At 45.3% G+C, this 64,356-nt stretch overlaps 1 protein-coding gene across 1 annotated transcript; it reads right to left on the reverse strand.

The window, feature by feature from the left end:
- Nucleotides 1-29,880: 29,880 nt before the first annotated feature.
- LOC131946236 (uncharacterized) lies at nucleotides 29,881-57,020 on the reverse strand. The gene is made up of 5 exons (XM_059306919.1): nucleotides 56,614-57,020; nucleotides 50,766-52,947; nucleotides 43,174-43,354; nucleotides 33,699-33,843; nucleotides 29,881-30,331 (listed from the first exon to the last, which is right to left on the reverse strand). The coding sequence occupies exons 2-5, from the start codon at nucleotides 52,924-52,926 to the stop codon at nucleotides 30,146-30,148; spliced, it is 2,673 nt and encodes an 890-aa protein (XP_059162902.1). The 5' UTR covers nucleotides 52,927-52,947; nucleotides 56,614-57,020; the 3' UTR covers nucleotides 29,881-30,145.
- Nucleotides 57,021-64,356: the final 7,336 nt, after the last annotated feature.

Raw genomic sequence — 64,356 nt, forward strand, 5'->3', positions numbered from 1 at the left:
GGGGAGTGTGACCACTGGTCAGCGGGTGGGGGAGTGTGACCACTGGTCAGTGGGTGGGGAGTGTGACCACTGGTCAGTGGGTGGGTGGGGAGTGTGACCACTGGTCAGTGGGTGGGCAGTGTGACCACTGGTCAGTGGGTGGGGAGTGTGACCACTGGTCAGTGGGTGGGTGGGGAGTGTGACCACTGGTCAGTGGGTGGGGAGTGTCACCACTGGTCAGTGGGTGGGGAGTGTGACCACTGGTCAGTGGGTGGGGAGTGTGACCACTGGTCAGTGGGTGGGGAGTGTGACCACTGGTCAGTGGGTGGGGAGTGTGACCACTGGTCAGTGGGTGGGGAGTGTGACCACTGGTCAGTGGGTGGGTGGGGAGTGTGACTACTGGTCAGTGGGTGGGTTGGGAGTGTGACCACTGGTCAGTGGGTGGGGAGTGTGACCACTGGTCAGTGGGTGGGTTGGGAGTGTGACCACTGGTCAGTGGGTGGGGAGTGTGACCACTGGTCAGTGTGTGGGTAGTGTGACCACTGGTCAGTGGGTGGGTGTATCCCCATCGAGTGCATCTAGTCTGGGCCAGCACTTGTGAGCATGATGCATCTCTCCCTGTTGACAGCGCTCCAGTCAAGTGCAGTCATTGAGTCATTGAGTCAAGTGGAGGAGACTGTTCCTACTTACCACTCAGTCAACTGACTTTGTAGTCACAAGTGAGTGAGAATTGTTGAACTACTTCCTTCATGCTGCGCTAGTCAAGTGTCGCATTACAATTTTTTGAAATTGTCTGATCTGTCCAGAACTTCACGTGTCTGACGTTTGAACAAGGGACGTAGGTCAAGGACGTCGAGTTTGGCTGACCGACTGCTGTCAGACATATAACGCCCTCTTGCGGTAGATAAAAAAAAAATTATACAGCTGCATTCGTTAGCACTGGCTACAGCGGGCTGAACAAAGCAGCAGGACAATAGGACAACCAACATGACCACCATCAGGACAATCAACAGGACAACATGACAACCGTCAGGACAACAACAGGACAACAATGCAACCATCAGGACAATTAACAGGACAACATGACAACCAAAAGGACAACCAAAAGGACAACCAACAGGACAACCAACAGGACAAACAACAGGACAACCAACAGGACAACCATCAGGACAACCAAAAGGACAACCAAAAGGACAACTAAAAGGACTACATTTAGGACAATAAAAGCTAAACGGATAACGACAGTTATTGTCTTTCCTTTCTCTACAAACAATAAAAGCTGCACCCCCCCCCCCCCCATATAAGACCTACGTGCTGGGGGCCAATTCAAATCTAAAAATAGAAACAATATTTCATGTTCGAGGTTTGAATAATTCAATCAAGAATGTTAATGACTTGATGCATAATGTCAATAATCAAATTGAGAGCAATAACGCGTTCTGGCATCAGATTCTTGGCGGGTATCTTAGCTGCGTCGTTTTGTCGTCTGCGGCCCCGGGGGGGGGGGGGGGGGGGGGGGGGGGGGGCAGCAGGCATTAGTCGTTATTTATTGTTGGTGCACTACCAATAACAAAATGTTATCGACCCGACGCCACCAACATTAGCACGGCGAGATCAAATAAGATTTTTTTAACCTCCACCGCTTGAAGGCATGGGTTGCCGGCCGCACGTGGGCAGGAAAACAGGTCCCTCCCCCGGGGAATGAAAACAACATTAAGATGGGGCGAGGAGGGGAGGAGAGGATTGAAGAAAGAGGAAACGGCTGGAATTGAAGGAAGAAGTCTGGAAAAACATCGGAAAGTGCCGCGATCGGTAGAAATCCCGGTCCGTTTCCTCTTGAGAGAGGCCCGGATTGTGCTCAGCACTTAAGGTGCGCAGGAATCTGGTTCCTGTTTCAGTGGAAGTGTTCGGGTTCCGTGAGAGAGATTACCTGTCTTGTGTAGGTGGTGTTACCTGCCCCGCGTGACGCCGCGTCACAAAGACGCCGCTCAAAGACCGGGTAGCTGGACCTAATGCACGGATCCCATTCACAGTGGGCGGGACTTTAAGCCGGATCACGGGTCGTAGTAGGGGTCAGTACTTGGGTCAGCTCACCTTTGATTCAACTTTGAAAGCATGTAGTAGTGGCGGCTGCCAATACAAACAGAGGAGGGGGGTGCAATTAAAACACTTCAATACTGGCAGAATATGGCCAAGAAAATATTTGTGGTTTTATTGGAAATTTTTTTTAATAATGAAAACGATCTGATCAATTTTATAAACAGATTTTTTTTTAAATTCACAAATGCAGTAATTAAGAATACAAGAAACAAACGCCAAACTAGAGATCAATTTACACAAAAAAAAACAACGCTATTTCTAGAAATATTATATTCTCCTTTCATGAGCAGGTGTATGTGTGTCTAGGTGACACTGCTGCGGTTCTGCGAGTAATCTTGATGTGTACGGTGTGTGTGTGTGTATGTGTGTGTCTGTGTGTGTGTGTGTGGTCCATTGATCAAGAGACACTTCTTGGATTTAATTTTTTTTTTAAACACGAAAATTAAATACGAATTTAAAGTTGATAGGGCCTACACATTTAGAATAATGGGATTTTTTTAGCTGTCTAGATTTTACTACTTTACTCTGCTGGCTTAATATTAGATTATCTATTACTTAAAGATACTTGGAGTAAGAATTAGAACCACAAGAAATAGGTTATCGATTACTTAAAGATTTTTGGATTAGATGTTAGAAGTAGGATTTAGAATGTTTTCTAATACATATTTTTGTACTGATTTGACCATTGTTTGCAAAAAAGGTTATAGGATTGGTTTTTTTAAAGAACTGTAGATAAGATTAAGCTAAATACACAACAAAACTAAATGTATTCTATTAATGGCTGAGTGAAGCAGGATAGCAGTCTGATCGTAAGACACAACAACACAAGAATTCCAATAAAATCGAACGTAATAAAAGTATACCTCATAGTTCCTTTTTTTTATAATTAACATCGTTTATCTTTATTTGGTTCTCTTTTTTTATAAAGAAAAATGTGTTGACCAAAATGCAATTAGAGACTTAATGGCAAATTTAAAGAATGATTTAAGAACAGACTTCATAACATACTTAAGGGCAGACTTACGGACAGACTTAAAGACAGACTTAATGACAAATTTAAGAACAGGCTTAAGGACAGACTTACAGATAGACTTAAGGGCAGACTTACGGGGATACATAACGACAGACTTAATGACAAATTTAAGTATTTTTGCAGACAAGACTTCAATACTCGAGTGTCGTCTTGTGAAGAAAGTCTGGACCAAGTGTGTCTGTCTCCATCACGTCTGTGTTGCCATACAACACATCTTGCACATCACATACATCATATACATCACATACACCCATACACCTACACACCTTACACATCACATACATCACATACATCATATACATCACATACATCACATACATCACATACATCCATACACCCACACTTCTTACACACATCAAAAACACCCATACACCTACACATCTTACACATCACATACATCACATACACACACACATCTTACACATCACATACATCCATACACACACATCTTACACATCCATACATCCATACACCCACACATCTTACACATCACATACATCCATACACCCACACACATCTTACACATCACATACATCCATACACCCACACACATCTTACACATCACATACATCCATACACCCACACATCTTACACATCACATACATCCATACACACACACACATCTTACACATCACATACATCCATACACCCACACATCTTACACATCACATACATCCATACACACACACATCTTACACATCACATACATCCATACACACACACATCTTACACATCACATACATCCATACACCCACACATCTTACACATCACATACATCCATACATCCACAAATCTTACACATCACATACATCCATACACCCACACATCTTACACATCACATACATCCATACACACACACACATCTTACACATCACATACATCCATACACCCACACACATCTTACACATCACATACATCCATACACCCACACATCTTACACATCACATACATCCATACATCCACACACATCTTACACATCACATACATCCATACACACACACACATCTTACACATCACATACATCCATACATCCACACATCTTACACATCACATACATCCATACACCCACACATCTTACACATCACATACATCCATACACACACACACATCTTACACATCACATACATCCATACACCCACACACATCTTACACATCACATACATCCATACACCCACACACATCTTACACATCACATACATCCATACACCCACACATCTTACACATCACATACATCCATACATCCACACACATCTTACACATCACATACATCCATACACACACACACATCTTACACATCACATACATCCATACACACACATCTTACACATCACATACATCCATACACCCACACACATCTTACACATCACATACATCCATACACACCCACACATCTTACACATCACATACATCCATACACACACATCTTACACATCACATACATCCATACACCCACACACATCTTACACATCACATACATCCATACACACCCACACATCTTACACATCACATACATCCATACACCCACACATCTTACACATCACATACATCCATACACCCACACATCTTACACATCACATACATCCATACATCCACACATCTTACACATCACATACATCCATACACCCACACATCTTACACATCACATACATCCATACATCCACACATCTTACACATCACATACATCCATACACCCACACATCTTACACATCACATACATCCATACACCCACACGTCAAAACATCCATACATCTGATCATATGATAAGCTACAAGCCTATTCATCCACACATCCAAAATGTACAACAAATTCATTATCCTATTAAGTCTTATTATCCACGCCTTCCTCATTTACAAATATTAATTTAAAATCCACAGCTAATCAACCAATCGGATTAATTATAAATCCACTAATCCACTTATCCATATCATCCACTAATCCCTATCCACGTCTTGATGATGTCAATTGGTCCAAGTTTTCACAATCAGCCAATTATTCACACAATCATTCACACAATCAACCACGCAATCAACCACGCAATCAATCACACAATCAATCACACAATCAATCACACAATCAACCACACAAACAACCACACGATCATCCACACAAACAACCAAACAATCAAACATACAATTATCCACACAAACAACCACACAATCATCCACACAATTAACCACACATTCAACAACATAACAAAAACATTTCCTACAACACCGTCTCCCTTCCCTCACATAAAAAAACCCAGTTTTATTACCCCCCCCCCCCTCTCTCCGTCCCGCCCCACGGTCTCAGATTCATAGCGCCCCCTACCTAGCGGTGTGAACGACGCGTCATAAAAGTCTTAACGGCGTCCATTGGTTTATCAAGCACTCCATATCCAACATCAAACAGCCCTTTGTCTTCTGCCGGCAGATCGGCCAACACCTTGCCGGCAGATCGATGACGGAGCAAGACCGGCTCTAAGAACACGGCAGCCAGGATTGAAAGAGATACGGTTAAGCCTTACTGAGTTATCTCAAGTTTAGAAGAGAGTTATTCCCCGTGGTACAAACGTCATCATACCTTGTCAGTCTTAGTTGGTTTTTTCTGTATCAGGTGAGGTCGGCAACATCTAGGATAATCTAATCTTCTGGCACAAGAATTCACCAGGAATTACCTTGGGATATCTGTTTCATTTTTTTAATATAAATTAAAAACTAAAAGAAACAATAAAACGTTTTGTATTACAGAATTTTTCTAATGCGTATTTTTTAATTTAATTTCTTCCAATATTTTCTCATCGAGTAGTTTTAAAGAGTATTTTCACAAGTGTATAAGCTGTTTATTTATCTCAATCTATATACCCCCCCCCCACCATCTCGCTCTATAGCTTTAATACCCCCCCCCCCATCGCTGTATAGCTTTAATACCCCCATCCCCACCCTCTTGCAATAAAACTTGGATAAAACTTCCCTCCCCAAAATTACTTCCCTTTCCACACCCCCTACCGTGCATTTAATAAATGTCCCATATTCCCCCCCCCCCCCACCCCTCCACCCAGCAGACGACAGCTCATCCGTCCCTGTTACCTTTCTCCACTCACCCACGCGCTCCCCCCCCCCCCCCCCCTGACACGGGACGGACGAAACTTGAGACGACTTTCTTATTGTTCGTTTTTGACAGCGATAATAGCGCCACGTCTAACACGGTGCTACTGGGGCTGGGGGGAGGGGAGGGGAGGGTGGGGGGGGGGGGAGAGATTTAATGGCGCCCCTAGTAGATCGATAGCACTTATGTAGAAATGCTAGTCTGGACAACGCAAGAAATGGTAGAGGCATTATGAAATGTAAATTAAATAATTACCTATAATTGATGTCCTGCTTCCCCGACGTGGCTGAGGTAAATTTATCTCTAGTAAAAGTAATTAATGGGGGAATAATTTCAAACATTAATTTGCTATTAAGTATTTCACTTCATGACAAGCGTTAATGGCTGCCATTAATGAAATGAGAAGTGTGTGACGCTCCATCAATCAGGTTGTAAGTCAAGTCGGTGAAGTCAAGTCGGTGTTGGAAGTCAAGTCGGTGTTGGAAGTCAAGTTTTGTGTGTCCTTCAGTCAAGTTTTACTGACAGTTATGATTCGATTCTTGCATAAAGGCAAAAACTGGCACAATATTTTGAAAGTCGTTACTTTTGTAATGTCAAGGTTACGGAACGTTGATGTAAGATTGATGTAAGATTGGTGTAAGATTGGTGTAAGATTGGTGTAAGATTGGTGTAAGATTGATGTAAGATTGGTGAAGATTGGTGTAAGATTGGTGTAAGATTGTTGTAAGATTGGTGTACGATTGGTGTAAGATTGGTGTAAGATTGGTGTAAGATTGGTGTAAGATTGTTGTAAGATTGTTGTAAGATTGGTGTAAGATTGGTGTAAGATTGGTGTAAGATTGGTGTAAGATTGGTGTAAGATTGATGTAAGATTGGTGTAAGATTGGTGTAATACTGGTGTAAGATTGTTGTAAGATTGTTGTAAGATTGGTCTAAGATCGGCGTACGATTGTTGTAAGATTGGTGTAAGATTGGTGTAATACTGGTGTAAGATTGGTGTAAGATTGGTGTACGATTGGTGTAATATTGTAGTAAGATTGGTGTACGATTGTTGTAAGATTGGTGTACGATTGTTGTAAGATTGGTGTACGATTGTTGTAAGGTTGTTGTAAGATTGGTGTACGATTGATGTAAGATTGATGTAAGATTGGTGTAAGATTGATGTAAGATTGATGTAAGATTGATGTAAGATTGATGTAAGATTGAAGTAAGATTGATGTAAGATTGATGTAAGATTGATGTAAGATTGATGTAAGATTGGCGTAAGATTGGTGTAAGATTGGTGTACGGTTTGTTTCCATATCAAGGTAGATAATCCAGCAGTGTTGTGTCTGGAAATGCTATTTAAAACACAACATTCACAAGTTTGTCATGCGATGCAATAACATCTGTTAGAAAGATCCAACTTTACGCGTCTGGATATTTCATATATATATATATATATATATATATATATATATATATATATATATATGTATGTATATATATATATATATATATATATATATATATATATATATATATATATATATATATATATATATATATATATATATATATATATATATATATATATATATATATATATATATATATATATATATATATATATATATATAGTGTGTGTGTGTGTGTGTGTATATCGATCGTAGCAGCTGAGTCTGAATACACAGTTTAAGTTAATTGTTCAGACATAACGTGTCATACCTACATACCATCCTCCAACCACTCCCCCTCAACCCTCCCCCTTAACCCTCCTCCTTAACCCTCCCTCTTACACCCCTCCCCCCTTCAACATAGCTGGTGTAGTGGAATAGTCAACCGACTAAAATGGTTAGAATAAGAGAATAAATGATCTAGTGGCTTCTACATACAAGTCTTGTCTTAATGGGCTGTTGATTATTTATAGGGCAGTAGATGATGGTGTCAAGCTTGACTAGGCTTATGGTTGATGAATGCATGATTAGTTCGTACATTGGTTGTAGCATATGGGTCTGACTTCACACAGACAATGGTTTTAGCACCTAGAACTATTAACACAGATAACGGTTTTAGCACCTGGGTCAGAATTAACCCAGACAATGGTTTAAGCACTAGGATCTATTAACACAGACAATGGTTTTAGCACTAGGAACTATTAACACAATTGTTTTAGCACTAGAAACTATTAACACAGACAATGGTTTTAGCACCTGGAATTATTAACACAAACAATGGTTTTAGCACTAGGAACTATTAACACAGACAATGGTTTTAGCACTAGGAACTATTAACACAGACAATGGTTTTAGCACAAGGAACTATTAAATCAGACAATGGTTTTAGCACAAGGAACTATTAAATCAGACAATGGTTTTAGCACCAGGAAGTATTAAAACAGACAATGGTTTTAGCACCCGGCTCCTAGAGACAGAACGGGCCTACAGACAGACTGATACAAATAATACAGCAGCTAACAATGATGTCACTAAATATTTTGAGCCCTTCAATATCTTTACAAGGTCACTCATATCACGACCGCCACCCCTTTCCACACACACACACACACATACCATCTCGTATCATACAACATGCCCCGCCCCCCCCCCCCCCCCCACCCTGACGCAGTAGGACAAACACCCTTGTGACTCATGCGTAACAAACACCCCCATCGACACTCCTTCCCCCACCCCTCAGGTATCAAATACCTAGCCCGCCCCTGCCAAGAAGCAGCTCCCACCCCGGGGAAGCGCTCAATTCTTCATTACCATAGCAACACTTTACCCCGGAGATGAATCTCGCTTAGACCGACTGGCATAAAAACCTGGCTCGCTGTGGAAGAAGTTCCGAGACTGGACGCGAGGGCGGATATCCGGTTATAAAGACTGGAGTGTAGGAGAACTGTTCCTCGCGGAGAAGTTCCAATATTTGCAGGGGTGAATAGCCTGGGCTCTAGCCACGCTGGAATCTGTTGTCTGCTGCTAGAGATGCCAGTTTGTCCGTCTAAAACGTGTCTTTGGCTCGACAAGACGAGGACAAATGGAAGCGTCGGCCGCCCGTCTGTTGACTTCTGGGAGTCTGGCGATAGGATGGGGGCGTGTGACGTCACGGAGAGCACGAGCAACGCTTCCTGTAGTCTCGAGATAAAAAAAATTCGATGGGGGTGATGACGTCATGTAAACTGTGCATCGCTTAACGCACTAGTCATGCAGTTTCTGTGTGACGTCGTATTGTAAGTCACGTGACAACATGTTTAACGGAAGTAAACGTCTCTGGCACCTGTTACAGGTGAGCCAGGTATGACAATGACATGACCGGTCTATAACCTGAGACTACCCAGACTGTTCTCGGCACACTACAAACCATCACAAATTGGGCAACATTTTTTTTCTACGGTGGAAGTTTGGAGGATATATCAATCATAATAGCCAGAATCCCTGAGTCCACCCAGCTCTGATGGGTACCTAACTCACGTTAAGGTAAGTAAAGGCGGCTGGGCATAGTGCTGACCACACTATCTCTTCATATGCCGAGGTCACAGAAACAAGTGAACTGGCCCAGTAAACCGTCATGTTTGAAAGGGAACTTTACTTACTTACTAATAACCAGAATCAGATGATGCGCATTAGTCGTTTAACATTAGTTAAACTTTATTGGAATATGTGTGAAGTTTATAAATAGAACGTCCTAAATGACGTCACCGTGACGTGCACACCGTGTGGTCAAACTCTCAGGTCTCCATGTCACGTGGTCATCGTCACGTGACTTTAGTCATCGTCTGCCAGCTTAGCGCGCGCGGCTAAATGATATCTTTTCTAATTAACCCCGGCACGTGCTGGCCGCTCTTCCCTCACCTGCCCCGTCCCCTTGCTGCATCATCCGCTCCACTTGACGTCACAGCCGCCAACGATAGGCCCGTCCCAGATGTCGCCTCGCACTTTACCCTCGCAGTTATCGCCCCTCGCATTAGCGGACACGGCCAGCCATTTTCCAGGTCAACTTGCCGGCTTCAAGTCGAGGCTTCAAAACACAAACACCAATACCCAGGGGACGGAGTGTGGGGGTGGGGGCAGTATCAGGGTCTCTTTATTTAGACACCGCTGCCACCCCTGAGAGAGGGCCGGGGAAATTCTTATCTTTTCGTGTCCGAAAAATCAATTCTCGCGCCGAGTCAGATGTGAGGAAGATCTGATGGAGGATTCTCAGGGCAGTCTTGTCTCGTAACCCACATCTGTGGCCGTGGTGAGATTTCCGGGCCGGAGCTAAGAGCTGATAAGCTCCAGTGGATCAAAGCTCAGTTGTGTGGGGGGGGGGGGGGGGAGAAGGGGAGGGGGTGATTAAACTGTTGGTTTTGATTTAAATGTCAAATGTGGGTTCTAAATGACATAGGCAGTCAAATGTCATCGCCGTTATCTGAATGTCATTTGAATGGTGTCTAAAGTATTGGTGGTATTATAAACACTTGGTAGTATTCTAAATCTTTTGGTGGCATTCCAAATGTCATGGTGGTGTTTTAAAATTGGTTAGCGTAGTTTGGTTAAATCTAATTGTAATTGGTTAGGTTTAGTTGTAATCGGTTGGGTTAGGTTTAGTTGTAATCGGTTTGGTTAGGTTTAGTTGTAATCGGTTTGGTTAGGTTTAGTTGTAATCGGTTTGGTTAGGTTTAGTTCTCAAAGATTTCGTTAAACTTTAAACATCACGGCGTTCAACAACGTCGGAGCCGTGACAATATAACGGCAGCTTGGAGCTGTGACAATGGTAGCAGCTGAAAGCATATCTGAAAACTTCTCACACGATTCTCTGAAGATAACGACTCAATCATTTATGACACCAAAATATTGGGTTGGTGTGGTTTAATTAATTACGTTTTCATCAAAGGCTATATTTTAATTATGCGCCTCTTTGATGTGCGGGTGGGGAGTTGGGTAGGGTGGGGGGTGGCGACATCAAGATGTGTTGGGTGTGACATCATTCACATCAGTCCCCACAATCTCGTGGTTTCACGTCCGTTAAGTGGGAGCGAAATGTACACACCGTGCGCTCATATGGTCAACCTCACTTCTTCCGTCACACATACACACACATACACACACATACACACATACATACACACATATCCACACATACACACACATACACACACAGACACATACGCACATATAGACAGACACAAACACATACATACACATATCTACAATCGCCCAAATAACTCACCAATAGCCGTCCAAATAACTCACCAATTGCCGTCTATCTACAATTGTCCGTAATCCACCAATGGCCGTCTAGAACTATCTAGACGATGGCAGTCCATAAGTGACCCACAAACTCCACAAACATTATCTTACGACGCCAGCCGTCCAGTGACCCCCCCCCCCCCCCCCACTACGACTTGGTGTTCCTCCCATCAATAATTTAAGCCACCCCGAAAAATTGAAAGAAATCTGAAAATGTCTTGCCCCGACCCAAACACGCTGGTTTAAAAATTCATAATTTTGGTCGAGCTTTTAGAGTGGGGGCATCTGTGCTATCATCTCATGGGTGAGTGGTGTATCACCACGCTAAGTTGTTTGTGGTGTCACCACGCTAAGCTGGTGTGTCACCACGCTAAGCTGGTGTGTCACCACGCTAAGCTGTTGATGGTGTCACCACGCTAAGCTGTTGATGGTGTCACCACGCTAAGCTGTTTGTGGTGTCACCACGCTAAGCTGTTGATGGTGTCACCACGCTAAGCTGTTGATGGTGTCACCACGCTAAGCTGTTAGTGGTGTGTCACCACGCTAAGCTGTTTGTGGTGTGTCACCAAGATAAGCTGTTTGTGGTGTCACCAAGATAAGCTGTTTGTGGTGTCACCACGCTAAGCTGTAAGTGGTGTCACCACGCTAAGCTGTTAGTGGTGTCACCAAGATAAGCTGTTGATGGTGTCAACACGCTAAGCTGTTAGTGGTGTGTCACCACGCTAAGCTGTTAGTGGTGTCACCACGCTAAGCTGTTAGTGTTGTCACCACGCTAAGCTGTTAGTGGTGTCACCAAGATAAGCTGTTAGTGGTGTCACCACGCTAAGCTGTTAGTGGTGTCACCAAGATAAGCTGTTAGTGGTGTCACCACGCTAAGCTGTTAGTGGTGTCACCACGCTAAGCTGTTAGTGTTGTCACCACGCTAAGCTGTTAGTGGTGTCACCAAGATAAGCTGGTGTGTCACCAAGCTAAGCTGTTAGTGGTGTCACCACGCTAAGCTGTTAGTGGTGTCACCAAGATAAGCTGTTATTGATGTGTCACCACGTTAAACCACTAGTTGTGTATCACCACGTCTATGAGTTAATTGACATATGTGTCACCGCGCTAAGCTTTTAGCGTGATGTAAGATCTTACACAGTTAGCTGTGTCACCACGCTAAGCTGTTATGGTCTATAGGTGACCTTCATTGCTTAACGTGTGTACGCTTAACTTTATTTTAAAAAAATCACCTTAGCGTTGACCTCTGTGACCCCATCCACAAAGGTCATTGTACTGACATGCAGACCAAGAAGGTAGACACATCCTGGATTATTCGTGGACACACGTCACGCGGGCTACATCCTACCGGAGATTGTCTATCTCAAGGTCATCAGGTTGTCTTCATCAAGGTCGTTAGATTGTCAATCTCATAGTCGCTGGGTTGTCTACCTGAAGGTCGCTGGATTGTTTACCTGAAGGTCGTTAGATCGTCAATTCATAGTCGTTAGATTGTATACCTGAAGGTCGTTAGATTGCCTATCTGAAGGTCGTTAGATTGTCTACCTGAATGTCGTTAGATTGTCTACCTGAAGGTCGTTAGATTGTCTACATGAAGGTCGTTAGATTGTCTACCTGAAGGTCATTAGATTGTCTACCTGAAGGTCATTAGATTGTCTACCTGAAGGTCATTGTCTTCCTGCGGAGACCGTCCGGTCATGCGTGAAGGCCGCCAACAGAGATCTATAAATAGCGCTGTCATCTAAGCGTGCCGCGGCACGTGACGCCACGCGCGCCCCACCTCAGCTTTCTCCGTGGACTATGGCGTCCGTGGCCTGACGCTGATGGCCCACAGGGAATAAAGGATTCGAACCCTGGCCGTCTACACAATACGCCGAGTTCGCTCCCTCTTTTATATACAGGCTAATAAACATCTCGCGATGAGTGTGACGTCACAGCTGCTCTAAGCCCCAGATCACGTGACCTTAACGGCCGATATCCTGATGGTCGCGTTCAACTTCCTTATGGCCACCACTTGCCACATCGACAACATCCAGACGGATACTGACTGCAACACCGTGATGAATGCGGTCAAAAATCTCATTGTAAGCTAGGGTCAAAGTATCTGAATTATCTGTAGGGTCTCTAGACGCCGCCAGATAGGAAGAAGGTAGGCGGATGACGTCATTTGTCGCAACTTCCGGTGTTGACGAAAACACGAGAATAAGACGAGATCGCGGAAGAGAAAAGAAAATGGATTTGATGAGATATTAATGTGCCCGGCTTCCTGCACGGCGCCCGGCACGTGCGGACTTTGACACCCCCGCGCCCCATCTGCTAGCACCGCCCGGGATGGTACCGCACCATCTACAGACTCGCCGCTCTCTGGTGGCCACTGGAGCGTGTCGGGCCACAATGGCCTGAAGTATTGATGGGGAAACAAGTGCGGCCCCAGATTGAGGCTGGTCACCTGCGGTCAAACGATCACATCCGGGTTTTCCCCGAGCCTTTGTCGCCCGACCCTAAGTGCCGGCCGTCCCGACCCCAAGGGCTGGCGTTATGGGGCTCACCCCAGCCGTTTAGTGACGCGCCCAGGCTGTAATGTTACGGACCATCAAACAACCTTTTCAGCAGCTCCTCCAAGAATTTGCCAGCTCCTCCAAGAATTTGCCAACCAGCGATGGTGTCCTTTGTGGTCCCGTCCTGCATAATTAGCTGTTCGCCATGCTTGGCTGACCCTCGACCTCTTCAGGAGACTATATACTATGTACCACGTGACCTTATGCACTGTATCACGTGACCTGTAGTACTGTATACCACGTGATATGATGTACTGTGTACCATGTGACATGATGTACTGTATACCACATAAGCTGTGGTACTGTGTACCACGTGATTTGATGTACTGTGTACAACGTGACTTGGTGAACTGTGTACCACGTGACAGATCAACAACTCTAGTGCTCATTAAAATTCAGTTAATCATCACTATTCTTTTGACTATTCGTATGACTATTCTTGTGACTATTCTTGTGACTATTCTTGTGACTATTCTTGTGACTATTCTTGTGACTATTCTTGTGACTATTCTTGTGACTATTCTTGTGACTATTCTTGTGACTATTCTTGTGACTATTCTTTTGACTATTCTTGTGACTATTCTTGTGACTATTCTTTTGACTATTCTTGTGACTATTCTTGTGACTATTCTTGTGACTATTCTTTTGACTATTCTTGTGACTATTCTTAAACCATCTTTCCTGCAGTGCTAAATGTTCATTCCCTGTTTACATCACAAATTCACTGACTCGTCCTTCCTTACACCAAAAGTCATTGCCTGATTACCCCCCCCCCCCTCTCACCCCCTCTTCCCCCCCCCCCCCCCCCCCCCCCCCCCGACCTGCGCCATGGCGTGGTAAGAAAGTCTTAGCGTGCTGACATCCTTGAGTCTGACGTATTTAATTTTGAAGACATGTGCCAAGTTCCTTGTTAAGGACGGATTATGTCCCCCCCCCCCCCACCACACGGGACTCACGCGCGTGCAGGTGAGAGACTTGTGTGCGATGTTCTGTCGGAGCTAAGAAAAACTCCATCAGTTGTGCACGTGCGAGGGCCATATTAAATCTAAGCTGCGCCACATCGAGTCGAATCTTGGGCCGCCATCTTACTTTCGCCGCGATCTTACTTTTGCGGCCATCTTACTTTAGCCGCCATCTTACTTTCGCCGCCATCTTGCCTCCGATATGCCCCCTGGGATACCCGTCCATTTGAGCGATCAATCTAAAAGAAACACTGGCTAGGTATCGGTTAATGCAAGCGACAACCCTTTTACAACCCCCGACAACCACTGACAAGAACCGAGAAAAGAAACATGCGAGCACTCCAGGGCACGTGCTAACGCGCGTGTCTCACTCTCACGTCTAGAACGTGAGTACGTCCCGCCGGGGAGAGGAAAGTTGGGAGACATTTTTTCGTCATTGAGGGGTGGGGTGGGGAGGACTGAGGTTGGGAGTAGGGTTGGGTGGGTGGGGAGGACAGAGGGATGGGAGTAGGGCGGGGTGGGGTTGGGGAGGACTGAGGGTGGGGGTGGGGAGGATTGGGGGTGGGAGGGGGAGGGGGTTGTGGTGGGGTGCACTGGGGGTGGGAGTAGGGTGGGGTGGGGTTGGGGAGGACTGAGGTGTGGGAGTAGGGTTGGGTGGGTGGGGAAGACAGAGGTGTGTGTGTGTGAGTATCTGTGTGTGTGTCTGTGTGTCTGTCTGTCTGTCTGTCTGTCTGTCTGCCTGCCTGCCTGCCTGCCTGCCTGTCTGTCGTCTGTCTGTCTGTCTGTCTGTCTGTCTGTCTGTCTGTCTGTCTGTCTGTCTGTCTGTCTGTCTGTCTGTCTGTATGTCTGTATGTCTGTATGTCTGTATGTCTGTATGTCTGTATGTCTGTATGTCTGTATGTCTGTATGTCTGTATGTCTGTATGTCTGTATGTCTGTATGTCTGTATGTCTGTATGTCTGTATGTCTGTATGTCTGTATGTCTGTATGTCTGTATGTCTGTATGTCTGTATGTCTGTATGTCTGTATGTCTGTATGTCTGTATGTCTGTATGTCTGTATGTCTGTATGTCTGTATGTCTGTATGTCTGTATGTCTGTATGTCTGTATGTCTGTATGTCTGTATGTCTGTATGTCTGTATGTCTGTATGTCTGTATGTCTGTATGTCTGTATGTCTGTATGTCTGTATGTCTGTATGTCTGTATGTCTGTATGTCTGTATGTCTGTATGTCTGTATGTCTGTATGTCTGTATGTCTGTATGTCTGTATGTCTGTATGTCTGTATGTCTGTATGTCTGTATGTCTGTATGTCTGTATGTCTGTATGTCTGTATGTCTGTATGTCTGTATGTCTGTATGTCTGTATGTCTGTATGTCTGTATGTCTGTATGTCTGTATGTCTGTATGTCTGTATGTCTGTATGTCTGTATGTCTGTATGTCTGTATGTCTGTATGTCTGTATGTCTGTATGTCTGTATGTCTGTATGTCTGTATGTCTGTATGTCTGTATGTCTGTATGTCTGTATGTCTGTATGTCTGTATGTCTGTATGTCTGTATGTCTGTATGTCTGTATGTCTGTATGTCTGTATGTCTGTATGTCTGTATGTCTGTATGTCTGTATGTCTGTATGTCTGTATGTCTGTATGTCTGTATGTCTGTATGTCTGTATGTCTGTATGTCTGTATGTCTGTATGTCTGTATGTCTGTATGTCTGTATGTCTGTATGTCTGTATGTCTGTATGTCTGTATGTCTGTATGTCTGTATGTCTGTATGTCTGTATGTCTGTATGTCTGTATGTCTGTATGTCTGTATGTCTGTATGTCTGTATATCTGTATGTCTGTATGTCTGTATGTCTGTATGTCTGTATGTCTGTATGTCTGTATGTCTGTATGTCTGTATGTCTGTATGTCTGTATGTCTGTATGTCTGTATGTCTGTATGTCTGTATGTCTGTATGTCTGTATGTCTGTATGTCTGTATGTCTGTATGTCTGTATGTCTGTGTTGCTTTTTTCTCATATAATAGCTCCAAGCTAACTAATTGTAATTAATTCAATCAAAAATTTAAAATATTCCATATCCGTTTTCATAATGACGAGCCCAACATTTTTTGTCCCGTTCAAATCAGACATGCTGGTGTTGGTATTTCAATTGTATGGGAAGGGGGGGGGGGTCAGACATGTGATACATCCGTGAGATGGCTGACCTCTGACCCACACGGCGCGTGGGCCAGCTTTACATAAAGTTAAACAAGGAGTCCATATCTCATGTCGCGTGGGGGAGGGGTGGATGAGGGGGGGGGGGGGGCTCTCGACCAGGCGACCTTACAATTAGCAGGTTGAAATTCTCCAAGGTCACGCAGGTCAAGAAATAGTCAAGAGGCGTGGAGTGGGGTGGGGGAGAGGTAATACATTTTTAAACCCCCGCTAGAAGTGGCGATACCCAAAATGTAAGGTCTACCAGACCACGCCCACTTCAAGATGGCGCTCGCTTCCATTGTTTGCTTAAAGCCGCGGAACACGTAATATATTTGATGCCATATTTTTAAGGTCCACATTTTTGGACTATTTTTATATCGTTTTAATTTCCAATGCTTTTTTTTCAACAAATGAAAAGCCATTTTTTTTTAATTGACGCAAAAATGAAAGTTGGAGTAAAACTTGGATTGTAACATCTTGTAGTGGGGGGGGGGGGGGGCCCTCAAGATGGTCGGGTCACGTGTTCAACATGTGCCCTACCCCTCTCACGTCCCCTCCCCAACTTCCAGTGGTTAAGTACAAGTCTTCCCCCTGTAGGTGGACACTTTAGGGGCGCTCGAGTCGCGTGCGACTAGGTCTTTGCTGGAAATATTAAATGACACACTCCAGGGGAGGGGGTGGGGAGGGGTGGGTACATCTCCCCCACCCCCTCCCCTAACATTACGCGCACAACAAAGGGTGTCCCCTGGGCTGAAGATATTTACCTGGGGGTCGGGAGAAAGGAGATGGATGTGGACACCACACCGCACCTGTCGACATCTGCCCGCCAACCTTTGACCCTAGCCAGTCGCGCGCCGCACGCGACGGGCCTAACCTTGCGTCAACTGGACAGCCGCGGACGTACAGGGAAGATAGGCAGCCTGACAGTGTGTCCCACAGCGGGGGCCCGAGGTTTATGGGGACTTAAGAAATCTGGCCAGCTATCCTGGGGTTTTTTCACTGCTTTACTTTATTGTCCAGATGTTGACCTTCATTTTTTTATAGAAGTTGTGGCGTTATGTGGTGTTGTATGGTGTTGTTTGGTGTTATCGGGAGTGTATTATGTGGGTTTTATGACTGGGTTTTTGAATGACGGAGTGAGGACTGTGTTGTGCCGGGGTTAGAAAACATAAGAAAATACAGGCTGCAACTCAAGAATAAATGTTGATGTCGACACCATTGGAATACATGTTGATGTCGACACCACTGCATCAATGTCACGGTGTCAACAATACACCACATCTTCTAGTATCACCACTACACCATAATTGTGTCCCAGTGTCACCATTATAATTCTTGTAGTGGTGTCACCACTACAATACATGTTCTGGTATCACCACTACACCATAATTGTGTCCTAGTGTCACCACTACAATACATGTGGTGGTGTCACCACTACAATACATGTGGTGGTGTCACCACTACAACATGTTAGCACCACAGTTGATAATGTAACCGACACGACGGACCCATCTGATCACCAGTACATGTACTCTAGAGCCCGTTAGTTCCTGTCCACAAGTACACAGCCGCCAATAAACCATGACAGAAATGTACAATAGTTCATCCATTCTTACGTCTATTTTAAGTCTAGTTAAGAAAGCAAGGACCAAAGATTATTCCAATTATTTACAGAAAATCAAAAGAACAAAACATAAATTCCAACAACTGACACAACGACCACATCCACTTATCAGGAAAAAAGTTAGACAAACCGCCAGTAGTAAATTTTAATATCCCTCTCTAGAGGTCAAGGGTTCCTGTTTGATTCTGTAACTACAGTTTCCGGCTTGTCTTGTAGGACTGCCGGCTCCGTGGGAATGAGCGGATCAGACGACAAATAAAAACATACTTGGTTCATAACCGGTGTCTAATGACCGGCAATTCCCATTGAGAGGGTGTAAAAATCTAATTGGGGAAGGACTCATCGTCGCCGGATGTAAAGGGAAACTGCGTTATTAGCCGGCCTGAGACAAAAGCCGATGAGACAAGAAGAGCCGGAAAACGCCGGTCACGGCAGACGGTCCGGTTAGACACATGTCGGGCTGGTGATATCAAAGCCAAGACATGGAGTTGTCCGGTTACCTGAGCCTCGCTTCCGTCTGCTTCTAGAACAATCCAAATTCTGCCCGGGGTGACGGAAGACATGCAAGAGTTAGCTCCCCGAGTCGTCGCTCAACAATAAGATAGACTACACCGTTTCCTGTACGCCACAAGGCCGAGGTTGGGGGAGGGGGGGGGGGATACAGACCCCACCAAGATGAACAACACAAAGACCAACACATCAAAAGACCGTTTATGATCTTCTATTGGCAATATGAAAAAAAAATAGGTGACGGATACAAGATTATACGGAACAATTTTTTTTTTCTTTCATAGCCGGAGGCAGTGACCTGGAATCTGTGAACGGCCCCTGACCATGAATAGGTTTCTTCATCCTCGGTCCATTCACCCTGTGGGGCGGGGTCAAGGAGGGCGCGAGGACGGGCTCCTCTCATTATCTCCATGTCTTGACAAAAAGACATGGCCCTCATTACAACAAAAATACAGGGTTCTCATCACAAAAAGACTGGGCGCTCATTAAACATCCTGCAATCAGTTTTATTTTTTGTTCTCCGAAAAACAGACTTCCTAAACTGGAGGATAAAAGTTTTGGCTATACAGACCTGATATACAGGCGAATAGAGCTTTTGGCTATACAAACTTGACATACAGGTTAATAGAAATTTTGGCTATACAAACTTGATATACAGGCGAATATAAGTTTTGGCTATACAGACTTCCTAAACAGACGAATAGAATTTTTGGCAATACAGACTTCCTAAACTGGTGGATAGAAGTTTTGGCTACACAGACTTGACAAACTGGCGCACAGCTATCGGTCATGCATGACGACACAATCGTAAATGAACACAATCATACAATCACATCTTATGACATCATGTGTATTTCTGTTGTTTTGAAGCGTCAAATTGTCTAGAACTTTCTTGCGGTACTAAAGTTCCTGTCCCCTGTTTGTCCCAAATAGGTTTGGTGTGTCTCAAACGTTAGGGAAATGTTATTTTTTGACACACAGCTATACATAGCCTTCACCTTAACACTAATCTAGCCCCCAATAGCTCGACCTTTACTCTAATCCAGATTCTAACCGCGAAACTGACTGAAAGAAACCCGATACAATACTATGTTCTACCGGCGTTAGTTGGTCGTTGTTTGATAGTTGTTTGTTGGTGTTTGTTTATTGCTGTTTGCTATTTGATGTTTGTTAGTTGTTTATTGTTACTTGATAGTTGCTGTTTAAAGAACGTGTTTGCCCTATCGGTGAAAATCACTGTTTATCATTTTACTCTCTCATACAAGCAGTATACGTGGGAAGTATTGTAATCGTGCGAAACTAAAAATCGTGATTTTTACAAAACTACACATTTACACCAACCTAAAAATTGATTAAAAATCATGTCTATGTTGCCATCCCCTGTTGTTTTATTTTAGGATATTCGAGAAAGTTTAGGGGAGATAACTCCCGGTTTATTTTCATATTCTAATCAAGCAGCTTATTTTGAGGAAGTTTCGCGTTTACTTGTTTTCTTCAGACACTACAACGGAGGGTTATAAAAATCTATTTTTTAAATAATCCTTGGTCAAAACGCATTTCCCTATATTTCTCTGGTGTGTGTGTGTGTGAGAGAGAGTGTGTGTGATAGTAGACTTGCTGTACCCTAGTGTACCTACACCCCAGCGACCCACCCCTAGTGTACCTACACCCCAGCGACCCACCCCTAGTGGCAGTACACCCCAGCGACCCACCCCTAGTGGCAGTCCACCCCAGCGACCCACCCCTAGTGGCAGTCCACCCCAGCGACCCACCCCTAGTGGCAGTCCACCCCAGCGACCCACCCCTAGTGGCAGTCCACCCCAGCGACCCACCCCTAGTGGCAGTCCACCCCAGCGACCCACCCCTAGTGGCAGTCCACCCCAGCGACCCACCCCTAGTGGCAGTACACCCCAGCTTCCATGCAACCCATACACCCGATATATTCCAATAGAACTATTTCAGTGAAGATAGCTCTACAACACCCCAACACCCGTACATCATACACCGTACACCATACACCGTGTATCATACACCGTACACCATACACCGTGTATCGTACACCGTACTCCGTACACCGTACATCATACAACGTACACCATACACCGTTTATCGTACACCGTACACCATACACCGTACATCATACACCGTACATCATACAACGTACACCATACACCGTGTATCGTACACCGTACACCATACACCGTACATCATACAACGTACACCGTACTCCATACACCGTGTATCGTACACCGTACACCATACACCGTGTATCATACACCGTACACCATACACCGTACACCATACACCGTGTATCGTACACCGTACACCATACACCGTACATCATACAACGTACACCGTACTCCATACACCGTGTATCGTACACCGTACACCATACACCGTACATCATACACCGTACATCATACAACGTACACCGTACTCCATACACCGTGTATCGTACACCGTACTCCATACACCGTGTATCATACACCGTACACCATACACCGTGTATCGTACACCGTACACCATACACCGTGTATCATACACCGTACACCATACACCGTGTATCATACACCGTACACCATACACTGTGTATCGCACACCGTATACAACAGACTGTCCGACGCTTCGCCTCACAAAACCATCAAAGCACCTTAAATTGTTTAGGTGTATCTGCCACGCCTCCTTTCAACAACGATCAGTAATTAAACACGCCTCTAATCAACAAAGAAAACTAGCGTAATTTCAGACATTGATCCACTCTATCGCGCGGGCTCCAGGCTTTGATTAAACATACCCGGTCTTCATTTTACCTGTTGGTTCCCGATTGTTCCCCATAGTTCCCGATTGTTAAAGCTAGTCTCCAACTGTCAAGGTAATTAAAAAAACCAATCACCTTTATAAAATTCCGCGGTAAGATTTGCAAGGGCCGCAATGTGCGAGGCGTGTAGGGTCCCAGTTTGTGCGACAAATGATGTGCTCATTGTCGTCGTGACGACAGACAGACGATTGCCGGTCACATCAAACGACGGGCGCAATCTGTGAGGCGGGCTGACTTGGGGTGGCGCCCAAAACAAAAGGTGTACCAAAGCAAGTTTCCATTTCGGTAAAACAAAGAGTGGAGGAACAAAGCGCTTTGTTCGGCCACTGAGCCGTACTGTGCCGCTGGCAGACAGCGAGACACGCTAAGCGAGCAGCGCACGTGCGTCGGTCGCGCGCTCACCCCAGGCCACGTGATTTATAAAGTTACCTTAGCATGTCATGTCGTAAGCTACAAGAGATCCATCTTCGTTCTTGTACCACGTGACTCCCGCCGGGGGGTCGCGTGACGGTGATCTGGTGACTGGCTCCAAGTCAGCACATGTGTAGGTCACTGTTGACGTCACTGTTGACGTCACTGTACGCTTTTGTACTGAACGTCACTGTGAACTTCATTGTACGTCATTTGTACTCTTGGCCGTCAGATGTGTGCGGTCTTCTGTCGACGCCATCCCCTACCCACACCCACACAGTGTAAACAAAGTACTCACAACAAACACCACACTGCTCACACTGATATTTACAATGTATGTAGGGCACCTACTGCATGTAAATTATAAAAGATTATAATGTATGTAGGGCGCCTACTTCATGTAAATTATAAAAGATTATAATGTATGTAGTGCGCCTATTTCATGTAAATTATGAAATATTACAATGTATGTAGGGCGCCTAAATTATAAAAGAAAAATTCACCAATTTAAAAAAAAAAACGTTCACATCCTTAGTACCAATCAAAACAAACGTTTCGACCTCAGGTCTCCGTCAGGCCCAACAAAGAAGTAGGTCGTTGTTTTTCTTCAACACATGTCAGGACGTCTGTTGTCTTCCTAGATTTGAAGGGAACAAAATTCGATCATGCACATGAATGTATCCCTTTAAAAAAATATGTAGCTGATTATGTCGAGAATGAATGCTTAGACGCAAGCAGTCACTTGTATAACGTAGCGGGGTGATTTCTTTTGTCTGTCTTACACAACAATCAGGTAAAAAATGTGTGAACATGCGGGACTCAAATCTCAAGGACTGAGGATCAAATCCCCGGTGTCCCCGTCAAATGGCAGGGCGAGTTTCACGGAGTTGCAGGACGCAACGATGCGTGAAGAAACAAAGAGCTATTTTTATCCCTGTCTTGTGGCACACAATGGGCTGCGCGTGAGTCGGGGAGATTTATGTCCGCTCCGTCTTTAACTGGCGTGATGGGGGCTCCGTGCGGGCCCCGCTGACAATATACCTGGCCGGGGGTAGGGGGGGGGGAGGCTTTATACCTGGGTGAGGCGAGCAGTTAAAATTAATTGGATCGCCACTTAGAAAACACACAATAATTAATGAGCAGCCTTTTGGCGGGCTTGAAAAAAATCAGATATTAAAAAAAAGATGAAAGATAGCGTAACACGATGGGACCGTGTTTGATTAAAGCTGGTTAAAGCTGTGAAGCTGGGATGGCTGTCAACAGCTGTAACAGGGCTGTTTTGTTTACACATACGGGCTCTGAACACCAACACAACTGGGCCCTAAACACCGCCAACACAGCCCGGCACTGAAAACTATCAACACAGACTTGACTAGTGACATCAAGTTTCATTACGTCAATCGCATTTTTTAAAATGAAATTTTTAAAATGAACTTTTATAGAAAAGAATGTGTAAAATCGTCACCAAAGCATGTCTTATGGATGAAACACTAATGGGTGCTGAATTGTAATGACGTGGGAGATCTAGAAGCAAAAAGTTACAGAGGCTAAGAATTGGGTACCAGCAGTGTTACTTCCAGACTTTTTTCTCCGGGGGTGCACTTGAAATTTTCGGAGGGGCGGATTCAAATTTCAGGGGGGCGGACACTGTTAAAAGTATATATTTTCCATATAAATTCCATTTCGTCCGGGGGAGGGGGGGGTAGACTTTCTTCGGGGGGGGGGGGGGGGCTCCGTCAGAACTCATCCGATGTTTTCAGTTTCTTCCAAGCATCTCTTTATGGCTATTTTGTGTTATTTGTATACATCAAATGACACTAAACGTTTTATTACCAAGGTGGATGGCAACGTTTTGTTTACTAGACAGGATGGCCACGTTTTGTTTACTAGACTGGATGGCAATGTTTTGTTTACCAATGTGGATGGCCACGTTTTGTTTACTAGACAGGATGGCCACGTTTTGTTTACTAGACAAGATGGCCACGTTTTGTTTACTAGACTGGATGGCCACGTTTTGTTTACTAGACAAGATGGCAACGTTTTGTTTACCAATGTGGATGGCCACGTTTTGTTTACTAGACAGGATGGCCACGTTTTGTTTACTAGACAAGATGGCCACGTTTTGTTTACTAGACAAGATGGCCACGTTTTGTTTACTAGACTGGATGGCCACGTTTTGTTTACTAGACAAGATGGCCACGTTTTCTTTACTAGACTGGATGGCCACGCTCTACTAGACTGGATGGCCGCGTTTTGTTTACTAGACTGGATGGCCACGTTCTACTAGACTAGATGGCCACGTTTTGTTTGCCAGGTTAGATTGTCACATTTTGTTTACCAATGTGGATGGCCACGTTTTGTTTACTAGACTGGATGGCCACGTTTTGTTTACTAGACAAGATGGCCACGTTTTCTTTACTAGACTGGATGGCCACGCTCTACTAGACTGGATGGCAGCGTTTTGTTTACTAAACTGGATGGCCACGTTCTACTAGACTGGATGGCCACGTTTTGTTTGTCAGGTTAGATTGTCACATTTTGTTTACCAATGTGGATGGCCACGTTTTTTTTACTAGACAGGATGGCCACGTTTTGTTTACTAGACAAGATGGCCACGTTTTGTTTACTAGACAAGATGGCCACGTTTTGTTTACTAGACTGGATGGCCACGTTTTGTTTACTAGACAAGATGGCCACGTTTTCTTTACTAGACTGGATGGCCACGCTCTACTAGACTGGATGGCCGCGTTTTGTTTACTAGACTGGATGGCCACGTTCTACTAGACTAGATGGCCACGTTTTGTTTGCCAGGTTAGATTGTCACATTTTGTTTACCAATGTGGATGGCCACGTTTTGTTTACTAGACTGGATGGCCACGTTTTGTTTACTAGACAAGATGGCCACGTTTTCTTTACTAGACTGGATGGCCACGCTCTACTAGACTGGATGGCAGCGTTTTGTTTACTAAACTGGATGGCCACGTTCTACTAGACTGGATGGCCACGTTTTGTTTGTCAGGTTAGATTGTCACATTTTGTTTACCAATGTGGATGGCCACGTTTTTTTTACTAGACAGGATGGCCACGTTTTGTTTACTAGACAAGATGGCCACGTTTTGTTTACTAGACTGGATGGCCACGTTTTGTTTACTAGACAAGATGGCCACGTTTTGTTTACTAGACTGGATGGCCACGTTTTGTTTACTAGACTGGATGGCCACGTTTTGTTTACTAGACAAGATGGCCACGTTTTGTTTACTAGACAAGATGGCCACGTTTTGTTTACTAGACTGGATGGCCACGTTTTGTTTACTAGACTGGATGGCCGCGTTTTGTTTACTAGACTGGATGGCCACGTTTTGTTTACTAGACTGGATGGCCACATTTTGTTTACCAATGTAAATTACCTAGAAGGTCATTTGTTGGGTGATTTGTTTAAATTCCAAAATGACCTACTTTTGCTGTTGTTTTTTACCTATTCCAATGTTGACTTTTCCAGACTTTTGATGGGCATGTATTCAAGTGTGGCATTAGCCAGTGAATAATTCATTGAAAGAAACAATGAAGGCAGTGTTAGCACAGTAGTCAGACGAGACATACCAGAGAGACAACAACACAATGGTACGAGACAGAGACAAGACAGATGGGCCATCAGGCCATTGGACAAGACAGAGACAAGAAAAATGGGCCATCAGGCCATGGGACAAGACAGAGACAACAAGACAAATGGGCCATCAGCTATGGGACGAGACAGAAACAACATAACAGATGGGCCATCGGGCCATTGGACAAGACAGAGACAAGAAAAATGGGCCATCAGGCCATGGGACAAAACAGAGACAAGACAAATGGGCCATCAGGCTATGGGACAAAACAGACAAGAAAAATGGGCCATCGGGCCATTGAACAAGACAGACAACAAGACAAATGGGCCATCAGGCCATAAAAGCAATCAAGTCTGTAGTGAGCAAAAAGCCAAGTTTAATTCTATTATAGAAAAATGTTACAGGAGTGGTCTTCGGATTTCACACAGTCCGTGACGTCATCTACCCGACAGGCTGGCCTGGATTCGAACCGGTGCCTCTCCGCGTTGGAGAGTCCAGCTCTCGCCCTCGACCAGCCCGTGCAGGGATGACTAGAGCTAGGTAAACATGCATAAATGATGTGAGTAGATAGTCGCGGCAAGCCTGGCGACTGCACTACCGGAAGTCGTCTGGGTCGTTGCCACTAGCAACCGGTGGCCGGAAATGGTGTCTGACAAGACCGGCTTGCCGCGATTTTAAAAAATAATTTGTTTTTAAGAAATGCATAATGAAATAATAACAGTGACATGTGCTGAGAGAGTCAAGACATTCTCTTCATTATTGCAAGGGTTGGAAAAGACAAGTTCTAAAAATAGACGCAAGCCGGAGAGGGTTGCAGAGAGGAGAGTAAATAGGTACAACTACTCACATAACACACACATCTCCCACACACAGCCCCACCACACCCACACATCGTGCCTACTGCTCTAGTAATGCATACAAGCAGCGGTCACGTGTCCGTCGTATATGTCAACAAATGCCACGCCTACACCATACAACCCAGCCATCAGAAGCCACGCCTACACCATACAACCCAGCACTCAGATCCAGAAAATTTCATCAAATATGGTCAGCAACAGGCCATCAAAAACTTGCAATCAAATATAATTTCATGTACACAATAACGTGTACAAACCAGATGTGTCCGTACAAACGTGTACACGGACGAACGTGTACATACCACAGTACTTGGTGAGCCAAGATACACGCGCTAAAAGACGCCATGTATCTGCAGATAAAAGTGATCAATTAAACACAATCATACAATCCAGGTACCCGCAAATAAAAGTGATCAATTTAATTAAAACATTCATTCCAGGTACCCGCAAATAAAAGTAATCAATTAAAATCATCAAATCCAGGTACCCGCAAATAAAAGTGATCAATTAAACAAAAACATTCGAGCGTGAAATATGAAAATGAAAAATCACAAAAAAAATTGCTTATTAGATGGTCGGGACTGTCGCTTGCAACAACACGTCTCCATGGCAACATAGCTAAACGTCTCCATGGCAACCGATAGTTTAACTATGATGAAGTTGGTCAGGAATGCTTAGTTTGACTGTCAGCCAATTTTTTAAAAATGTGTTTAAAAAAGCCAAAATTGGCCGACACATCTTATGGGAATTCACTGGTCAAACGGGAATTCCTACAGAAACCTAGGAATTCCCGATTAGGAATGGGAAAAACTATTTTGGAATTTAAACAAATCACCCAACAAATATTTCAAGCATTAATTTAAAAAAAAAAAACTTAAAAGAAAAAATATCAATGGAAGGTATGGAATGCAGAAACTAGACTCGCCTGTACCACGTACAATAGGGCTTCGGTTAAAAGGAACTCCGTTTATAAGCAATGAAAAAACAAACCCGTGAATAGGAAATGTTGAATAAAATATTTGAACCAATCGGAAAACATGGACTAGATTTGTACTCGCGTACACGAGTCATATTTACACATGTGCCATTCAGGCGAGGGGAACACTGTGTACAGGGGCGTGTACAGCAGTGTGTACATAAATAATGTGTACAAAATACCCAGACATTCAGATCAGACATCAAGATTCAGCAAGACAAACATCGTGATGTGGCTACATGATGTGAATACATCATTATCAACATCACTGTTGGTTACACAAGTTTAGTATTATGTAAAGGGAAAAAATGTGACTTATTAATATCAGTGTGCAAAAAGTTTAATTATTATGCTGGTTGTTAAATATTTAAATGATTAAAAAATGAAATGTACAAAATGTTGACACTTATACTAGCCAACATGCAGAAATCTGCATTAAAAAAATCCACTTGTATTTTCACTAGTACTTGTTTCAACTTTCAAAAGGCCAACATCCAGTTTTATGCAAAGTTAAAACCACTTTGATTTGGTCGTTGCAAGTGACAAAATCTGGCCAGTTTACTATTTACATTGCTAATAAACCATTTAAAAATCTCAGCATGAAAAAATATGTACACGAAAACATGAAAAGTCACAAGAAAGGGTCTAAAATATTTGGAATACAGTTTGGTTTCTTGGATTGAGAATATTTTTTAAAACACGAAATTCTGTTAAAGCTATACTTAGATAAAGGGTATATTCATATTGCACATTCTCCGCAAGTAATATGCTAAAAGGGATCCATGACTGAACACACATGTAACAACGCATGCATATATATGGGACTTTGTACATTTTGTTCTGGCCACCAATAATAAAGACACGACAGAGTTGCCATGTTGAATGATATATCAAATGGTTTTAAATATCATTTATAAAGACGTTACATATATTTTACAAGAGGTTAAAAAACATGTAAATGGAGCTAATAACCCGATTTCCTTGCCTATAGGCCAGTGGTAAAAATAGATGGGTGGTCCGTACGCCAATACGACAGCACGGAGCCATACAAATACATTGACTAGAACGCGAATGACTAAAAATAACTCGATGACCCGCTTTCTGCACATGGAGTTTAGGATTACACTGGTTAAGGTTGCTCTGGTTTTCTTTTTAAACGTGCGCTAGCTTATATATTAGATGTGTGATCGTTTATATATTCGGTGTGTGATCGTTTATATACTCGGTGTGTGATCGTATATATATTACATGTGTGATCGTTTATATATCCAGAGTTTGGTAGTTTAGATTTTATATCAGGTAATTTTAGATGTGTGCTAATTCTCCAGCGTGTGATAATTTAGATATTCGGTTGTTTAGATTTAAGAAGAGTGCTAGTTTTGATTAGTTGGAGGAAAGGGGGGGGGGGTGCACATTAATTTTAAGGCAATATAGAATTTGTTAAAATACACAAAAACAGAATAAGGTCAACAATACTATTACCCCTAGAGCCAATAGGAAAATCTGCATAACACAATCACGTGGTACATCTGTATCGACATGCTGGTTTTAACGTCTGCTCTGCTGCCAGTGTGTGACTAGATGAGGGGAATTCCCGCCATTTTTGGTGAGATATAAATAATTATTCTAAGGGTGGGGGTAGGAGGGGTGGCTAGATATCCCAGAGGTTCTAATTATAAAAAGACCAATGATACTAAAGGTATACCACCAATATACTGCAGGTATACCGATGTATACTGCAGGTATACCACTGTATACTGCAGGTATACCGATATATACTGCAGGTATACCACTTTATACTGCAGGTATACCACCAATACACTGCAGGTATACCACCAATACACTGCAGGTATACTGAAATATACTGCAGGTATACCGAAATATACTGCAGGTATACCACCAATATACTGCAGGTATACCACCAATATACTGCAGGTATACCACCAATATACTGCAGGTATACCACTTTATACTGCAGGTATACCACCAATATACTGCAGGTATACCACCAGTGCACACATCAACAAAGACAAAACATTTGATGATACAACACAGAGCCATGGGCGCCACACAGGCCCCAAACAACTTCTATCACAGTCGAGCCTTCTCCAGTTGCCATTGACCATTTCCTTCCTGAGGTCATCCCACGTGTCGAATCTTAGAGTTTTTCAGCGTGTGTGTGTTTGTGCTTCCCACACGCGGTCAAGGTCATGACCTTTCACTGGTCGCCCAGCTGTTCCATCCAGTTGGGAGACTTGAAAAAGTCCGGCAACGTCTCGTCCATCCGGGCGATGATTTTGTAGATGGCTTTCTTCCAGGAGGGCTCGGCGTCTTTGTTGGACTGGATGGACTTGAAGAACTCCTTCAGGGCCGCCTGCACCGCCGCCAGGAAGTTGTGGGGAACCTGCAAGGGAATCAGGTCAAGGTTAGGGTCAAGGTCCAACTTTTTTCTTTATCATGCTACTATAATTTTACGTACACAGTGTGTGGGTCAGTAAAAAAATAGAAAGTTGAAATTAAACAAAGTAAACTTAACTATGTCTAGAAGTATCAATTATGTTGTAATGTATTAACCAAACAATGAACCATTAATGCACCACCATAGAGGTTCTCAAAAAGTCTAACCAACCACCAATGAAACACTAATGTACCACCCTAGAGGTTCTCAAAAAGTCTAACCAACCAGCAGTGAACCATTAATGCACCACCCTAGAGGTTCTCAAAAAGTCTAACCAACTACCAATGACCGTCAAATGCGACCAACCACCAACCACACGTTGCCAGATGAAGCAGCCACAAGTTGCCAGATAAGACGACCACCCACTAGTTCAAGACGGGCGCGGCTCGGGGAGCGTCCATCGATCTACCCCGTCTTTCGGCGGCACGCGGCTCGTCTTAGCGCGCTACGGATAAGACGATGGTAGGATCTTGGGATGGCCACGTCACTCTATCGATCACGGGGGGGAAATTCTTGCACACGTCACGGCCCAATCACGCGATGGTTGGCCCAGCAACCGCCATAGAATACAGAGGCTGACCAATCGATTTCATCAGTACAGAATACGCAGATGGTCCGAAACTGACCAATCGGTGACGTCACCAGAGAAATGCCCCGGGTCGTAAGACATGGTCAGTTTAATGATGTCACTTCCTTAAGGACGAGCGAAAGCTACTGACCACATGAACACGGTAAAATAAGTCTGGCTTCAGCCATCACTGACACCTCACACATCTGCTGTCGCACTCAGATTGGCGTCTACCAGAAGCTGCTCCTGTCAGCCAACTTTGGCCAGTCACTGTGCCAGTTAACTGTGGCCAGCCAACTGTGGCCAGCCAACTGTGGCCAGCCAACTTTGGCCAGCTAATTGGTACTCCCATGACTGACCAACACATTATTGCAGCTGCAAAAATTTGACGCGTCAAGTACGTAAGTAGATGTACTTCCGGTTCCAGAGTTAAAAGTAAACAGCTCTTGTCAGCTTAAGTCTAGTGTATGGGACCACAGGGAAGTTCATTACAAAATACGTGGGGAGGGGGGGGGTATTTCTTAATGGCGTTTTGTGTGTGTAGTTTGTGTTTGCGTATTGGGTGGTGTTTATGTGATGTTTTGTTCAATTATCAAGAGTATTTTCATTATAATTATCCAATGGTTAAGATGGCAGCATCGATTTTTAAAAATCAAGTTGTGTCTCATCTTTAAGTTCTCGTTCCTACCCCAGTCCTGGTCTACCTCCCCCACCCCTCGTCTATCTACCCCACCCCTGGCCTTCCTGCCCTAGCCTACCTCCCCCACCCCTTGCCTACCTCCCCCACCCTTTGCCTACCTCCCCCACCCCTGGCCTACCTACCCCCAATCGATGAGCCATCAGCGGGCTACCTTCTCCCTATTATCTCTAACAGGAGTGGACAGGTTTACGGCACGTGTGGACGAGCCCATCTTAATCTAATCATAATTCCACGCAAACCAAAATCGCTCCTTCGCAAAAAAGATGGGCTCTTCTCATAATTGGATAACGGCGATCGTCTGCCCATCGTCTGCCCCGGCCGCTCAAAAGAAGTCCCCGCAGGGTGGCGTCGCGGGACTCGATTTCTGATGAAGACAATTGGGCGTGGCGCCCCCTCTCAGGAAGAAATTAGCGGCCGCTGGGACGGGGACGCGATCGTTTAAGAGAAGATCAACATTCTTCATAGCGTTCAAGGGGGCGCCACTGGGTTCGATAGAAACCACGTGACCGGCTCTTCTCATCAGCTAAGTGAAGACACGCGAGACGAGCTCACCCCCCGAGATGGATTGTTTCTTGGGGTGAGGGTGGGGGGTGGGGGGGGGAGGAAAAAACCAGAAACTTCTAATCTTTATAAATTATTCAATTTAACAGACTCACGCTGTTGATGCTGATACTGCACTGGGGGTGGGGGTGGGGCTGGATTGGGGGGGGGGGGGGGCTGTCCATTAGATATTCTCTTATCAATGTAACGGCGTGTGGGGTGTGAGGGAGATTGAGGCCCGGGTATCGGCTTTCAAGCTACAAAAACAAAATTCAATTCTTTCATTTAGCATCGGCAGAAATTCTGTGCGTGGACCACGCTGAGGGCTGTATAGTGGAGGTTAACATTTTGTTAACAGACGGGTTGATTTGACTTGCTTGAGATGTTAACATTTTGTTAACAGACGGGTTGGTCTGACTTGCTTGAGATGTTAACATTTTGTTAACAGACGGGTTGGTCTGACTTGCTTGAGATGTTAACATTTTGTTAACAGACGGGTTGGTCTGACTTGCTTGAGATGTTAACATTTTGTTAACAGACGGGTTGATTTGAGATGTTAACATTTTGCCCGTTGCTGGTTGTTGTAACTATGGTGGTGATTGTATCTTTGTGTTCGATGGTTGAAATAGTTGAAACTCGGCGGTGGCTGAAATTGGTGGGGGGGGGGGGGGGGGGGGGGGGGGTAACGGCAAGTTTGCTGCTTGTTAGGGGGCGGGGACGGAGTTATTGTTTCCCCGCCGTTGTGATGGCCACACACCACAAATGTGGTAGACGCCACACGCCAATAATGTGGCTGACGTCCACACACCACAAATTGGTTACAGCAAAGTTGAAGTGATTCACAACAAAGCTTCAATTAACTAATTAATTAGTCTGTTTTTTAATTATTATTAATTAAGCAATGGCACCAGGATAGAGAGGGGTGGCGGTGTGGGTGGTTGTAGCCGGAGTGGTGGCGGTGTGGGTGGTTGTAGCCGGACAGTCGTGCTCACCCTCAGCTTGACGGACAGTCGGTACAAGAAAACACGGTCACGCGAGTCACGTGACTCGTGAACAGTAGCTTGGGGTGGACTTTTTAACTGATATAACACGCCCATAGGTGACACGTCTCTTAGTGACACATGTACTAGCTACACTCTATTGGTAATACGTCTATTGGTGACATGTCTAGTGGTGACACGTTACTGGTGACACGTCTAGTGGTGACACATGAACTAGTGACACGTCTAGTGGTGACACATGAACTAGTGAAACGTCTAGTGGTGACACATTACTGGTGACACGTCTAGTGGTGACACAATACTGGTGACACGTCAAGTAGTGACACATGAACTAGTGAAACGTCTAGTGGTGACACATTACTGGTGATACCTCTAGTGGTGACACATTATTGGTGACGCATCTAGTGGTGACTTATATACTAGTGCCACGTCTACAAGTGAGACGTCTAGTGGTGACATATACTAGTGCCACGTCTACGAGTGAGAGGTCTAGTGGTGACTCACCTCGATCTGGTTGTTCCTGTTGTAGTGCAGGTTGAGGTGACGGAAGAGCTCCGAGTCCATGGTGACCACAAGGTCCTCGGCGTGTTTACAGCCCTCGGCCAGCGCCTGACGGGCGAACTTCTCCATCTGGATGTAGAAGAACTCCCTGGGGACATACACATAGGGTTAGACCTTGGTGGGGGACATACACATAGGGTTAGCCTTGGTGTGGGGGGGGGGGGCGCCTGTTAGCAGGAAAGTCTGGTGTGTGAAGAGATGGTAATTTTAATTAACCCTTTATGAGTTGGTGTTCCTAAAAATAAACACGTCAATCATGGTTTGAAAACATCAAGTAACAAAAGTTAAAACAGATGGTCCCAAATGGGTTAAAACAACAGGTCTCAGTGAAATCGATTCACTTCAACAAACGACGGCATGAGACTGATGGCTGAGACGTGTCTTAACGACATGCGACTAGGTGGCGCAAAAGGTTTGATAGACCCGTTCACTGACCATAGCTCAACAGTGGACTGACCCCTCATAACAACATCTGGACTGACATCACGTGACAACCGGATTCTTTTATCCCCAGAAAAACAAGTGTCACGCATCACTGCCCCCCCCCCCACCCATTCGTCTCCCCATAATTTATCCCGTTAACTCCCCGTGTGAGTGATGGCTGCCTTTATCTACACCAAAAGGTATTACCAGCTTGTGACGTGCATTCAAGGAAAAAATGCTAATTACTTTTTATCGTGTCTACTCATCTATTGTCTTGGCTCTAATTTTTGAGAGCACTTCCCCTTGATTTCCCATAATGCCGCGCTTATTCAGCCCGGCCCTAGAGCAGACGTCAGCTGTTGCCTGAAGATCCGCCAGCCCGCCCAGAGCCTGAAGATTAACAACTTAGCCTAGCGTAGCGTGCAGCCATCAAAAGATTAAACACAGAAGCCGCCATCTCCCTCTCTTGTTCTAGCCTCTATGTACAAGTGTCTAGTGCTGTCTGCAGCAAGTGGGGGGGGGGGGGGGGGGGGTGACAACTGTAGCAAGTGGGTGTGGGTGACATCAACTGTAGCAAGTGGGGGGGGGGGTGACATCAACTGCAGCAAGTGGGGGGGGGATGACATCAACTGCATCAAGTGGGGGGGGGGGGTGTTACAAGACATGAATGATACAGCAAACAGATGACATTGAGCGTTAGATCGAGGATGACATCAGACAATGGTGCCATGACATTCGGTGACCTCCTCTCTACAGCGGGGAGGGGGGCAGGGGTATCGCTTGTCTAAACCTGTGTTTTTGTTGTACAATTGAAACACAACTAGGTGTGTCTTCTTTATAGATCTCCCCCATTCAACTACAGGAAACAACAGTCTCATAGAACTAACAACATGACACAACCCCAACTACAGCCCACATCCTCGCACCACAGCCCACAACTCAATACCATCACTACAGCCCACTGAAGCGCCCCCCCCCCCCCCCCCCCCACTGCAGCCGTGATTCCAACTCTGGGAACATGAACTTTGACCTTTCCAATTGTCACCCCTACAGGGGACAGTTTCTTAGAACGATATCGAGGCTCATAGGTCTCTGTCTCGTTTTGAATAACGCCATTATCCTGACATTTGCAACCAATCAGCCGTCGTAATTTAGTCTACGCCCGAGCTCCACACAAATCTCCATATGTGAAGATGTATGGGGGTGGGTGGGGGCGACAATCATACAGTGGCAGTAAGACTAGCCACCCAGTCGTTAACGATCATTACAAGCAAATGGCGAGGGCTGGAAAATGGAGGCCATTAACGACACACGTGTCGTCTGTGAGCGGTGGCCATTTCTGTGACATTTGCAAGACTCAAGAACTTCTTGGCGTGCTGTGCTCTGGCCGCGTTGAGTGGGCTGGCATTATAGCCCACGTGATGCGGGCAGTTTTTACAGACGTGGAGCCGGACATGATAGGTCACAGTCCAGTGGTGGAATGATGGTCCTGACCTGTGGCCCACCAACACATGCGGGCCTCACATAGTGGTCAGACTTGTGGCCCACCAACACATGCGGGCCTCACACAGTGGTCAGACTTGTGGCCGGGCTGTCGAGGGCAGTAAACGTCTAGATAAAACCATCTACTCCCCCCCCCCTCCCACCTCACCCCCATCCATAAATATCACTGGTGTGATTTCTACATATCAGAGGCCGTGTGAGATTTCACATGTCTGGAGTTGGAGAGTATGCAGCTCCAATAATATAACGGCCGTTTATGGTTACTGTATGCCAAATACCCCCCCCCATTCCCCCACTCCACCCCTTCCAGTATAAGGCCCAGACTGGCCACGTATGACATAATTTTCCTCCCGCCGTGCTGCCCCCCCCCCCCTACCTCTCAGCAATTGTCACAAATCTTTCTAATATCTCCCTCTCAACTTTCTGTGTGGCGCAATGTGGAGGGTGTGGTGGGGGTCGCCTGAACTTTCGGGTCCCGTCTAACGGTGGCAATAAACGGCCCCAATCTTTGGACCCTGACTGGGGCCAGCCATCTCCGAAAGGTTACGAGGCTATCACGAGGGTTGAGAGAGACGGCGAGAAATTGGGGATCGAGAAAATTGCTGCACCGCTCCGTGTAAGACAAGCGTCCAGAGAAATTAGAGCGGCCGCACGGGCGCCTGGCATTTGGGATCCTGGGAACTGGCCGGGCCTGGTCTAAACACTGGCTGGGTGGGGCGGGGGGGGGGGGATTAAACGCTTGCCGGGAAATGTGAATTAATCGTCTACTTAAAGCTGTCGTGTTTCTTTACGTGGCCTGCTCGTGGGGTGCGAAAATAAGCTCCGAGTGTGAATGTCGACCTAAGCTCCGAGTGTGAATGTCAATTAAGCTCCAAGTGTGAAGTCTAACTTAAGCTCTAGTTATAAATAGCCATGTGTTAAATAAAAAACTTTCTGGAGGTAAATTTCCTAAAAAAACCTTTGTGATCGACTTGAAATGTTGTGTCCACTGATGTATGGTTGAAATTGACGCTGTCTATATGGACACACAAGATGCCAACTGACCAGTATTCTAACATGTAGAGAATGGACCCTATAAGAACTTTACAACACCCCAAGTACACAAACTTGGTGTCACGCGATGTCTATAAATACACGGCAAACATTGGAGCTGCCTTAAGCCTATAAGACGACGGATAATTTCCTGATTCCAGAGCTGGTCAACAGGTCAGTTAATAATGAGCTGTATCCACCTGTTCACACCTGTACACCCCCAGACACCGCCACACGAGTACAAGTACCGGTGTAATTGTCGCCTATAGCAACGGTAAACATGGAGCAAATCAGCATGGCCGACCCGAGCCCAATCCGCTAATCTCTGCGTCAATTCGTTTACACCCCGAAATATTTGCAGATCGCGGACCCAGCGTGTGGGGTAGCTCGGGGATCTTCGGGACTTTTCGGGAATGTCCGGCTAATCGTCGTGCTACGGTGGGTTGGGAGAACAAGATGGTTGAGACAACCACACGACAGCTGTCAACCACACCAGAGCTTGTGACAACCACACTAGAGCTGTATCATCCACCAAAGAGGACCACTCCCACCACCACCGCCCACCACCACCCCCGCCCACCTTAGGCTGCAGGAATGCTACTATGACCTCGCCACCTATTTAGGCCCCTCGCGGGCCTGTTGTTTTAATTAGCAACGTCCCACTGTTATCATAAACTACAACAAAAGCAGATGGGGTTATCTTGTTTGTCTTGCCCCCTCCTCTCTCCCTCCCACTCCCACAACATCCTCAACTTATTCACTTGAGTAACATCAACACTTGCCAACATAACTCTGTTAATTGGACATAATATCCCCTCCCCCCCTACCATACACACCAAATCAGCCACCAAGACCTGTGACTATATGATTTGTTTCCGTATCTGAATTTTAATTATTTTACATCGTGAACTTTGAACTGGAATCAAGGTCACAATATTCTTAGCACCCTTGGAGCGAGGGTCGGGGGAGGGGATCGCTTGAGCTAATACTGTAATGAAAACGTTGGCCATTTGCTCCACCTTGCTCCTGGTACTACAATGGGCAATCTGTATGTTTGATAGACACGTAGGCTACAACTCGTTGGATACTTGGATACTCGTTGGATACTTGTGTGTCGTGTAATGACTTGTTGGACACTTGACTGTCGTGTAATGACTTGTTGACTTGGCGAATTTGTTCCGTTGAGTCCGCGTCAGTGGGAGCGCGGAGTTGTCCAGAGTCGAACAACTCGCGTCTGTGTGTTGACGTCCGGAGTTAAAGATTGACTCGGGTGAGAGCACCATTAAACAAACAGACGGCCGGCAAGTAGACTTTGGGGGCGGGTACCAGTGCGGACTAGGTAAGGAATTCTAATTCTTGTTGGCACGGGCAGCCCAAGAACGCCACCAATGTAGCGGACAGCCCTCGGCCTGACGGCTCGGCAGGTAAACGCGGCCCGTGTTTGCTCGTACGGCTCGGCTCAAGATGTCCGCCGGAGACGTGCGACAGACGCAGGGCCATATAGAGCTAGACGTACAGAGAGTGTAAGCATACATGGATCAGACGGCAGCTTGGGGCAGACACCCCCCACGGAGATGAGCTGTAGGTTGTGATTAATGGAAGATTGGAACTCGATAGACACGGGCACAAGATGTGGGTCTTGGCGGGTCCACGGGCACACAGGTGGGGTCATACAGGTGGGGGTCAAACAGGTGGGGTGAACCAGTCACTGCAAACTGAGAGATCTTGACACTAATCGCTCGGGGTGGGGGTGGCGGCGGAATTAGGTCGGAAACATCGATGGATTTGGAACTTCGTTATTTCAAATCAGCTTTAGAACATCGTACTTTTCTAGATTTTTTTTAAAGAACTTTATTTAAATTGTGAGTCTAGTGTTAGCTTTATTTTGTTAATGTAGGAAACTTTCCATTTGCAATCACCATTGGGGCCCCATTCCATACACCGGGTTTTCCCCTTGCTCCGATTATAGGTGCAGCGATGTAGGCTAAAATAAACCCAGATTCCCCGGTAGGTAAGCCTTGAGTTGACTTGTGCCAGCCCTACAGTGGTACCATCTAAACAAATGCTAGCCCCGCCCCCAATTTGGGCCACGTGACGGCATATTTGAATCAACACGAACCCAGGACAAATTTAACACAAGATGTGTGATCACACAGCACAACGACAAGATGTGTGATCACACATGACAATGACAAGATGTGTGATCACACATGACAATGACAAGATGTGTGATCACACAGCACAATGCCCAACATAACACAAGATGTGTGATCACACAGAACAATGACAAGATGTGTGATCACACATGACAACGCCAAACTTAACACAAGATGTGTGATCACACAGAACAATGACAAGATGTGTGATCACCCATGACAACGCCAAACTTAACACAAGATGTGTGATCACACAGCACAATGACAAGATGTGTGATCACACAGCACAATGCCCAACATAACACAAGATGTGTGATCACACAGCACAATGACAAGATGTGTGATCACACAGCACAATGCCCAACATAACACAAGATGTGTGATCACACAGCACAATGCTCAACATACCACAAGATGTATGCCTTCAACAACAGGAAGAACATGTTCCTTTTGTCGACTCATACATTAAACATTAGCAATTAACATTAATTAGTCTATGATTATTATCTCCATGCGGTGACGTCAGAATAATTACATAAGAAAACTGATATTGAACGTTGATAAGAAGGTAAATGTAACAAGTGAGACCGGCTAAAACAGTTGTGATTAGCATTCTAATCAACGGGCTGTGGCCCTGACCTTGGCTGACCTGAAGAATGCAGGTTTCATATTGTGTGTTATCCTGTGTTGACATAAGCTACATATTTCTCTTTTGTTACACGCTGACGCTCAGAGTACACAAATAGTTTGTTTACCGCCAGTCACGTGATGCGGTCCCTTACCGGATGCCGCCAGTCAAGAAAAGAGAACTCGTTCATCCCGATATGAGACGGGGGGTGGGGGCGGAGGTTGCACAATTCTACCAACAGGGGGTGTTGCACAATTTATCTATATACAGGGGGTGGGACTACTGTACTGTGGGGGTGGGGGAGTACTGTGCAGACTAGTACTTGCCCACAAGAGCGGATCAGCCTAGCGCACAAGAAGCGATTAAGTCCCCTACACACGTCTGTAATGAGAAGAAATCTGGGAGTCACCTGACCCAGGTTCAACGTAAGAGGATCTGGCCGGCATTAGAGCCGGCAGGCTTATCCTTGCCGGCACGGCATGCTCCAAGATACTGGATGCTCCGTCGTGAGACGTGCGGCTTCAGGACGGGTCGTCGTTAAATGGGACAGGACGGGTCGTCGTTAGATGGGACAGGACGGGTCGGGGACAGGACGGGTCGGGGACAGGACGGGTCGTCGTTAGATGGGACAGGACGGGTCGGGGACAGGACGGGTCGGGGACAGGACGGGTCGTCGTTAAATGGGACAGGACGGGTCGGGGACAGGACGGGTCGGGGACAGGACGGGTCGTCGTTAAATGGGACAGGACGGGTCGGGGACAGGACGGGTCGGGGACAGGACGGGTCGTCGTTAAATGGGACAGGACGGGTCGGGGACAGGACGGGTCGGGGACAGGACGGGTCGTCGTTAGATGGGACAGGACGGGTCGGGGACAGGACGGGTCGGGGACAGGACGGGTCGTCGTTAGATGGGACAGGACGGGTCGGGGACAGGACGGGTCGGGGACAGGACGGGTCGTCGTTAAATGGGACAGGACGGGTCGTCGTTAGATGGGACAGGACGGGTCGTGGACAGGACGGGTCGTCGTTAGATGGGACAGGACGGGTCTGGATTTCAGTCTAGTTACAACTGAATCAAAGTTGTCTAACTTCAGTTTAACACATTCAACTGCTATGGCTTTAGAAGCTATGTCAGGGGATTCCAAACACAATACAACATTTTTAGTGTGCAGATTCCCATTAAGCTCTCGACACAATCCCCACCCCACCCCATCCCTCCCCCACCCCCTACCTTCCCAAGATCTCGACGCGTTATCCAGCTTGTCTTTGCTATATTTTTTTTCTAATTGTTTTTGTTCTTCCCGAGAAAAAAAATGTCTTGTGAACTCATTAGGCTAAGTTCTCCGGCCCACGACAAGTTCCTGTATCAGTATGCCAGATCACGAGTCTTGTGAATGCCAATGCTAAAATCACTTTGACGAAATCCCCACAGACTTTGAGATGGGATTAAAAATTTCTTGATAATGACATCCTTCGAGTGCGCGAGATCATGTGTGACGTCACAGAAAGCAAACGGGGAGAAAATCTGAGAGGCCCGCGGGGAGCGCCCTGGGGCCGGGGCCTAAATTATCATCCCGGCTCCGACGCTGTAACCGCTGCTGCCGGAGACCGGTTCCACTTGTTTGGTCACGTGATACGTCCTGTCCTGCTCTGTCCCGGCCAAGCCAAGGGGGTGGGGACGAGGGGGGGTAGAGGTTGGCATGCCAAGTTTAGAATCTGTGTCAACACGCGCCCCCTGGTGCCAGGCCGGCGACAATGCTACACGACAAAGGGAGTCGCCCTGTCGTCATCTTGTACGGTTCTTGAGCGTTGGCGTGATGGGGAGGGGCGCGGGGGGAGGGGGATGCGCATACCACAACTCTGACTCCCGGGAGACGGGACGGGAAAAATATGAAGAGCTAATAACTCAGGGGCCGTAATGCATTAAAGATATGAAACGCTGAAAGTTTAATGAGTATTAAGTCCAGCTAAATGCCGGTACAGGCTAGGGCTACCACTTGAGGGAGGGTGTGTGGGGGGAGGCAAGCAGTACGTGAGAAACAGGACTGCTAGCATGAAGGTTACACGTGGTGGCAGGGAGGGAGGGGGGGGGGACACTCGGGATCTAGAAGCTGCCAGGGGGGGGGGGACACTCGGGATCTAGAAGCTGCCAGGGGGGGGGGGGGACACTCGGAATCTAGAAGCTGCCAGGGGGGGGGGGACACTCGGAATCTAGAAGCTGCCAGGGAGGACAGGTCCCCTCGGAGCAGAACACATATCTTTGCACAGAGATTCTTTACTGCTGTAGACTGTCCAGAGATTCTTTACTGCTGTTGACTGTCCAGAGATTCTTTACTGCTGTTGACTGTCCAGAGATTCTTTACTGCTGTTGACTGTCCAGAGATTCTTTACTGCTGTTGACTGTCCAGAGATTCTTTACTACTGTTGACTGTCCAGAGATTCTTTACTGCTGTTGACTGTCCAGAGATTCTTTACTGCTGTTGATTCCACGCACTACATCGGCCAGAGATTCTTTACTGCTGTTGATTGGGCTACATCGGCCAGAGATTCTTTACTGCTGTTGATTGGGCTACATCGGCCATCCAGAGATTCTTTACTGCTGTTGATTGGGCTACATCGGCCATCAATCCCCATGTTCCCACTACCCGTGTTCACACACCCACACACCCACACACGAGCAAGTCCAATGTGTGGGTAACGAAGTTAATGTTTGTAACGCGCTGATGAGGTCTAGGTTATATATTGATTATCACAAAGTGAACGCCCCTTCCCTCCCCCCACCCTCCCACAATTAGAAATTAGGCAACAATAAAAGCTCCCCATATACCCCTGGATGACGCATCCCTCACTAGGGGGAGGGGGTGGCATTTGGAAGTGTTTTATGACCATCAGCGCTGTATCTATTGTACGCGATGATTGGGAATCCGATAGACATTGCTCCCGAGGACTGCAGAAAATAGCGCCCCTCTAATTACGACTTATTGTCAGCGGTTGTGTGTTATGTCTTGGTGAACGACTACAAACAGATGGGGAAAATCTAGTGCCACCAATTGAATGGGCTATCTGGTTTGGTTATAAATAAATGAGCGGTCAGCGCGAGGGCTGGGGACGGAGACAAAACACACCTCGAGCGGGACGGGGTGGCTGGATGGACGGGATAATGGCGGGAGTCATATGCCGTCAAATGGCCGGGATCTCTCATGACAGATGATGCATATTTCATGGCATCAGACAAGCTGCTCTCTCGGACGTTCGCGTTAGTAGTGGCCATTGTCATGCCGGAGATATTTATTCCATGTTTGCCAAAGATTATTGGGGGAAATCACACGAGGGCTATCGATCGATCGATTAGCGTGTGGGGTCAGTGGGGGCGGGCTGGTGATGTACATCACTGACATACTTATGGCGGGGTGGGGGTTGGTGGTGGGGGTTGTTCCAGGAGCAGGGGAGGGGAGCGAGATGCTGTCTCACCTCACCCAGGGGATGTAAGGCGAACTTCACTATTGGGGGTGGGGAAGGGAGTCACTAATCCGAAAAAACTAAAATCTCATTGCTCAATAAATTTTCACAGATTGGCAAAAAACACCCAAGTGCTTCTCATGGTGCACCAGCAGAATGACCTTCACCCTTCAACAATAATTTGTGATATAACATATAAGTTCTAAAAACAACTTACCGGAAGTTGGAGAACCACTTGACCAGCTGGGCCGTGTTGTTCTTGTTGAAGCTGACGTCGGGGAAGTAGAGTTTCAAGATGGACGAGCTGGGGTAGCGGGTGTAGAAGAACATCAGCTTGGCCTTGCGCAGGTGCATGGGGGTCAAGGTCGTGGTGTGAGCTGAGTTAAGGTGGCAAACTACTCATACTGGCAATATTCAATTCTTGCATTACATTTTACAAACACAGTTAAGATTACAATAAAAAAAAATCCTGCCGAATTTAGCCGGTTAAATATTGATGAACTACAAGCTGAATGGGAAGATTTATTTCACAAAACAAAACAAAAACTTGAATTATATTTTTGGGTACATCTGTGGAGATAACACGGTGACCTGACCCAACAAGAAATGTCAAGTTCGGGCTACATGCGTGACAAGAATTTTGACAAGAAAATCTGATCCCTTTCTCACCAAAATTAGATTGTATGCAACCCCCGACCCTCAGATTGTGTTTCCCCGACCCCCAGATTGTTTCCCCCACCCCCAGATTGAATGTACTGGGCAATAAGCAAGTTATGCAGGTACCAGCATTGACTGGTAAGAAAGATAACTCGATAGCGCCCATGAGGGTAGGCGCGGCCCAGCTGGTCCATTGTGCGGGATTGTTTCCCCTGTGCTATAATCTGAATAAGATCGTCCGACTGAAGTTTCAATTACTCCCCGTTTCTAGCAGGTCTGTCGTCTTTCATGGAGAAACCAACGACTCGTTAGTGCGAGATGTTGTGTGTGTGTGTGGTGAGTTGTTGTGTGTATGTGTGGTGGGTTGTTGTTGTGTGTGGTCTCGGGGTGCGTTGTGTGTGTGTTTTCTTTTGTTGTGTGTATGCATGTGGAGTGGGTTGTTTGTGTGTGTGGGGGGGGGGGGGGGGCTGAGGACAACACAGGGATCAGGTGACCTTAGGGTGAGTACTTGTGTAGCAGGTGTGGACAGTGGGTCAGACACGGCTCTTCTGCATTAGAATCATCCCAATAGATAAGACAACACCAGGGCTACTAACTGAGGTGTTCTACATCACATAGGCTATATGGGGCTGTCAACACTAGACCACATAACCCTGGTAACTGACCCACCACATTGATGACATATGACATACCAAGTCGCTGATGCCAGCTAACCAAATATAGAACAGACCACAAAGGAGGATGTCATTCACAGATCACATGTTTTTCTTAGATCCCATGTCATCATTCAAAGACCACATGTCATCATTCAAAGACCACATGTCATCATTCAAAGACCACATGTCACACGTCATTCAAACACCACATGTCTGGTGTCACCACAAAGGCGGATGTCACCAACGGACCACACCATCCTGATGTCGCACAGCCACGCGTCAGGCCCCAGTAATGAAACACTCGACTACGATCTAGTGAAACCAATCTATTGGCGTGAAACGCCCGGCCAAGATGAGTACTGTGTCGACACGTGCATCGGGAAAATGATCTCCACTCAATCATGCAAGTTTCAAGATCGAAAACTAAATTGCCAGCTATTAGAGGATTCTCCTCTAATGACACACTCACCTGTTGCCCGGGGGTGGGGAGGGGGGGGGGGGATGAGGGTGATGCGTCAGACGGATGGGGAAAAAATAACTTGTCACCTATCTCAGTCCGACTGTTGCAAGCCATGACTTCTTATCGTACTTATTAGACCCCGCCCCTCCCACTGCTACAGAGTCCAAGCTGTTGTCGCTGGGGTGGGGTGGGGGGGGGGGGGTGAAGCAGGCTAGGTGGGTGAGGGGCTGGTATGGTAGGGCTGTATGTGCTAATGGCAGATCCATCTCAGACACACGATATTGTTTTCACAAAATAAAATGTCTCCGGCTAGCTGATACGTCTACCCGGAACCTTCCAACTCCAGCTAGCTTTAACAACTACACGTACATTGAGAACGGCATTGTTTATGTCGTCACTTCCTCTATTCAAAATGTCATCTAGTCTTAATATTATTCAAGTCTTCTTACTAAACACTGCCCGTCCGCTTCTATTAATATTAATTACATTTTTAAATCATAACCGTACTAACAAAAAAAAAATGCTAATCCGCCCCGCGAAAAACAAAAGTGCCTTTATTCTCGCCTGTTTTTACTGGCGCGACATCTCGGCGGGGACACGTGTTGCGCGCGCACCTTGCGACATTAATAGCAACGCATCTCTTTATGCTAAGAGTCTATAGATAGATCTCCGGATACACGAAAACCCAGAGGGATTTTTTCTCTCTCTCTCAACAAAGCGGTGAGTGGTTTTAAAAGATGGCTGGTCCATCCACGGTCTTTGTATGGGTCGTGTAACGACCTACCAATCTAATCTATCGATAGATGATCCTGATTGATTTCCTATCACGCCTACGTGGATCTATCGGTCGTGGTATCGAACTCTGTGTATCTAATCTCGTGGCTTTAGCGAGCAGCCAACCGTTTCTCTGATCTAATTAAAACTAATTAGTGGTGGAGAGTAGTTTTCTATCTTACGGGATCAAAGGCCACGACGGGGGCTGGAGTAGACAAGAGTTTCGTTGACGGCCGGTCCAACAGGCAGGTGATAACACGAGGGGTGGGGCGCTGGGTGGCGGTCCACGCGTGGTCACCATGGTAAAATCAGCCACCGTGACGTCCACGCTCCAGAGGTTCATTAACATAAATGATAGGTGCGCCAGCTGGTGTTCTTTCATACCCAGACTACAAACGTCACGTTTTATGGACGTTTAACGGTTGAAAAATATTTCCGGGCGTGGTTTGATGTGGGGTGGGGGAAGTAAGGAGAGTTAGTCGGCCGAGGAGTGTGCGGACCGGCAAGTGTGTGTGTGAGGGGGGGGGGGGGGATATAGAAGCGATGTAGCAGCTCATCCAGCTTGTAACCACAACGTTATCCTACCCATTACTTCCATCTAATCGGACGACATTAAACACCGGAAGCGACATTTTCCTAGAGCCGTTAACTCCCCGTGACGTCACACGTAAGCCGCCAGAACAAGGCTCCGGAATTCCCCGTAAAGAACTATAATTTTCCTAAAGACGAGCTCTAAGACCGGCGTGCCGGCTCCTCCTTCCGGCCCGCACACATCCATCAGACGAGGCCGCTAAAAGATTCCCGCCCTATCATTTGGGGCGGCCTGTCAGCGCCTGCTCTGGCAGCCATGCGTCTTGGCGGCCAGCGCGATAATGAGTGTTCAATAATGCAGAGTGATCGCTTTCTCCTCGGGCCGCAAGAAACGGTTATGATGGCCCAGAAAATATTCACACCGTTACAATCTTCCCGGGGGCGGGGTGTGACGGGCTGTGATGGGGACGGATGGGAAGATGGACTCGGGAGACACAAATGGATGAGGGGGTGAGGGGGGGCGTGAAAAGAAAATATTCTGAGAGCCGGTCAGCTGATCAATCAAGACGGTCACGTGACCCGACACCTCGATCTGCGAGCGGATGTTATTAATATCGTATTTCTCGGACAACTAGGAGCCGCTATTAATATCTGCCCGGGGACGGGCCAGAGTATTAGAGCCGAGTGAAACATCAGTTTTGTCTTCACCCCCCCCCCCCATAAGACGATGATCTGACCACCACCCCCCCCCCCCCCCACGTACATATCTGGCGCAGATAGATCATCCTTTCAGACTGGCTTTAATAAAGTTCAAACGACATGAATGGTTGGATTATTAGAGCAGTGGTCAGTTCATCGCTGGTCAGCAGAAGAGTGAGCTAAAACAGTGCTGAATGTGCTCACAGAGTTGATCTAGTAATGGAAACCGAAAGTGGAAACTGGTACGTCATGTACCACACACACACACACACACACAGACACACACACACAGCTCAGGTCAGCTATCTCAGTTATTAGCTGCAACTGCCCACACACTGAGAGTGTTTTGACTAAGACGAGAAATATTGATTAGATATTAATTAATTAGACTAATTATCTCTCCAAAGGTAATGGAGCGCTGATGGAAGGTTTATTTATAAAGATTAGATAGAGACGAACACGTAAGCCGAAGTTGTCGGACCTTCTTTAGATCGGTACAAGATAACTCTGGTGTTACACTGGGAGATAACCCTATCTACGCCGCTATTGTTTTTATAGCACACGGTACAAATCTATACACATTTCAAGGGAGATGATTTATTTATTTTTGAGAAATCTACACAGATTTCAAGGAAGATTTCTTTTTTTTTTCTTTTTTTTTTTTTTTTTTTTGAGAAAGTTATTCAAATTTCAGTGGTTTTATTGTTGAGAAATGTACAAAATTCAGGGCATTTAAAGAGGGTGAAAGACTGTTGTCACAAGTCTATGTTGTCAGTCTGTTGTCATAATTCTATGTTGTCAGTCTGTTGTCACAAGTCTATGTTGTCAGTCTGTTGTCACAAGTCTATGTTGTCAGTCTGTTGTCACAATTTTATGTTGTTAGTCTGTTGTCACAATTCTATGTTGTCAGTCTGTTGTCACAAGTCTATGATGTCAGTCTGTTGTCACAAGTCTATGTTGTCAGTCTGTTGTCACAAGTCTATGTTGTCAGTCTGTTGTCACAAGTCTATGATGTCAGTCTGTTGTCACAAGTCTATGTTGTCAGTCTGTTGTCACAAGTCTATGTTGTCAGTCTGTTGTCACAAGTCTATGTTGTCAGTCTGTTGTCGGGTATGTGGGGTCACTATAGGGGTCAGTACTGGACGAATGAGCAGAGCGCCCCACCATTATGAGTGAAGACGACATAAATCTATAAATAGCCAGTGTCTGATTACGTAATGAAAACAGACAAAAGCTGTCGATTGCTGTTGTACATCGAGAAAACACAGGTGTGTCGTGTGTAGGACGCCGGTATGCAGTTTGCCAAAAAATAAATTTGTTCACTCAGAAATTGTCAAGTCATAGGAAGATAGGAGGTAGATTTTTTTTGGTGTGAAATTGTGAGATATGGGAACAGGACCCACGCAAGAGGTGCTATCACAAGATATATTGTCACAAGATATATTGTCACAAGATATATTGTCACAAAATATATTGTTACAAGATTATCGTCACAAGATATATTGTGACAAGATATATTGTGACAAGATATATTGTGACAAGATATATTGTGACAAAATATGTTGTCACAAGATATATTGTGACAAGATATATTGTCACAAGATATATTGTCACAAGATATATTGTCACAAGATATATTGTCACAAGATATATTGTCACAAAATACATTGTCACAAGATATATTGTCACAAGATATATTGTGACAAGATATATTGTAACAAGATATATTGTCACAAGATATATTGTCACAAGATATATTGTCACAAGATATATTGTCACAAGATATATTGTCACAAGATATATTGTAACAAGATATATTGTCACAAGATATATTGTCACAAGATATATTATCACAAGATATATTGTAACAAAATACATTGTCACAAGATATATTGTGACAAGATATATTGTTACAAGATATATTGTAACAAAATATATTGTTACAAAATATATTGTTACAAAATATATTGTGACGAAAAATATTGTCACAAGATGTGTTGTCACAAGATATATTGTGACAAGATATATTGTAACAAAATATATTGTAGCAAAATATATTGTTACAAGATATCTTGTAACAAGATATATTGTAACAAAATATATTGTTACAAGATATCTTGTAACAAAATATATCATGACAAGATATATTGTCACAACATATATCATCACAAGATAAATTGTAACGAAATATATTGTTAGAAGATATATTATCACAAGATATATTATCACAAGATATATTGTAACAAAATATATTGTTACAGGATACATTCTCACAAAATATATTGTCACAAGATATATTGTCACAGTGTGTAGTATCCGCCTTATTTAGACTCCCCCAACCCCCCGACGTCGAACTGATTGAAAGAAAATTGTTACCGTTCTTGTCTGTCTGATTGCCGGTTTAGACCAAAAGATTTCTTCAAACATTAATTAATTATCTCTACATTTCGATTGCTTTTCGCGAAAAATATCTTTGTAATTTCTGAAACTGGCGACATTTCAAACCTGAGACGACATCAGTCTCGCAGTGAAGAAATCAGTGAGTCTCAGTTGCAGACGACTCGAGCTGATTGGTTGGCGTCCGTTAGGAAACAAACAAAATCTATTTTTAGACAATCACGCGAGGCTGAAACTAAAGCCGAGCAGAAAATTAAAACTGGCCAGAAAAATTGTCTTGATCTTACAAGTGGCCAGAGTGGGGTGTCAACCCGTGGCCAGAGTTCACAAATGTCAGCTGACGCGAGTGTCGTCTGCGGCTACACCGTGCAGCTGCTGGGCGACACGGTCCCTACCCGGCAAGGGGAGGTTAGGCAGATTTTCATTTAAAACCCGATTGTCTTCTCTTGCTCCGGCTCTTGTTTCACTCAGAAAAACAGCAGAGCCGGTAAAAAAAAAAAAGGGGGGGGGGGATGAAATGGTGACGTCATTTCTATCTCGCGACGCCACCGACCAAACGAATGCATCTAATTATAACCCAACAGTTAGATAGAGTGGCGACTAATGAAGCAGACGTCGGACCAACATTTGGAGAGTATCTTGTGCGTTTTTCCCCCGGCTCTCAAGAAAATGGGTTGTATATTAAAGTCGGTAACTGGACCCCAATTAGAAGTAGCCGGGGAGGGGTGCTAAAACAAAGCCCTGGGGCCGGCGGGAGGGTGATCCTAACAGGCAGGTAATGACATCCTGGCGAGTACCTGGCACAAGTGCTGATACCTGACGACGCCAATTAAGTCCGCAGCAAATTTATTAAAAAAACTGAAGCAGACTTGAACACATGACGTCACGGCAAAGAACGCGCTGCCATTGTGCGCGAGCCAGACCCGGACTAACGGTTGGCTGATTTTTATTGTGTCGTCTGCACAAGAGGACGACACCTGGGAACGTGAGGGGCCCTTGTGTGGCAACATCCGACAGTAAGACGCAGGTAAAGCACACCCAGGGGTCATTAAGCCGTGTATTATTAAATTTTAATTAGTTTGATGAGATGAGGTAACCTTTGGAGGTCATGCTTTCATACAGGACGCGCGACACTCGTGTCAGTTACATTCTACTGAGCCCGTCCCTATATTACATTCTACTGAGCCCGTCCCTATATTACATTCTACTGAGCCCGTCCCTATGAGTTACATTCTACTGAGCCCGTCCCTATGAGTTACATTCTACTGAGCCCGTCCCTATGAGTTACATTCTACTGAGCCCGTCCCTATGAGTTACATTCTACTGAGCCTGTCCCAACTTTACATTCTACTGAGCCCGTCCCTATATTACATTCTACTGAGCCCGTCCCTATATTACATTCTACTGAGCCCGTCCCTATGAGTTACATTCTACTGAGCCCGTCCCTATGAGTTACATTCTACTGAGCCCGTCCCTATGAGTTACATTCTACTGAGCCCGTCCCAATGTTACATTCTTCTGAGCCCGTCCCTATATTACATTCTACTGAGCCCGTCCCAATGTTACATTCTACTGAGCCCGTCCCATAAATGAGTTCAACTCTACTGCCACTGTAAAAGGATATCATGTGAGAACCGCCGGGGCTGCTGCCGTCCATCATGTCGCTCATGTTGGACCTGTCGTACATGCTGCTCATGTAGTGGGGCGAGTCACTGGGGGAGCGGGGGGAGCTCCGCGAGTGGTCCTGTGGGCTGGGGATGCGGGAGTCGGCGTAAGAAGCTTCTCGAAGTCTGAGCGCCAGCAGGTCTGAATGGCTGAGGGAGGGGTTGGTGATGGCCACACTCGTGGGGAGGACAGGGGGCAGGAAGTGGGGGAAGGCCGCCGCCAGGTGGCGCTGGGCGTCGTTGTGGTCCATGCTGGAGCTGGGGGTGTTGTCCTGGAGCAGCCCGGGCTTGCCCCGGGGGGAGCTCAAGCGGGTGTCGGTCACCTTGGTGCGTTTTTTCTTGGGGGTGTTGACGATTAGAGGAAGAGCCTCCGTTTGCTCAGGCTCCCCGGTGTAGAGGGGCGGCAAGACCTGGGAGGAGAGGTAGTAGGGGAAGTGTGGGGGGAAGGGCAGGGAGGGCCCAGTGTGTGGGGTGATCAGCTCGCTCTCCCCCTTGTGGTGGGGCTCGAAGGCGCTCAGCTTGTCCTGTTGTAGCCGGTTGCCGAACCTCTCCAGGAAGTGGAGATGTTCGCTAAAAGGCACGATCAGTTCCGGCTTTTTGTCGGAGTTGTTGCCGGATTCTTTCAGGCTTTCTCGTTCCGGTAACGGATTAACTGGTAGAGGCTGGTGTGGCTGGTGGTGATGCTGCTGGTGTTGTTGTTGTTGCTGATGATGGTGGATCTGTTGTTGGTGTTGGTGCATAAAATGTGGAAGAGCCGAGGGCGGGCGCTGGTGTTTTGGCTGAGGTGGGTTCCGGTCCGGGTGCTGGGGGAGGTCGGTGTGGGACGGGGTCTCGCTCTGTTGCTGCAGCTGTTTGTCGGTCAGTACCTTGGTCACGGCGCTCTCGATGGCCTTGTTGACCGCCTGGGTCAGCTCGGCCTTCAGGGCGTTGGCTATTTTAGTAAGATCCACGGGAGAGGGTCTCTGCTGACCATCGGTCAAGAGGCCGAGATCGTGTCGTGACTGCAGTGCCTTGGTGGCGTGTCTGAGTGCCATGGTCTCCAGGTCTGGCCTCATGAAGAAACTATGCCTAAACAAGTTGTCCCGATAGAACTGAGGGTCGAACCCGTTGTGAAATGGAGGAAGAAATTCTTTCTCGCCTAAGCCACGGTATAAACTGTTGCGAAATAACGGGTCTGGACCGAAAAGTCCGTTGGTATTATTGTTCTCATTAACTGGATCGTCTGCGGGGATCGTATCATCGTTGACATTTAAGTTTTTAGACCCGAACGACTGGTTGTTGTTGTTGTGTTTAATCGTGTCACTTTTGCTGTTGTCGTGTTGCTGCGGCTGCGTCTGCTTCCGCTTCTGCCGTTTGCCGCACTCGCTGCCGGGCGAGATGCCGTTGGTGTAGTCGTAGCCGTTGTCCAGTCGCGGTGACCCTGACCTCATGGAGCTGAGGATGTGCTCGACCCGTGCCCGTTTGGTCTCGCCGTTGACGGGGCTGGAGGGCTTGCTGGTGACCTCATCCTCCGTGTCGTCGTCCAGGCTCCCGCACAGGTCCTCCTCCTCCCGCTTCCGCTTGACCGCCTGCATCTGTTCCTGCAGGTGCTGTATCTGCCTCTGGATGGCCAACTCCTCCGAGTGCAGCACGCTACTCTCGTGCTGTTGGGGCTGGGGCTGTTTCCGCTTTTGGCGCTTGACGTCACCAGTCAAAATACTACCGGACGAGTCCATTGTGTCCTGGTGGGGGGACTGCCTCATGCTGGTTAGTATATTGTCTACATGGGCCCGTTTGGCTTCTTTACTGTCGCCCATCTGTAGCTCGTCTGATTTTAACACGTCATCGTGGGTGGTCGCGTCCAGTGACCTCTCGTCAAGGTCATCGGACTGGTCGCCATCGTTTATACACGAGTTATTGTCCGTGGCGATTTCTATATCGTCGTTCTCGTTATCCAAGTCGTTGTCGTTATCGCGCGAGTTGTAGGCCATGTCACTAGACTTGCTGTGCAGCAAGGGGGAGATCATCTCACTGCTGCAATCGGAGCTGTAGATGGCGTTACTGGCCTTGAGCTGGGACTTGTAGCTGGCTTTGGTGTGGAGAATGTCACGGAGAAACTGAGACGAGTCCAAAGGTCCACACGTAGACTGCATCCTAAACCAAGGATACGAGGGCTGAAACACAGAGGTGGAGGCGTGAGGGGGGAGTGGGTGGATGAGGGAGTGGGTGAGTGGGTGGATGAGTGAGAGAGTGAGTGAGTGAGTGAGTGAGTGAGTGAGTGAGTGAGTGAGTGAGTGAGTGAGTGAGTGAGTGAGTGAGTGAGTGAGTGAGTGAATGAGTGAGTGAGTGAGTGAGTGAGTGGGTGAGTGGGTGGGTGAGTGAGTGAGTGAGTGAGTGAGTGAGTGAGTGAGTGAGTGAGTGAGTGAGTGAGTGAGTGAGTGAGTGAGTGAGTGAGTGAGTGAGTAAATAAAAGAAAGGTGCAGTGATGGGTGTTTGTGTGCATGAATGATGAATAGCTAATCAGACGAAATAGGTCAGTAAGTCTGTCGGTCAGTCGGTCAGATAGCATGACTGTATGTTTGTATACCTTGCGCCGGTCATATCAATACAACAACTATGTTATCGTCCACTCAAAAATACAGACATTTTTAAAGGAAAAAAAGCGTCCAAGTGTTCGCCTGTATGGCGTATTTATCTATCCCTTGCTGGTATGATTACCCTAATTCTGGCCTTGATCTAACCGTAGTCCTAATCCTAACACTGACAGCGATACTGACAATAAACCTCCAGACGACACTGCATTGATGGCAATCACAAGTAGACAATCGAACAGACAGTGCCAGCACACGTCTACAGACCTGCTAGAGACAGCCTCGGCTAGCAGACGTAAAACAAAGTAGTTCTGACGTCCTGATTTGTTTGACGTTAAACAAAGTAGTCCTGATATTTGTTTGGACGTGAAACAGAAACATTAGTACTGATGTCCTGATTTGTTTAAACGTCAAACAAATAAGTTCTAACGTTCTGATTTTTTTAACGTAAAACAAAGTAGTTCTGACCTCCTGATTTATTTAAACGTCAAACAAATAAGTTCTAACGCTCTGATTTTTTTATATTTAAAACAAAACTGTCTGGCCAAGCTGAATACATCACTCAGCTAGCCATGACCCATCACTGTTGTCTCATCCCACCCTATACAAGTGATGTATTGTAACAAGTTGCTCTAATATTTCTACTCCTTTTGTTCCTCTCATGTTTAAGTTAATGAGCGGTAGTATAGACTATAATCAACGAAATTTTAATTTATTATTTTTTTTTTAAAGAAAAAAAAAACTATAAAAATTAAAGAGAAAAAAAAAGGTTGTAAATTTTTTGTTTGTTTAATTTTTAGACCCGCCCCCATAATAACACCACTCGTCAACGCGCTCGGACAGGGAGGGGGAGGGGATTTCACCAGCTAGTAACTGTATTACATTTTTTTTAAAGATGGACAATTTGTCTAGATATTATCTAACTTTTTACGCGAGCATTTGTTTGTCGATAAAACGGTATCCGTGGTCACAATAGTATAGGACATGGTCAACAGGACAACTGTAGGACATAGTAACCAGGACACCGGTAGGACATAGTAACAAGGAAAAGTTAAGGAGAAATTTATAAAGTTATAACATCTGAAGAATGCCACTAAATAAAGCAATACTATGCTTAAAAGCAACAGAAAAATATCTAGCCTACACGTAGGTCATTCAGTTGTTGAAGTGTGTAGTGTGTCATTCAGTTGTAGCTGTGTAGTATGTCTTTCAGTTGTAGATGTGTAGTGTGTTAAAACTTCTGATATTTCAAATATGACACAACAACACACAACAGATAAGTAAAATCGCAATAAACACATTGAACACAAACAAGCAATACAAACGATAAATACAAACATGGCACAAACAACACACACAAGCATATCATACAACAACAATCACAAACATTATAAACAAACTATTACAAAACGGTAGACAGAAAAATAACAGACAAATAAATTATACAAACCCACAATCAGCAACATGGATTACAAAATCTAACCAACTCAGACACAAATACACCAAATCACCACCCCACACAGATCCACACACCAAACCACAACCCCACACAGAACCACACCCTCACACACCAACGTACACCAGCCGATGTAGAAAGCGATGACGTGCTAGACCGACTAAAAATAATTTAAAACAATTTTAGTCGCATGTATTTGGTGAGTACATTACACAAAAAACTGTTATTTTACCCCCCCCCCCCCCCCCCCCAACACCAACCATGTTTAGCCTAGTTCCTGGAGCGAGGGAGCAGAAATGTGTGAGGGGACGGGGGGCGGGGTCGCTTGGTCGTTTTAGTCCTACGTCTAAATACGTCTAACTAGTTGGTATTTTTTTTTAAAACCAGTAGCTTCGTGTCGGCCGATGATTATTTCAGCCTAGGCCTATAACAACATGGGAAGTACGAAACAGATTAGACAGCTAGCCCTAACTCTCTTGTGGCATGTGTGGTATATGTGTGGTTGTTCAATGGTGGTAAATAAGTGACAATTGTTTGGGTGTTTGTGGTACATGTGTCATTTGTGTGGTGTGTGATAGGTGTGTGATAAGTGTGTGGTATATGTGATGTTGACATGCCACATTTAACCGCGGTTAAGTGCGGTATTCATCAACATGCAGTATAACACATTCAATACACGATGACACATACAAAAAACAGCAGATAGCCTACATTCAGTGAATTTACATGACACATACATAACTCTACACTACATGACACATACATAATACTACACAGAGCCTTTGTGTTCCGTTTTCACATTTACTACAACACACAACAACACCTTACACAAATAAAACACACTCCATCTATAGTCCTATAGATCAACACACTAAACAACAAACCTGAAACGTAACTAGATAGCTACATATATGCTACTTTCACCAAAAAGTGTGACGGACACACGTCTAAATAATGCGAGGTGGACACACTCCCACAAAAAATGTGGAGTGGACAGACGGACACATTACCACGATATGTGTGGGGTGGACAGACTGACACATTACCACGATATGTGTGGGGTGTACTGACACCCAAACAAAATATATGACGGACACACGGACACAGAATCTAGTCGGACACTTGATTCAACATAACCAAGCGACTGGTTGGTCAAAGTCTACTTAAAGTCTAGATCTAAATCTAGACGCGGAGATCTAAATTTTAGATCTAGATCTAGATTCTAAATCTATTTTTGTTTTCCGGTTATATTTTACACCACCCTACCAATTTAGCCCAAACAAATTGTCCTAGATCTAGATTCAAGATTTACTGTTTACGTTAGAAATCTTGTCTCTGTGACTAGCTAGCTACACACCAATCGTACTACTTAGAAATATGTATGTGTACTGTAAGCCTTAAGAGATACATACTATTTATAATACTTGCGCAACTTATATTATACAAAAGTACTAGATCTAGTACTAGTTCTAGATCAAAGTACAAACGGACAAATTTAAAATTCAAATAACCTCAATGATGATAAACGGATTGATTTTTGTCCATATAAATTTCTAAATTTATAGATTCTAGATAAATTATGCCTTGTAATTTTTTCGTTTTTTTTTAAAAACTATTTTGAGAACAATATTAGTAAACACTTAGACTTATTAATTAAATAATCTTATAATTATAATAATGAAGAAATTAATTAATAATTGAAAAAAAAAACACGACCGTTTTAAGACGAACGGTTAACAAAGTGAATTGGCGATTCGATTTTGAATAATTTAAAACAATTCTGGTCAACCTACCTTAAGATGTATGTCTATCCGAACAGTTGACTTGGGATTTGAACACAAGACAGACACATGCAGCGCTAATCCCGCGACACGGCTCACGATGTGTACTCCGTGATGTGGTCAGTTGTGTTGTCCTAGTTTACTCGGACACAAGTATCAACACGCCACAACATCCATGCACTAATTTAATTAGTCCATACTAGTGGGTTTACAAACTAGTAACAGCCAAACAAAATATTTCACGAGAAAATGTTGTGAAAGAAATATTCCGTTATTTACCAGGCGACATAGTGTGTAGTTCAGGCTCGGCACCTGAGCTCCTGGCAGACGATATGAACACTCACACCTTTCAACGAAACAGACTAGACTAGCACGTGACGAAAGCTTTTAGAGACCACGAGCCACCTCGAAGGGGCGGAGTCAAGACAGTCAATGCACACAGATACTTTCCTCGCGCATCAGAGATGTCGCCAGCCATTGGCTGCGAAGACGCGCGCAAAGTCGCCGTCATTGGCTGAAGACGGATGGGCCTGTCATTCAAGATGCCGTCTGTAGGCCGCTTGGCGGGATTACCGCAGTCAGGCTCGCGCTGGCTCAGCCTGACCGAGCAGATAAGAAAAAGTGCGGGGAGAGGCAGACAAGAAATGATAGCGGATAATCCTAACCGACATCACGTCAAGGGGAGCTTCCAATTTGACCAGGTCCCATGCGAGGGTAGCGGATGTGTGTTGACTAGAGTTGACACAGTTCCCTGTTTGCTGGTCTGTACATCGTTACCTACTGGATTTTACCACTAACACATAGAGCTGTGGGACAACAGAGGGTAGAGAAGAAATAAATGTTTTGGGGGTGATCTTTCAACAAAACGGGTGGGGACGAGGGCAGGGGGGTGGGGGCAAAATTGATTTCTGTTAACTTTATACCCTTGTGATTCTCCGAATTACTGGCTAATGACTGAGTCACTTAATGACTTTTGAAAGCACATCTTAATTTTTCTCCCCCGCCCAGTGTTGCCGATCGCAGCGATCCCCTCTGTGGTCTGATAAAGCGATAAGCCGCATCCGTCTGGCGATTATGTCATAATGTGGTGCTCACTCACAACTTACCACCAAATTAATAACACTACAGCAACAACATCACCAAATTGATAACACTACAACAACATGCATGTCCTCCAAATTGATAACACTACAACATCACTAAATTGATAACACTACAACAACAACATCACTAAATTGATAACACTACAACAACATGCATGTCCGATATGCTCTCGTTATATTGTGTTTTGTGACTAGTGGACAACGCGGGGACAGGGGACAATGTGGGGACTGGCCTCAGTGGACAATGTGGGGACTGGCCTCAGTGGACATTGTAGGGACTGGCCTCAGTGGACAAAGTGGGGACTGGCCTTAGTGGACAATGTGGGGACTGGCCCTAGTGGACAATGTGGGGACTGGCCTTAGTGGACAATGTGGGGACTGGCCTCAGTGGACAACGCGGGGACAGGGGACGATGTGGGGACTGGCCTCAGTGGACATTGTAGGGACTGGCCTCAGTGGACAATGTGGACAATGTGGGGACTGGCCTCAGTGGACATTGTGGGGACTGGCCTCAGTGGACATTGTAGGGAATGGCCTCAATGGACAATGTGGAGACTGGCCTCAGTGGACAATGTGGGGACTGGCCTCAGTGGACATTGTAGGGACTGGCCTCAGTGGACAATGTGGACAATGTGGGGACTGGCCTCAGTGGACATTGTGGGGACTGGCCTCAGTGGACAATGTGGGGACTGGCCTCAGTGGACAATGTCGACAATGTGGGGACTGGCCTCAGTGGACAATGTGGGGACTGGCCTCAGTGGACAATGTAGGGACTGGCCTCAGTGGACAATGTGGGGACTGGCCTCAGTGGACAATGTGGGGACTGGCCTCAGTGGACAATGTGGGGACTGGCCTCAGTGGACAATGTGGGGACTGGTCTCAGTGGACAATGTGGGGACTGGCCCTAGTGGACAATGTGGGGACTGGCCTCAGTGGACAATGTGGGGACTGGCCTCAGTGGACAATGTGGGGACTGGCCTTAGTGGACAATGTGGGGACTGGCCTTAGTGGACAATGTGGGGACTGGCCTCAGTGGACAATGTGGGGACTGGCCTCAGTGGACAATGTGGGGACTGGCCTTAGTGGACAATGTGGGGACTGGCCTTAGTGGACAATGTGGGGACTGGCCTTAGTGGACAATGTGGGGACTGGCCTCAGTGGACAATGTGGGGACTGGCCTTAGTGGACAATGTGGGGACTGGCCCTAGTGGACAATGTGGGGACTACACTGTTCTGTTCTCAGGGGACAGTGGACAATGGATTCTGCCTACATGAAAATAGTGGGGGAATCTCAATCACACACACACAACACACATACGTATTCATATATATATATATATATATATATATATATATATATATATATATATATATATATATATATGGTATGTGGTGGGCAATGATTGACCCACGCTAGGTTTCTGACCAGATAAAACGATAAAAAGTTGTTAAGCGTACTTGAAACTTGGAGTGTGTATCACAAGGACAACACTCGTATGTGTGCATGGGTGTGTGTATGTGTGTGTCGCTAGAACATAACTCGAGTGTGTGTCTGTGTGCATGTGTGTGAGTCTCTAACTGGTGAGTGTGTGAGTGTGTGAAGAGATAGCCTCAAGTGTGCGGATGGGCCACATCAGGAAGGGGCTGAGACTGTTGAAGATTATAACTTCCTCTAGCAGACAGATAGGTATCAGAGCAGACTCACGTTGTGATGGGAATATAGCCACACAATTTTTAACCACTTACTCAACCACACAACACCCACTCGTGTATTGTGTCACCATATAAACAGCCACACAACACCCACTCATGTATTGTGTCACCACATAAACAGCCACACAACACTCACTCATGTATTGTGTCACCATATAAACAGCCACACAACACCCACCCATGTATGGTGTCACCACATAAACAGCCACACAACACCCAATTATGTATTGTGTCACCACCAGTGTTTCTTCCAGACTCTTTTCTCCGGGGGGGCACTTGAAATCTTCGGGGGGGGGGGCGGTAAACTTTCTTCGGGGGGGGGGGGGGGCGGACACTGTTAAAAGTATATATTTTCTATATAAATTATATAAATTTCATTTCGTTCGGGGGGGCGGTAAAAATTTTTCGGGGGGGCTTAGCCCCCCCCCCCCCCCCCCCCCCGAAGAGATGCCTGGAAGAAACTCTGGTCACCACATAAACAGCCACACAACACTCACTCATGTATTGTGTCACCACATAAACAGCCACACATCACCACTCATGTATTGTGTCACTACTTAAGACCATATTAATTGTTGTACCGTGTTAAATTTTTTATAATAGTATCACCCTGGGAAGCACCGAATATATTGCGTTACCATGGTGAACTGGCACCATAACTTTTTGAGCGGTCATTCTCAAGACCAGTGTAAGGACTTTCACTTCAGCTAAATCATTTTTAGGCTGTCTGGAGCTAAATCATGTTTTGGCTGTCTGCAGCCAAACCGAAGAAAAATGTCTGGATGGAACACTGGCTGGTGGCAACTTGCACTTCAGGTCAAATATACCACCCCCCCCCCCCCCCCCCCCCCCCAGACACTACAACTTTATTTAGACACTTTGAGCTTAATTTGTATAAACATTTGTTGTAGATCACAAAAAATCGCATCTCGCCTAGATACCCGCGGTATAAAGTCTCAGCAAATCAAAGTCCCTACACTTTTAACAAAAACCTCCCTAAAGAACCTTAACAGAACACATACATCGAACATGTTAAAAATGTTCTATCTACCAGCTAGATCTGCAACATATGTTCCAGCCTGTGACCTATCATATCCTATCAACCGAGACCGCATATGACCTCAGCAACTTGCCAACATCGGCTATACTGTCAAGTTTTCCTGGCCGGTGGAGTACCAAATAAGTATATTGTTTTTATTTTGTTTTCTTCCTTTAATTAAAGCATGGACTTCTTTCATGTTATGACTAAACATTTCTAACTTTCTAACCTTGGGCAGACAAATATTGAATTGTTTCGACCAGTGGCCTACATCAGAGTGGACACAAACAACCAATTGTTTTGTTCAGATGGCGTAACGCTTGATAAGATAGTCAAGCTACAGTTCAGATTTTACAGTAGTCATGTTACTTTCAATCAGTTGTTAACTCCACCCCCTCCCTTTCCCAGACGACACAAACTCCCAACTCAACCAGCACCCGAATAAGTACCACAAAAATGTGCGTCACAACATCACAACGTATTACGTCACAATATCACAATATCACAACTTCATGAATTCACAACATCACTGTCACAACGTCACAGCCCTGCGTCCCAGCATCACAACATCATACCACAAAGTCACAACATCACAACTTCATACCACAAAGTCACAACATCACAACTTCATACCACAAAGTCACAGCATCACAACTTCATACCACTACGTCACAAAATCACAACATCATACCACAAAATCACAACATAACAAAGTCACAACAACATACATCAAAAAGCCACATCACCAAACAACCGATAACGACAGCAATAAATTATCATAACACCCCCTCCCATTACTAACAAAATGGGGAGGGGTTGGGCGGCACCTAAAAGGTGTAGTGTAATATTGCATCTTCGTTACATATTGATAGTGATTAGACACATGTGTGTGGTAAATGTACAACGAAACGTTTAGCCAAATAGTTGTACTAACATGGTTGCACCGCACTACTCGCTGTAAAACACAAAGCACATAGCCTTGACATCAAGGTCTTGTCTTTAAAAGTACAGGATTGCCACAGAGCTGCTACAGAAATCCAAATACACCCCTACCCCCCCCCCCCCCCACCCCATTAAAATATTTTACATTTGTAAATTAATATGTTTCCATTTTTTTGTTTTGTTTTTGTGCAGTGTGTGTGGCTATAAGTATTATTGTAGCATTGTAGAGGAACTGATATGGTAAAAATATCTAATTGCATTTCACAAAGAAAATACTGTCTTTAACAAGTCACAGTAAACAATACAAGAAGATCTGTTTGGAATTGATACTAAACTGAAACAAAAACTGACCAGAACCATTTCTTTAAGCAAAGCACTTCATCATCGTTCAATTATTAAAACGACTTGTGTTTTCAACTTGTTTTATATACGTGCATAACCAAAGTATTATTTCATTATTGAACGAAAGAATATTTATGTTGTAAACTGGTAAGAGACTTGCTGAATTTGCGTCGTGTTAATTTAATGAGATTGTACAGATTCTAGTGGTGGTTTTGTTTTTTAATGAGAAACATGAAGGAAGTGAAGCCAAATGAAGAACGGATCCATCTGACCACAATACAAATAACGGGAAGGAAAATTACTTCTTTAACCCCGTATTGGCACCAGCATGTTGAACACGATAAATGGGGTGTAAAATCTGAAATATCGCAATATGTCAACCCTGCGACCGAAACTTGTGCACCTGTAGGCTAATTTTGTCTGTATGGGGGGGGGGGGGGGGATTACAGCCCTCCCCCACTACAAGATCTAATGTGGACATCAGTAAAGCCATATAGAATGTTGTCTTCTCCCCACTCACCCCCACTCTCAACCCCCCCCCCCCACAAGATCTAATGTTGACATCACTAAAGCCATATAGGATGTTGTCTTCCCCCCCCCCCTTCCCCCACCACCACCACCACAAAATCTAATTTTGACATCAGTATAGCCATACAGAATGCTGTTGTCTTCTCCCCCTCCCCCACCACAAGATCTAATGTTGACATTAGTATAGCCATATAGGATGTTGCAGAGCTACAAGTTAGTAGGGCTACAAGAAAGTAGGGCTACATGTAATTATAGAAGACAGGTGCAAACAACTGGGACCAAAAAGCGATATTTAATATAACAATACATAGTGATAGGCCTGCAACCAAACAAAAATAAGTGCATGATGACCTTAGATGTGACCTACGATGACCTTATATGTGACCTACGATGACCTTAGATGTGACCTACGATGACCATAGATGTGACCTACGATGACCTTAGATGTGACCTACGATGACCTTAGATGTGACCTACAATGACCTTAGATGTGACCTACGATGACCTTAGGTGTGACCTACGATGACCTTAGATGTGACCTACGATGACCTTAGATGTGACCTACGATGACCTTATATGTGGCCTATGATGACCTTGGGTGTGACCTACGATGACCTTGGGTGTGACCCGCAATTACCTTAGATGTTGCCCACGATGACCTTGGATGTTGCCCATGATGACCTTGGATGTGACCCACTATGTCCACAATGCCCCCCCCCCCCCCCGAAGAGGTGCCTGAAAAAAACTCTGCGCTGGGGATTGCAGTGGTAATTATGACTTGTAGTGGTAACTATGACTACCCAAATTACTAGTCTGTTTTGTCAGTATACGTCGGTAGTTTTGGTAATTTTGATAAAAAAATGTCATAATTATTTTAAAACAGAAACGGCTGTGCTGCTCGGCCTACACATGAGCTGCCCATTTGTCTGACAAACACACAGGTACGCCAGAAATAAAATTGAAATTACCCCATGAAACTTGTTGGTAGAGCAGCTATTGACTGTTGATTAGATGTAGGAAAAATTTTAATTGTTCAACCAGTACATAACTTATTTTCACCATCTACACATAGATGGACAGACCAGCATAAGATTGATACTACGGAGAAAGACAAAACAAGAAATCCAGGCAACCGCATTTTGTGTACGGTTTAATTTCTTGTTTCGTATTGGGAGGTTGAAATTTTTATAATGTACTAGCGTACCCGACGCCCGCGCGTTGCCGCGGGGATAGAAGAAAGTTTGACGAAATATATTAGGAATTCACCAACGCTTTATCAATTATAATTATATGTTCTTAAACGCGTGACCTACTTTTCTAAAACCTTGAGTGTACATTAATTAATATGGTAGAACACACTTCGGTGAGCGCCTCTGTGTAAGAGCGTAGAGGGGCGCTCTCATGCCCCCCCCCCCCCCCGATTACACTACCGCATAGGCGCGGCGTACTACCCCTGGCTCCTTAAAACTAACAGGCGCCATCGGCCAAATAGTATCCTGTTAATAAAGATGCAGATTTCGTCATTCGCTAAAGTGACACAAATGATCAGGATTTTTTTCTTTGACACGTAAAAAAATTATTTGACGTGTTTTAAATATCAGTGTGACTGATGCAATATGCTAGCGTTACTAATGGTCTATTATTAGATGCTCGATCTCAATTTCTGACTGGATTGTCTAATAATAGATGCGTATTGCATCATTCGCAAAGTGACGAAACTCTACAGTAGGCTCCTCATATTCAAAAAGTTATTTTTTCATCTTTCGCAAGGTGACAAAACTGTACAGAAGGATTTCCTCGCGTTACAAAGTCATTTTTAGAAGCCTGTTGTAGTTTTACCGCTGAATATAGTAGTACTCCTTACTCGCAATGCAGGACGCTCGATTAACGGATGCCAAGTGCCAACATAGTCGCTCTAAAGCTCTGGGCGCCAAACCGTGTATTGACGAAAGTTGTACCCTATATGGCGCCGCCCATAAGAAACTTTAGTTTTCTTTTTCGCAGAAATATTCTCGGGAGTATTCTCATCTACTCCTTAAAGTTTCATGGTACTCGGATGAACCGCATCCGAGTTTTATTTTTTATAAA

The sequence above is a fragment of the Physella acuta genome, unplaced genomic scaffold (assembly GCF_028476545.2).
Source record: "Physella acuta isolate Inbredline_101_S28 unplaced genomic scaffold, ASM2847654v3 ptg000051l, whole genome shotgun sequence".
NCBI classification, from domain to species: Eukaryota; Metazoa; Mollusca; class Gastropoda; family Physidae; genus Physella; species Physella acuta.

Bases quoted from the DNA above. Each gene is read 5' to 3' on its own strand.
- LOC131946236 (XM_059306919.1), bottom strand. From the start codon at position 52,926: ATGCAGTCTACGTGTGGACCTTTGGACTCGTCTCAGTTTCTCCGTGAC. The intron at 43,355-50,765 runs GTTCTCACATGA...TGCCAGTATGAG, and splicing joins GGACGGCAGCAGCCCCGGCG to TAGTTTGCCACCTTAACTCA. The intron at 30,332-33,698 runs GTGAGTCACCAC...ATTCCCTTGCAG, and splicing joins ACAGGAACAACCAGATCGAG to GTTCCCCACAACTTCCTGGC.